The sequence below is a fragment of the Dreissena polymorpha genome, chromosome 4, assembly GCF_020536995.1.
Source record: "Dreissena polymorpha isolate Duluth1 chromosome 4, UMN_Dpol_1.0, whole genome shotgun sequence".
Taxonomy (NCBI): Eukaryota; Metazoa; Mollusca; class Bivalvia; order Myida; family Dreissenidae; genus Dreissena; species Dreissena polymorpha.
The window spans coordinates 121,176,160-121,248,248 of NC_068358.1; the positions used below are offsets into that span (position 1 = coordinate 121,176,160).

General features: G+C 34.7%; 2 protein-coding genes across 5 annotated transcripts; one reads left to right on the forward strand and one right to left on the reverse strand.

The window, feature by feature from the left end:
* Positions 1-12,998: 12,998 nt before the first annotated feature.
* Positions 12,999-52,655, reverse strand: LOC127880062 (tyrosine-protein kinase CSK-like). Of its 3 annotated transcripts, none has more exons than XM_052427290.1 (12): positions 52,366-52,655; positions 49,691-49,732; positions 49,278-49,391; positions 43,683-43,783; positions 36,496-36,715; positions 29,158-29,326; positions 27,697-27,799; positions 26,185-26,343; positions 24,577-24,676; positions 23,370-23,471; positions 22,446-22,532; positions 12,999-20,329 (listed from the first exon to the last, which is right to left on the reverse strand). In XM_052427290.1, the coding sequence occupies exons 2-12, from the start codon at positions 49,700-49,702 to the stop codon at positions 20,153-20,155; spliced, it is 1,344 nt and encodes a 447-aa protein (XP_052283250.1). In that variant the 5' UTR covers positions 49,703-49,732; positions 52,366-52,655; the 3' UTR covers positions 12,999-20,152. The 3 variants fall into 3 exon arrangements, with proteins under 3 accessions (XP_052283250.1, XP_052283249.1, XP_052283251.1); XM_052427289.1 differs by lacking the exon at positions 36,496-36,715 and adding an exon at positions 39,223-39,445; XM_052427291.1 differs by lacking the exon at positions 36,496-36,715 and adding an exon at positions 32,551-32,770 and having other exon boundaries at positions 52,366-52,644.
* A 3,491-nt stretch (positions 52,656-56,146) lies between these two features.
* On the forward strand, positions 56,147-60,143 carry LOC127880066 (uncharacterized). 2 transcript variants are annotated; one of them, XM_052427298.1, is made up of 2 exons: positions 56,147-56,195; positions 59,204-60,143. In XM_052427298.1, exon 2 carries the CDS (start codon positions 59,211-59,213, stop codon positions 60,054-60,056), a length of 846 nt encoding a protein of 281 aa, XP_052283258.1. In that variant the 5' UTR covers positions 56,147-56,195; positions 59,204-59,210; the 3' UTR covers positions 60,057-60,143. The 2 variants fall into 2 exon arrangements, with proteins under 2 accessions (XP_052283258.1, XP_052283259.1); XM_052427299.1 differs by lacking the exon at positions 56,147-56,195 and adding an exon at positions 58,592-58,628.
* The last annotated feature ends 11,946 nt before the right edge of the window (positions 60,144-72,089 follow it).

Sequence of the window (72,089 nt, forward strand, 5' to 3'; positions counted from 1 at the left end):
TTAATTATTAATCATGTCCTGTAGAAGGAAACGATTCCATTCATACATAATTCACAAGTCATTACTTAAATAATGATTGTTAGTTTTAATAATAGAATAAACACTCTAAAAATACTGTATTGTTGTACAAACTTATTAGGTTCTGAGGTTGAATCAACAGAAAATGGTAAAAATGGTAGATAATCTATTTGATTAAAGCAAACAAAACTCTGCTTCCCCACAGTGCCTGGACTTTTTTACAACTGTTAAATTGTAACTGATTCTGTATTGAATTCTGACATTTTTACACATAGTATTTACACATTCACACTATTAGAGTTTACTGAAATTGTTTTACTTATAACAATTTGTATAACAAAACTTGAAATGTGATAAACTTTATTTGCCATCCGAGTTATTCCAAATATTTAATGTAAAACATTAATTTTGTATAATGAGGGACAGGTGCCGCTTCTGTCAGCACCTAATTCACAATTGAATGCAAAGTCAGAGCGCAAACATTGATCAGTCTATTATCAACTTTCTTTGTATATACACAGTTTTCAATTTACTTGAAGTGTGTCATGAAAAAATGTGTCTTATGTAATATACGTCCAGACTAACTTTCTCAATTGCACCATCTGGTCAGGAGTAATCTTGTCAGCTAACGAGACCACAAAACCTTGCATGATTTTATAGCTGACAGTGTTTCGCCTGACCAGAATGCCCAGATGCGCAGGCTGATTTGGAGTTACACTGGCTGCATATGGCATAAGACCCATTTTAGGAAGACAATCCTCACTTTATAACAGCAGACACATAACCTGTCTCTTTCATACAAATTTTAATATTGATTTGAATGGCTAACCGAACCATCATAATACACATTAAACAGAATAGAAATTGAATCTCAATTCCAACTAGCTGAAATTGACACCAAACTCCTTTGATATAAATTTTATAGTTCAATCTTTCTTTATTCACTTCATTAAAAAAAAGTTAAACTGAAATAAGTTTGGGAAAATAAATTGGAACACATGTTTATTATAAATACATTTAATTGAACCAATCTCACAGAAACCTGACTTGCAAGAGCATACCAGGTAATTAATTTGTAATTAAAATTAACATTTGCACACAGCGCAGTAGCGTGACAGACATACAATCTTAGAACAAAACAAGATTGCCTGTCTTCATGAGAGTCAAAGATAATTTTGACCTTTGGCCACTTTACAAAAACTAAGTCATATATTAGTTTTATGATGGTAAATTAAAGATCATCATAAACATCACACCCAAGTTAACGCAACAAACTTGTAAGTACTATGTCGTTTAGGCAATAGATAATCATACCTTACATTTGTTCTTTGTAGATGTCCAAAGTTTAAGGTGGGTAATGACTTCAATTAAACTTCAATGAGCATAATGATTAAACATGTGATTATACTTTGCTGGAGTTATTTGAAATGCAAATACGAAGCACTGCAATGGTAAATCTTTGACCTGAATTCAGTGCAACTACTTATTTGCAGACTATTAAATGTTCAATTTGCTAATTGAATTTATTTAAGCAGGTTAATTATTGAGGTTTTGTCAAAAATATCTGTTGGTACCGTTGTTTGAATGTACATGATGTTCAGTAAAAATGTTTTAGCAAAAAAAAATCATATATCAGTTGATTTATACAATAATAATACTTGTAAATTATTCCAATAGTATATTTTTTATACACAATTAGGTAACCAGGAACACAGAATATTTGAAATAATTTTATGTTGAGTGCCTACATTTTGTTGTGAATGCTAAGCAAAAAATGTTTTAACAGTTACATTTTGTATTTCAATATAAAAATGGAATTTTTAAACATGCTTTGAAAAGCATATAAAATTAAGTAAACTAGATGTATGATAATGCTATTTTAATTTAGAGAAATGCAGATATCAGGGGTGTAGCTAGCATTTTCTGAGCTCTAGGCCCGGATATGATACTTACAAACGGGGAGTCCGGGGGTCCTCCCCCTGAAAAATTTAATCCTATAACGCATGTGGTGAGATTTTAAGCATATCTAGACAAATAATAAGATAGGAAAATATAAGTCTTTGGCCTGTTTTTCTTTGATATTTTACTGTTTAATCTCAATTTCATAGAACATAATTTTGTTTTTGTTCGGCATCAAGGGACCGAACCGACCCGGATTCAGTCAATGGATCGGGATACGGGGGCAAGTGCTCCATTTTAAATTTCCGCGGTCATAAACATCATTCGGAGTGTTTCTTAAAAATCCAATGATAATCGATTACAACTAACTGTAGTGTTGAAAGGGAGACAAGTATATCTACATGTAGATCTATGTAAACTTGTAACAGCAAGTCACGTGAAAAGAAGCGAGCTAGAATTAATCTATGCACATAGAAAGTTGATAATTAGAAGATATATCATTTGAACATGAACAGAACCCATTTTCTGAGGATTATGTCAATATGAAATGCAAATTTTTTAACACCTCACCCCCTCAGGGTCAACATTTTTATGCGTTTTTCGAAGTTGAAGCATTTTTAATTTTTTTCATGTTTCAAAATAAGTGTAGGCCCGGGCCAGCTGTGCCTAATAGCAGCTATGCCCCTGGCTATGCAGTAAAAGCAACACTATGCAGGATTTAATGTTCAAAATGTATTGCGCAATCTTGATTAGAAAGAAACATATGCTTTCGTTTTTAGCAATTCTAAACTGATGCTAAAATCCCAAATTTCATGCAGCAAATAGCAGCCTGTTCTTAAAACAGAATCTTGAGACACATCAAGCAGTCATTACCCATGTGATTATCCCATTGTTGTTCTGTATTAAAAAGATCGAATTCAGATATGTATAGTTAACATTCCACCCAAATAATTCAGTAACTACACCTATTTAAATCATGTTATCACGTCCACAGGTGAGTAATTATACCTAAATTACGGTACTCCAAAGGTAGAATAATTACTTGTGACTTCAGAAACCATACCAGTATGATAAGAATAACTCAACACTTAGGGAATCAAGGCCTTCATTGAAAAGAAAATGTGTATTGAAAACTAGAATGTTCTTTAAAAGATAAAAATATATAAGCCATTTTGTGTGAAAATGGGTCTTTAATTCCATTTGTGGCAAGCGGTGCTACAGACCAACCTGTACATTCTCATCACAAGCTAGCCTGTTGCTATAAGGTCATGCAATATTTCACAGTCTCATTAGTGGAAATGGTAACAGACAGACCTTACCAGAGTGCGCTTATTAGATACCTGTCCTATATAGCATAAGACCCATTTTTGCACAGTCCTGACTACATATGCCAGTCCGTCATTGAAACTGTTTATAGTATGGTAAGCTCAGGTATATACTTGCATGTTCAATTTTTGAATCTACATAAAATGGATTACACTTTTTATTTAACCTGTTAACAAAACATGCAAAAAACTTGTCTGATTGATTTTGCAAGGCTTATGGAATTAAATTACTCTTCCTGTTTGAAATAAAAAATAAACATTAAAACTTATTTTGTTCATTATATGTTTAGGGGAAATAGTGATTACTATGCAATATATGCATGCCAAAGTTCACTATATTAGGTAAACATTTTTTTTTGTAAGAAAAATTTGAATTATTATTGCATGTATAATCAGCAATGCTAACATTTGAAACCATAAAATGACATTGAAAATACAAAAATTTAAATCGCACCAGACAATTTCTTTTATGTTGATAAATTGTTATCGCCATACGATCTAAAAGAACTTTTCAACTTTCAAGTGTGTGTAAATTTAATTACAAGTTTATGTCCTTCAATGGCTTTGATAAATTTCATTCTCATTATGTCGAATTTTCATGGGTTTTAATTTATTTTCAGTATTGATTTATTTTAATTGCATATCCTGTTCCCACTTTATATAAGATTTTTTTCAATACTAGGACTGGCATTTTAAATTTACGGCATAATAGGTTGGTAGGGTAAACAAAATTTGTTTATGACAATGGATTCTCTGATAGAATGCTGTTTAGTCTTAATCACATATAAAAATAGATTAAATAAGAATTTAAACACCTTCTAAGGCTTAAGTAAAGCCTCTCTAAGTTCTCAGTTAACCTGGAGGTTAAGTAAATAGCATTTTAAGTAGGCATGTCCACTTTTGACCACTGGGAATTTACATAAGACAATATTTTCTGATGAATAATTGTATAACGGACATATTTTATGATTAACATAGTTTAAATATTTTATAGAATATTGTCCTGGCCATTTACCAACAGGCTTTTACGATTCAAATTTTGTAATCACTCATTCGCTTTCATTGTTACATTAATTACTATTCATATTCAAATGTTTAATGAAAAATTATCTGGAAAATAAAATCATTTGACTCCCTGAAAGTATTAGTAATAATACCAGTAGTATAAATATCTTTTTTTTGAAACCTTTTGCTTCAACTGAAGGTTGTTTGAAATAAAGAACGGCAATAAGGGCTACTTTTAATTATTTTATCAATTAATTTTGTAACAGTTACAATTTTCAGTAAACAATCAACAGACAAATGTGAACATTGAAACACAAAGTCCACGCCCGTAAATGATGACTACATGTATTATAAGGACAGATTTGGCAGCTGAAGTCCATGCAACCTTTGCGCAGAGATTTGGCTAGGACCAGCATAGCTGGATCAAATCCCTGCCTTCATAACCAACCATGTGATGATAGCCTAGACATGTGGTACCATAATTTTACCATTATTTTTACATATTTTAATTAAGGTAATTTTTTAATATTATGAACCTAAACTTATACACTACACGTATTTTCAAAATACGAAAGAAAATGATACTATTTTTCAAAATATAATACTTAAACAAACAAAAAATAAATAAGGATTTTCTTGTGATGGCAGAGAGCATGGAACCACAACTCTTTGTGGAGATTGCGTGATCACATCATTATCATTATTTAGTTTCAACCATAACAACTTGAGATGAGTGTTTTTCTATGGATGTAAATCTTTAAGGAAGCAATATTTGAAGGCAACAAAGGAAGACTGCATGGTTTGAAGTGTAATACTTCTTAATAATAGCATATGTCTATGAAGGCCCCTTAAAAAAGCCTGAATTTTTATCTAAACGTATCTACTCATATACTTGAGTTCCTCAATTTAAAAATGCTTAAATAAGGCAAATTTAATCAATCACCATTTTAGTGTTAGTTATCATAAAAGGAAGGCCAAGTTGTAGCTGTATGCATAACTGCATAAAATAATTCCAATGTTTGTCAACAAATACAACTATAGACATGTTCTTACTTCAAATATACTATAGTGTGTAATGATGAAAAGGATACAAATAAATAATATGCTCTATAGCAATAAGTCATACGTGTGAATTCTGCATGCTATCATCTATTCAACTGTAACCAGGCATTGAAAACGGTTATGAAAGCTCCGCATGAATCGCTGAACATTTATTATCATTAATTTAGTGCTACAGAATACTTGGATATTGATTTTGAAAGAAATTGTTCCATGTCATTTGATTTTCACGCCTGAATTCTGTGAAGTAGTGTGTTACTTTACAATATTTTTTTATTTACAGATAAACTAACGAAACTAGCTTATGGGGGTCAATAATTCAGTTTACTATTTTGATCCAAGTTAAACTGTTATGGATAAATGTGTGAAAGAAATAGAATATTTATGATTGCTTAATTTCACAATTATGAATACAAAAAAGAAATCACATTTTTTAATGTGTTGTTCGAAAATTGAAGGGAAAAATATGAGATCTTTCTTCTTTTTTTTACTTGAGGATTTATAGTTGTTTCAGTTATTATTCCGCTGCTTGTTTTTCAATAAGAGCTAAATATAACAAGTTATTGATCACTTTTTAATTGATAGATCCCTTAAAATGAAGAAAATGAGATTTAACACCCGTATATTAATATACACTCTATAAAGAAAAACTTTTTAAGTAGGGCTGAATTCACCTGCTAATATTGCCCTAATAAAAAGCGTGTGATTTTGGAGCAGAGCCTAACATGATATTTAAGATCCTTGAAATTATCCATGTTGGCATTAAAAAAATTCTAAATTTTCAGCATTTCTATTTTTTCTTTTATTATTATTTTCTTGGTCTTGTAATTTAGAAAAAAAAGCACCATGAAACTGTTATAAAAAACCTACCCACATTTCAACGAAAAAAAGTAGAAGCTCTAAAATATTAGTAGCCAGGTAGTAGTATATGGCTATTTTGGCTAATGGTTATGTAATAAAGTATATACTAGTGGCTTGTAAGGCATCTAATGGTAAGGGTAACATAGATGGTAAATAGAACCTACTAGTGGCCAGCAGGGCAGGTAGTGCAGCCTGAAGTTCCAGATGCAGTTGTCAGATAGGTCCCTGCTGCACAGGCTGATACTGTACAGTCGGTAGCATTGCAGTCACATACTGCAGCTACAAGGTCTGAAATATGGGGGTTGTGACTTTTGTCATAGCATTTTTTTTAAACATTTACAGAATATTTATTAAATGATAATGTCTGCATTTTTCAATATACAACTTGGCATTATGAATTTGTTGTAAAAATTTCTATTTAATAACATTTTTCAAAAATACGAAAATCAGTGATCAAGTCACTTAAAACTTCAATTGTTCAATGAAAATTAATAATAATAATAGTAATAATAATAGAAGTAATAATTATAATAATAATTATTATTGTATTATTATATTATATTGCTGACCAAATTTGATGTACTAATCTCACCGTTTTCCAGAAATCCGGCAAATATAAATAAACACAAAATAAAATAACGAAACATGTCCGATCACACTTTGAATTTCACATCCTAAAACAAAGTGGATGAAACACGGTAATAGTCCTGATAGAGCAACTTTGCGAACCAGCGCTTTAGTTGCGGGTCACTTCAAGAAAACACAGAACAAAATCACATAATTGTAATTCTCATATAGTGAAAGCGGTAAATGTAATTTTAGTTACGAAACAGTGTCCATCGGAGGAGTAACATGTGAATATTGATCGAAATGTCTACCCTGATAACTATTTGTCCAATAATCTTACGAACTCGAAAAACACCCGTTACAAATTGAAGCACCTAGGTATTGTGTATTGACTATTGGATTTAAATCGGTAGCACGTGATCATGTAGATTTATTAATACAGCGATGGACTCCGTCTATATCTATCGAATTCTATTAATCAGATTTATAGAAGAAGAATCTATCCCATGATAAGCTGTGCATGGGTATTTTATATATCCTGCTTGTCACTGCGATTTAATTATGCGTAGATGTTTATATTTATTATGCTGCACACGAATTAACTATTGGATCGAGTTCGGTACCGCACAAATAAATCTGTTTTCAATGTAATATAAACATAACGAATACTTTAATCTTAAACATGTGAAGTGTAATTTATATAGTGTTTTCATAAGCTACGTTATGTCCAACTGGCCAAGCGCGATATGATATTGTTCTGAAATAACGTTGTAACGTGAACTGGCGTCAACTTTTAGGATTTGCAAAACGTTTATTTTTTCAAGTTAATTAAAGCCATGTTAAACCTTTTTTTTTGAAGAATGTGATCGAACAAATCTTACACGCGTTTTCTTGTCATACATTAATTTATTGAACTCTTCAAAGAAATAAGTTATTACTGTATGCCCGCTAAAGGCGCGCCAACTTACTAAGTTCCTGAACTCGTTTGATGAAATAGGGCATAACATTCATGCCATATTCTATATATATTTATCAGCTCTTGTGTTTAACTTTTACTATCAAATGCAGTGAGATGGTCGCTATTGCATGTACGGGTATTTATAACTATAATACAAAAAGAGAAGAAGCTGTAGAAAACTGTATAATACAATGCACGATACCGGAAGCTTGCGCGCGTTCGTGCATTCGTTATTTCAACGCAGACGAAACATTAGCTTATTCTACGAATTCTAGGAAGTGTGGCAAAGTGATGAAGACCTACGCGAACAAATACACCCTTATGTTATTTGACGTATCCATTTCAATCTAAAAAGTGAGCAACCAAATGGGAACCTTAAATAACAATATGTTAATCAGTTGGATGTAATTAACTGACCATTGAAGTTAAATCGATGACACAGCCGGTGAAACCCAATATTTCAATCAACAGAGGGCAATAAAATGTGCCATTTGCGATAAGCAGTTGGAGTCAGTCCAATAAAATGTCCATGGTAACGTAAATACTTGCATTCGAGGTATTACATTACACATTGTATCATTATAAATCATTCACGGAGGCGTGTTAAGTAATTCTCTGTTAACAATTGTCTTTAATTGTATTTACTATAAAAAACATTAATATTTAGAAAAAAACTGAAATTGTAAATATATAAATGAACAGTTTCATACGTTTGCTATTTCTTGAAATCGTGCCGAGTCCATAGGCATATTTAGGGGGGCGAAAACAGCTTACACCACCTTCCATAGCCCAAACGCTTCATAATTGTATCATTTTCAATTGATGATAATCCTTCAACAAAATTATACTTTTATTCTTTCGGAATGAATCTTATATTGCTTGTTCGATTATGAATAATATATATGTAATGAATCTTTTGTCACTTCTTTTTGTGAACATTATCCTTTAAAGTTGTTAAAACAAATATATATTTTTGTTGACGTTATTTCAATAGTTTTGTTTAAATTATGTTTCATTGACTGCTTCCTACTCATGGTTACCCCCAAAAGTTCGATATAACATTTCCGTTTGTTTTTTATGTAGTCCAACAGACGACCGGATACTTGATCAAGCTTCGTATTCACCTTTTAATATTTTAATTTGTTGTACATTATTCATTCTTATTTTGAGTCTTATAAATAGTGGATCCAGGTCATGGCGGCGATGTGTTTGTGTGCATCTACCAACATTGTAACTGACACCGTCAACGAACACTCAATTTGAGATTTGCAACTGTGACGCGATATCCGCATTAACAACCATGGACCACAATAGTTGACCTTGCCCAGTTCTGGCAGTTTAGGCTTAACAAATCATTCTGTTAATTCTGTTTTATGCATATCTGAATATATGCCATAACATTTTCCTTTGACTCTTTAGTAATTATATTATAAATATGCAATTAACCATTAACTGATAGGACTTGTGGTTTTCTATGAAAAGCTATATTTACTAACCATATATTAGTTGTTTACCCCCCCCCCCCCCCCACACACACACACCGCGTGGTTTAAATTTTCTTTTTGAAAAAATCTCAAAGTTAAGCACATTTCATTTCAAACTGTAATGTTGCTCACGAACAAAACATACACAAAAATTATTTAAATATAATGACATGAAATATATGTCAGCGATGACAGTTTTTCTTTCGATGTCGCAATGTGGTTAAATACTTCGTGAAGCATTATATCGAACATGCTACTAGACAGCATTCATGGGCGACCCGGGAAATAATCATGGCACAGGGAAGTAAAACAAAGTTAAGCGGCACATGCTTGCACAACACTTAGGTTGCTGTGATTTGCTAGGTTACCTGTGATATAAATGGAATGTTTGCTCAATATCCACGTAGGTCTTTCATCAAGTTCGTGTTATATTATGTTTGAAGTGGAAAACAATAGTACTTAACATACGAGCTCTCATTAATACGACCACATTGATTTCTTATGGGATACTTTGACCTATTTTTATTTTATTTAAACATATCATTTTTTATATATTTATTTTTAAGTAATTACTCATCAACGCATTCATCGACAGGTTTAATACACAAGGGATGCTACTCTTATGGGAAGTACATTTAATTTTGCCACACGTAACCAATTGCGGGCCCAGTTTCACCCAAGATCTTATGATACAGTAACATGATTTATCTTACATAAGATATGGCTTAATAGTAGTTTTGTTGCACCTTCGAAATATATGGTATGTTAATATTTGATTAATACGCAGTTTTCTTTTAACACATTCAAACAAAGATCTATAAAGAAACATGTGCATATCACACTTTCAGAACCGATTCATGCGAAAGCGGGTCTTATGGCGTGCTGATTAGCGTTGCTCAAGCCCAGCACAGTCTGACTAGAAGCTTCGCTGTCCTCCGCTATAAAATCACGCAAGGATTATGTCCTCATTCGGTTGACAAGACTGCGAGATCCGCAGGCTGGTCTAGAGCTGCACTGCCGGACGTAACCAAAGACCTGTAAAGTACATGTATTTTATAGGTCTTTGGTGTAACAAAAGACCTATTTTCGTATGACGCGTGTATAAAAAAATGTCATTGCGTCTTGCAAATGTTACATCTAAGAACACATCTTTCGATAGAAGTCCGTGTTATTTATAGCAAACTGGCAATTTTCGGTAGTCTATTAAGTGTTTCAGGAACGATTTCCAGATAGTTACAACGAGTACGACAAAAAATTGTTGTTAGATAATTCAACGATTTCACTCTTCTCATATTAATCTAAAATTTCGGTAGTGTTTGTTATCTCATCTTGAAAGCAGTACCCTGTTATCAACGTTTATCGAAAGTCCCCTGACGATTTATTGACAGACCGAGTACTGACCCTTAAATTTTGTCGATGGATTTAAACGTAATTGTAACTTGTCAAAAATAAGTGTCTATGTGTTGTATGGGCGTGCAGAGTAGATCGGAATTCCTTACTCTGAACAGAGTTACATCCTAAACGATGTGCACTCACGCAGTGAAATGGCCTGAGTTCTGGAGGATTTCTCCCGAATCAGCCAATTAAATACTCGAATGTATTCATTCGGGTCTGCTGTCGCTATGTAAAATTCATTTAAGGGGAAAAGCTCGGTTAAACAGCTATGCCGAAAAAAAATATCAGAGGACATATAGGTAGGTATGTGTATATAAATTGAACTTTGAAAGCGGGCATTTCTTTTTGCACTGAATATTGTTTCTCAGATTAGTGAATGAATTGATTTTGTGTAAGCGTACCAGTTTAAGATGGGTTTTAGCCTATATTTCTTTCGATAATAACTAGTATATGCAGCGGGAACATTGGCATCCAACAGAATTGCGCAAATTTTTAATTTTCGCGATGCAAAAACGTTAAACGTCACCATACTGGCAGCAGATAAACGAAACAGTCAGAGGTAGGAATATATTTGAATTATCCTTCGATTTGGATGAGAATTTGCATATTTATTGTATATTAATGATATCTTTGTGAAATACAAATGTGTTCAATTATTTTTAACAAACAACAACACTTGCTTGTATTTGTGCGTTTACGTGATCACTTGTAGAGTGACACTGATTTTCAAATTATATAAGTTCACGGAGCGTATATTGACTAGTTTAACCACATATCGTGTATTTTCGGTGCTTCTGTTTATGAAATGACACAGAAGCAAGTGCGTTTTGTAAAACATAATTGAACACAATAGCAATACAACCTCAAAAACTAAAATAGTTTGTCTTTATCAATAAATGAACGCACCGTTACAAGAACATGGTTTTAAAACAGATACCGAATAATCATAATAAACGGTTGAATGACCGTCAATATAGGTTATATCATAAAATTGAAGCAGTTTTCTGCAATGCTTGGAAATCTATATGACCACACTCACATTAATACATTTTATTTCAAATTGTGTATTTCAAAACTTTTTATATATTTATAAAAACATTGATTCAATGCAGATCACTCTAATATTATATATAAGTGTACACTTCTTGTGTTAAATATTATTATCAAATCGAAAGAATTAGTACTAATATGCACCTAAAAGATATGTTTTAACAACTATGTTGATGTTGCCATCGGCATGCAATATTTAATTCAGATATTTTAAATACGATTGACAGTATGTATTTATTATTTAAAATACTAAGGCATGATTACACATCTAATTGTTCATTTGCTCTCGTTAGATTTACACTTTTGTTTGTTAAGTTTTTAGATTTTACACTTTTGTTTGTTAAGTTTTTTTTTTAATTGAGGAATCAATTATATTAAAGAAAATGATGCAGTATTAAGGATATTTTTACTGTTAAAAAATTGAGGTTGTATTTTATCGCATTTATAAATTTTCATTATAATTGCAGACTTTATTTTTTGCGTTACTATTAATGACTTTCCTAAGTTAAAGAAAACCAGAGCTTTGTCACAGACGTGACGAATACCCCCACATGCCGCATTGACACAGAATATTTTGCACGATGTCTTCACAAAAAACAGCGGACACAATGCTCAATGTTTAAAACGTACTAAGTGACCTCGTGACCTAGTTTTTGACCCGGCATGACCCATATTCAAACTTGGCCTAGACATCAACTAGATACAACTTCTGAACAAGTTTGGTGAAGCTCGGCTGAAAACTACTTGAATTAGAGAGCGGACACCATGCTCAATGTTTAAACGCACTAAGTGATCTAATTTTTGACCCGGCATGACCCATATTCGAATTTGACCTAGACATTATCTAGATACAACATCTGACCGGAGATTGGATGAAAACAACTTGAATTTGAGAGCGGACACTTAATACGGACAGACAGACAGACCGACAAGCTCACTCCTATATACCCCCCTATACTTCGTTTGTGAGGGTATAATTAACATGTATATAGGCGATTTTCACGCTGTAATAAGCTTATTTTCACTGAGAAAATTATGAAGTAGCGTATGTTTATAAAGTCTTTTTAATAAAGAGTGAACATATGGGGTGCAAGAACATGTAACCAATGATATTTCCCTACTTCTGTAAATGTTGGGCAATCTTTACATCAGTATTTATTGCAACGCTGGTTGTCTACAAATATACATTTCTTGTTATAGAATGTCTTAATTAATTTTAAGGTTAAAACTTTAAAGGTATACTAAATTTGTTCGATTTATATCTATAGGCATGTGTGCATGTACTCTCATGTTTGTATTACATATAGAAACTTCGTACGATATTTTATGATTGCGATATGTCCTTCAAAACAAACAAATGTTAAACAAAGACTCAAGTTAGAAATAAATCAATTTATTATAGTAATACGGTTAATTTCGCAGAATCATGGTAACTCCATATATTAACATAACAGCTGGATATATGCTGGGTCTGAGTTGCCTACTATGGCACTTAACTCTCAGCCACTATATGCAATAGAAGCAGGGATATTTCGTAACAAACATGATGAACATAGCTGTTAAAATACAAAAGGTTATAAAAACGCATAATTGAGAATGAGTAAACAAACATTTGATCTGAAAAAAATAATATTATTGTCAGTGGCTATAAACTAGGACAAACACCTATATAAATAATGAAAAAAACAAAACATAATAATGTATTTTTGGAAAAGAATGGGCTAAGCAAAAGTTATACTTGTAAAATGAAATGAGATGCAATGGGTTAGTGTCTGAAATCTTGTTCGAAAAATTATTGCGAGGTTCAAACTTTCCATACAAACATATATTGTTTTCTTAACAAGTTTAAATGATTTCAACAGTAAAACTATCATCAACACAGTATTTAAAACATTTTAAATGAATAATTTTACAACTGTTAAGATTATCTGAATACTGCAAAGTGATATATGACTTTCAAAGACTCTTACTAATGATATGATGGACAGTGCGTCGGACCTATGCCAGCAAGTACCAATACTTACTGTATTAATTGAACATAATCTGTATTGGTTTTATTAAATATCAAGGATGTTTTCTTCTTGTTTTACGCAGATCTTAATGATCCTTAATGTGGAAAAGTGGACTTCACCACTCAAATAGTGAAATGTGGTCTGGTCATTTCTCTAATGTTCACCACAAAATCAATGAATAATATTTAAGAAATCATTGATGGTTTTATAAAAAAATATTCAATTAATGCCAAATGTAAAACACAACTAAATGAATTCATACTTGGATAACAAAATCCTTGTTTAAAACAAGAGATGTGTTCGTCAGAAACACAATGCCCCCTATTGCGCCCCTTTCAAATAAAATTTCAGTATATCATTTGGCAGGTTAAGAAATTATCTCCCTTTTATAGCTTATTACTACCATTGGATTGTATTTTTTGATTTTTGACCTTGAAGGATGACATTGACCTTAACATTTGTTTTTATTATATCCTTTAAAAAAATATTACTTCCCTTGTGAAATTAATCTGTACCTGCCAAATGATAAACAATAGAAATTATCTTGCTTTAAAGCTTGTTATTTCCCTTGAAGGATGACCTTGACCTTTTACCACTCAAAATGTGCAGCTTCATGAGATACACATGCACGCCAAATATCAAGTTGCTATCTTCAATATTGCACAAGTTATGGCCAATTTTAAAGTTTTCGGACGGACACACAGACAGACAGACGGACTGACAGTTCAACTGCTATATGCCACCCTAATGGCAGCATAATAAAAAGTAACAAAGAGTGTGTCATGTGTAAATGATTTTTCTAATCTATGTTTTAATACAGGAAGAGGACAAGTATCCTCAAAAATAATATTTTACATAGCAACTACATGTACCATAAATGTTAAAGTGTTTACTGCCCTTATAAAGTTTTATGAGTTAATCATAAAATAATACCGGTATAACAAATTTGGACAAACGTTCACCTCCTATTACAGTTTGTACTTCTACAGGTTAACAAGAGCTTTGTCACAAACGTGACAAATCCCCCCACATGCCGCATTGACACATAATATTTTGCATGTCGTCTTCACAAAAAACAGTGGACACCATGCTCAATTTTTAAAACGCACTAAGTGACCCCTTGACCTAGTTTTTGACCCAGAAAGGCCCATGTTCTAACTTGGCCTTAAGATCATCTCGATAAAACTTCTGACCAAGTTTGGTGAAGATCGGATGTAAACTACTTGAATTAGAGAGCGGACAACATTGTGATGTTTAAAACGCACTAAGTGACCCCCTGACCTTGTTTTGACCCGGCATGACCCATATTCAAACTTGCCCTTGACATTATCAAGATACAACTTCTGACCAATTTTGGTGAAGATTGGATAAAAACTACTTGAATTATAGATTGGACAACATGGTGAGGTTTAAAACACACTAAGTGACCCTGTGACCTTGTTTTGACCCGGCATGACCCATATTCAAACTTGCCCTTGACATTATCAAGATCATTTAGATAAAACTTGTGACCAAGTTTGGTGAGGATTTGATGAAAACTACTTGAATTAGAGAGTGGACAACATGGTGAGGTTTTAAAAGCACTAAGATACCCCATGACCTAGTTTTTGACCCGGCATGACCCACATTCAAACTTGACCTAGACACCATCTAGATACAACTTCTGATTAAGTTTGGTGAAGATTGGATGAAAACTACTTGAATTAGAGAGCGGACAACATTGTGATGTTTAAAACGCACTAAGTGACCCCCTGACCTTGTTTTGACCCGGCATGACCCATATTCAAACTTGCCGTTGACATTATCAAGATACAACTTCTGACCAATTTTGGTGAAGATTGGATTAAAACTACTTGAATTATAGATTGGACAACATGGTGAGGTTTAAAACACACTAAGTGACCCTGTGACCTAGTTTTTGACCTGGCATGGCCCATGTGCCAACTTGACCTACACATCATCTAGTTAAAACTTCTGACTAAGTGTGGTGAAGATCGGATTTAAACTACTTGAAATAGAGAGCGGACACCATGCTCAATGTGTAAAACGTACCTAGTTTTTTATCTGGCATGGCCCATGTTCGAACTTGGCCTTCAGATCATCTAGATAAAACATCTGACCAAGTTTGGTGAAGATCGGATGAAAACTACTTGAATTAGAGAGCGGACAACATGCTGAATGTTTAAAACGCACTTAGTGACCCCGTGACCTAGTTTTTGACCCGGCAAGGCCCATGTTCGAACTTGGCCTAGACATCATCTAGATACAACTTCTGACCAAGTTTGGTGAAGATCGGATAAAAACTACTTGAATTAGAGAGGGGACAACATGCTGAATGTTTAAAACGCACTAAGTGACCCCGTGACCAAGTTTTTGACACAGCAAGGCCCATGTTCGAACTTGGCCTAGACATCATCTAGATACAACTTCTGACCAAGTTTGGTGAAGATCGGATGAAAACTACTTGAATTAGAGAGCGGACACTTAATACGGACCAACCGACAGACCGACAGACCTACCGACCGACAGACAGGTTCACTCCTAATTACACCCTTTACTTCGTTTGTGGGGGTATTAATACACACAAGCCATGTTGTGATTGTAAAAGATCTTGAATAAGGTGATAAATGAACCTGGAATCTACAATCGTAGTTCATTTGCTTTCAAATAAACACCGATTAAACAATTATTTTGTCAACATTAAACTTACTCTTTCTGAAATTAAATTCAGATTACTGTTCTTGTAATGATGGACAGAACATGGTATTCAGAGGCTGACAAAAGTGGCTTTAAAACAACACGCATTGTATGAAGACATACTTGCATAAACCGTCTTAATAACTAATCATGCATAACACATATCTACAAACACTGATTATAAACCTTTGCTAACAAGTAACAACTATTTCAGCAACAATAATGCTATAAGAGAAAATCTTTATTTTCTTGGTAACAATATTAACATCATGAAAATAGAGCAATATAAGGCATTCTTTTTTTCAATACTTAAAAATTGAAGTACATGAACATGGTCTGCTTATTTTGAAAAGATGCATATGAGTTTACCCATTCCAAACAACAACTATTTAAACTAGAGCTTTGTCACAGATGTGACGAATACCCCCACATGCCGCATTGACACAGAAAATTTTGCATGTTATCTTCACAAAAACACCAGACACCATGCTCAATGTTTAAAACGCACTAAGTGACCCCCTGACCTAGTTTTTGACCCGGCATAACCCATGTTCGAACTTGACCTACATATCATCTAGATACAACTTCTGACCAAGTGTGGTGAAGATTGGATGTAAACTACTTGAATTAGAGAGTGGACACCATGCTCAATGTGTAAAACGTACTAAGTGACCCCGTGACCTAGTTTTTGATCTGGCATGGCCCATGTTCAAACTTGGCCTTAAGATCATCTAGATAAAACTTCTGACCAAGTTTGGCGAAGATCGGATGAAAACTACTTGAATTAGAGAGCGAACACCATGCTGAATGTTAAAAAACACACTAAGTAACCCCATGACCTAGTTTTTGATCCGGCATAGCAAATGTTCGAACTTGACCTAGACATAATTAAGATACAACATCTGACCAAGTTTGGTGAAGATCGGATGAAAACAACTTGAATTAGAGCGCGGACACCATGCTGAATGTTAAAAAACGCACTAAGTGACCCAGTGACCTAGTTTTTGACCCGGCATGACCCATATTCGAACTTGACCTAGACATCATCTAAATACAACATCTGACCAAGTTTGGTGAAAATCGGATGAAAATAACTTGAATTAGAGAGCGGACACTTAATACCAACAGACCAACCGACCGACAATCTTACTTCTATATACCCCCTAAACTTCATTTGTGGGGGTATAACAAGTTCATTTTAACATCAGTGTAACACTCAAATACAAACTTTGGTTAATTTTGTGAATCTTGTGAATTTTGTGAAAAGACCCCCAGTCCTGTCTTCTAAAAGTATATATACTGCTATATCAAGAATCTTGGCCAAGGAAAGTTTAATACGTGCATACACTCCACCTGGACGTATGACAATAATGCTTATTAAACCAAGAAAACAAGTTGTGATACATGGTGAATACAATAAGTGATATACTACATATAAAAGCATGATATGCGAGCCCTATTTACAAATGGAATCTGCAATGATCAAATACTTGTCTATTTCTATATAAATAAATGCATATTATTTTCTTACACAAAAATAACTAAGAACTTCTTCAGCAAAAGCAAGGATTATTTGCCATGAAGGTCTACAATTTAAATGTACTATAAGAAGTATTTAAGTTTTTTTATAATTGCAAAAAAGCATCTTTGCACACTCAGTGAGGCCCTGATAATGGATTGGAATTTAAACCACAGGGGTAATAATTCTTCATGGATTACCATTATTGTTTAAACAAGAGATGTGTTTGTCAGAAAAACAATGCCCCCTACTGCGCCGCTTTGAAGCCATATATTTGACATTTGACCTTGAAGGATGACCTTGACCTTTCACCACTCAAAATGTGCAGCTCCATGAGATACACATGCATGCCAAATATCAAGTTGCTATCTTCAATATTGCAAAAGTTATGGGCAATGTTATAGTTTTCGGACGGACGGACAGACAGACGGACTGTTCAACTGCTATATGCCACCCTACCGGGGGCATAAAAATCAACATGTAATCTCTTCGCCTTTCGGTTCAGAGAAGACATTTAAGTCATAGACCATCAAACTTCCAGGACATGGCCTTATTTGACAAATGGGCATAATTTGAACCTTCTTTGTTGACCAACATGACTCATGATGTGATGTTCCATACCTTAAACAAAGGACTCATTTTGCTATTTAATGGTCAGTATTTCTTTTAAATGTGAACCCCAGGGCAAGTCCTTATTTCAGGGTCATACTTGTAACATTCTTTGAAGAGGACCACTATAGGATGTAACATACCAAGTATGTGACAAATGAGTCATGACTCAAGAATCATTAACATAAAGTTACAGGGAAATCTGCTAAGCTATTTAGGAGAAATTGGAGAAGTTTAAATTAAATTTGACAGCATACCTATGAATGGTTGATCACATAAATAATGGGTGATAAAAAAGTCATCATCAGCATTTTCTGTTCAGGTGATACAATGATCTAGAAAACAACGACATAGTCAAATATTATATTGATCAATCTTGTTTATCAAAATAAAATATACCAGTTTTGTTTCTTTTGCCATATTTAAGTATAATCTCAAATGTAAGGCATCATATCATAGCGTTGAGTAAAATACTGTCATTTTGGACCCCTTGACAGTCCACAATGTTTTAAAGGTAATACACATTGCACAACTACTCGATTAATAAATGTACCTTTTTTAAGTGTCATGTGCACTAGATGTCAATTATTTAAGTTATGCAAGAAATAATATATCTGACAACAATATCTGACTTTTACATTATAATTAAGATGTCAAAGAAAAATTTCAAGATAACAGTAGTTATAACTATTCAAATAAATGACACACTTCAGCAGATTGTAAACGTTTGATAAGCAAAAATATTCCAATTATAACAATATTTGAAAACTCCAAAGTGTTCTTTCAACAAAATTTACAGAATAGAGTATGATTTGGAATAAAAAAACTTAAGGCTTCAATCAGCAGCCAATTTTGGCAGAAATCTTCAGCATATAATTATGGTTGATGCTTTATACCTTCCTTAACAAACAAGGCGAGGGGCCAAAGATTTACGTTCATGTATAAGGGGGAAGGAAAACCCGAGAAAACAAGTTTGTTGAAAGGAGCAATATGAATAATTCAAATAGGTCAGCATTAATTTTTAATTGCTTGTAATGATTTATTATTTTCGAAGGAATAAAAAAAGCAGACATTTCACTAAAATATAAAGCCAATACCAGTGGCTATATCTGCGTATGTTGGTTAAATACTTCATGATTTCTATTTCACAAATAGCAAAAGTAATATAAAATAACATAAACACTATATATTTCACTCTCTTTCATTACTTGAAAAACTATAATGCTGAGAAAATCCGCCAAATAATGAAGCAGCCATTTCTATCCAGTCTCACACTTCATCCTGATAAATCATTAATCGCAGATTGAGCTGCGTTCGTCATAACAGACTTATGTACAATTTCAATCCATCCCTACACCTTATCACGATAAAACATTAACCCTTTCATGATGAGTAGCCAGGTCAAAATGGCTACATGCAACCAGAATAAAACCAGAACAGCCTTTCAGTGACTTGAATCTGTTCAGGTTTTATGCTGTTTGCTGCTAATCAGTATCTTAGGGTTGGAAATGAAAACTTTAAAATTTGAATTTAGTTAGAAAGGTATTAAATTTAATTTGATTTTCTAAGGGACTACACAAGTGTCAACATGTGTTTCCAAGTGGTAAAGAGTTTAACTTAAACACTGCATCAAGCAATCAAGCTGTAATAAGAAAGCCCTATACATGATGATAAAAACCACTAGAATCTGTTCATCACACAGTGACGGACTGCAGCTCTTGTAGACGCTTCAAGACCGCAGCGAAGGTTGGCCGGGTGACCGGATCCTTCTTCCACGCATCTGTCATGATCTGGTAGATCTCAGGTGGGCACCCCTCCGGCGCCTCCATCCGGTATCCACGCTCCACGTGCATCACAACATCAGATAATGGCTGCAGAAATATACATAAAGAGTTCAGTCTCTCCAGTCCAGTTACTTAGTCTGTTAACTTTCAACTCAAACAAAATTAAGTTTGAAAGAAATTTTAATAGCAAAGATATGCAAACATTTGAGCATGCAAATTTGTATACTATTAAAAAACTTAAATCGCAGGGTTAAAAATGAAGTCACATCAATTACTTGCTAAAAACATTTAATGACCGTTAGCTTAACTGGTTTAAGTTTTGGGCAACCAGGTCTTTGATCTACAGGATATTTACTTCATTTTGCTGCATTATTGAGTATAAGGGAACATTTTACAAATGTTCCAGAGGCAATTAAATTACCTTATCACACTTGATGAGCAAATAATGCATTTTCAAGCTCATAATTATTATTACAGCAATGACGAATTGAATTCGTGGAGATAACATATTTTAAGTTTTTATTTATTTGCTTGAGAAATGTGTAAACTTGTAGAAGACTGAAAAAAAAATGTGGATAAACAAACTTACAAACGAAGCAACAGACAGAATAACTAAGAAAATATCACCTCTCTGCGGCGGTAAAAAAGAAATAAATGGCCTATAACTGATGACAACTTCTTTGAACCACCATAAACAAATGAAAAAAGTAGGAAATCAATAAATAAACAAAGGTTAAAAGTTGACTTAAATTTCGTAAAATTATACATAAACAAGGGCTGTTTGTAAAACATGCATGCCCCCCCATATGGGCTGTCAGTTGTAGTGGCAGCCATTGTGTGAATACGTTTTTTGTCAATGTGACCTTGACCTTTGAATTTAAAGACCTGAAAATCAATAGGGGTCATCTGCCAGTCATGATCAATGTACATATGAAGTTTCAAGATCCTAGGCCTAATTATTCTTGAGTTGTTATCCGGAAACCATTTTACTGTTTTGAGTCACTTTGACCTTGACCTAGTAGCCTGAAAATTAATAGGGGTCATCTGCCAGTCATGATCAATGTACCTATGAAGTTTCATGATCCTAGGCATAAGCATTCTTGAGTTATCATCCGGAAATTACTATTTAGAGTCACTGTGACCTTGACCTTTGACCTAGTGACCTGAAAATCAATAGGGGTCATTTTCCAGTCATAATCAATGTTCCTATGAAGTTTCATGATCCTAGGCATAACATTTTTGAATTATCATCCGAAAACCACTTTACTGTTTCGAGTCACTGTGACCTTGACCTTTGACTGACCTGAAAATCAATAGGGGTCATCTGCCAGTCATGATTAATGTACCTATGAAGTTTCATGATCCTAGGCGTAAGCATGCTTGAGTTATCATCCGGAAACCATTTTACTGTTTCGAGTCACTGTGACCTTGACCTTTGACCTAGTGACCTGAAAATCAATAGGGGTCATCTGCCAGTCATGATCAATGTACCTATGAAGTTTCATGATCCTAGGCCTAAGCATTCTTGAGTTATCATCCGGAAACCATTTTACTTTTTCGAGTCACTGTGACCTTGGCCTTTGACCTAGTGACCTGAAAATCATTAGGGGTCATCTACCACTCATGATCAATGTACCTATGAAGTTTCATGATCCTAGGCCTAAGCGTTCTTGAGTTATCATCCGGAAACCATCTGGTGGTCGGACAGACTGACCGACGGATTGACATGTGCAAAACAATATACCCCCTCTTCTTTGAAGGGGGGCATAATTAGAAAATAAATAGAAAATTGATTGATGATTGAGTTGCGTTCTGAGAAAACTTGGTTTAATGCATGTGCGTTAAGTGTCGTCCCAGATTAGCCTGTGCAGTTGGCACTGGCTAATCAGGGACGACACTTTCCGCTTTTATGGTATTTTTAATTTCAAGGAAGTCCCTCCTTACAGAAAATCAAGTTCAGGCGGAAGGTGTCGTCCCTCATTAGCCTGTGCGGACTACACCAGCTAATCTGGGATAACACTATACGCACATGCATTAAACCCAGTTTGCTCAGAACAAGGCTCATACATTCATGAAGACCATTTTTATTTTAGACTTGAAGAAATTTAAAAAGTTTACAACTAAAAAATAAAATTAACTAGTAACTTCTATGCTGAAGAACAAAAATTATGCTTCCTTTTTATAAAACAATTTTAGTACTCACAATTCTTGGATATGGAACACGTCCAAATGAGTATATTTCCCACAACAATATTCCAAAACTCCACATATCTGATTTACTTGTAAATTTCTGAAATACAAACAAAGATGGTCATAAATTTTGGATGCAATTTTGTTAGAAACAAGACATCTAAAATAAAAACAATATTACAAATATATTAGACAAGAAAAGCAACAGTTTTATTTTTTTTAATTTAATTGTACAGTTTAAATATCTTAAGTAAGAGATAAAATAACAAAATTAATTGTTATTTTATGCAATGTATACTATTTATGATCATTGATAAAGTAAAGAAGAGATGTGTTTGTCAGAAACACAATGCCCCCTTTTGCGCCGCTTTGAAATAAAATTTCAATACACCATTTGGCAGGTTTAGAAATTATCTCCCTTTAAAAGCTTATAACTTCCCTTGGATTGTATTTTTTAATTTTTGACCTTGAAGGATGACCTTTCACCACTCAAAATGTGCAGCTCCATGAGATACATATGCATGCCAAATATCAAGTTGCTATCTTCAATATTGCAAAAGTTATGGCCAATGTTTAAGTTTTCGGACGGACTGACGGACGGATGGAAGGACGAACAGACAGTTCAAGTGCTATATTCCACCCTACCTAAGCATAAAAATATGTTGAAATTGTGATTTTTACACTGTATACTATGTAATAGACCTTATGTATATCAATATTTTATTTTCCCTGTAAGCCTGCATCCACTTTTAACCAAAATTTTTACAAGGTCCTGGAAGTTCCACTGTACCGTACTTACCTGTACACAGGCATAGTTTGCCTGACAAATATATTTACTGAGGTCCCTTGGAATTAAACACTGTTAGCAAATGACCAGTCCAAACCAATTAAACTAAAGTATTATGTACCAAGTAAAGTACAAATCAATAAGACCTACATTGTCCCTGAGTGACTCTGGTGCCGTCCACTTAATGGGGAACTTGCCTCCCACCTGAGCCGGGTTGTAATCTATACGGTTGGCCAGACCAAAATCAGATACCTGCAACAGAACCACCAGAGTTGACTCAGATCAAAGTGAATCAAATATTTCTACAAGCATTTGAAATGTGATGCATCAAGCATACATGTATGAAAAGTTCACAATTGTACATCACAAGAGTGTTCATTTACGTTTTTACGGATACTGAGGCTAAAGTTTACATAGTTATGTAACAAATAAGTGAAGTTTGAGATTTTTTGGAATAAATAGGCTGAATTTTTTTCTTTTACACTACCAGAGGCTTTTGGATATATGTTTGCTTTTATTATTTACAGCAAATACATAGAGGATATTTGTTGGATTCGGTGGATTTTCGATTTTAATTCACAAGAGATCATATAAAACATATATTTTCTATGATCACGAGTGAATTAAAATCAATATTCCGCCGAATCAAACAAATTTTCTTTTTCTTTTATGCTTTTTTCACCATTTATATACATTGTTTAAGAGTTAAACTAAAGAATTTCACTGGGATAATGACGTCATTTCGTAAAAAAAATGACGTCATTTCACAGTAAACAGTGAAAATTATCAATAATTTTCACTGTTTAAAAACAGTGAAATTATCAGTTTTAATTCACTGATATTTCTCTATAAACCACTGGAAAGCATAAAATAAAGTATTCTTCATTGCAATAAAAGAAACATAAACTAACTAGCTGTGTCACAGACAGCAATGCCCTCAGTTCTCAAGTCAAGACATAAATGATGGTATAGTGCATATAGAGGAAAAGATGACTAAGCACAATAATATTGCAAAAATTGTTCACAGGCAAATGTCCTTACTCTACAAATACTGACACATTTGTTCGGCTGTGAAAGTCTGATTGTGACTCGCCAAATAATCAAAGAAAAGTCAAGGTGATCAAAACATTTATGACAACATTATGCTCTACAGTCCATTATTCTTCCAAAATTGGTTGTAGCCACCATTTCTTTCTTAACAATCACAATCTGGACAAAATCTACCAAGCATTTAAAGGAGAGATGAGTCCCAATTATTCATGGAGAAACTGGTGCTTAAGTGTCGGAGCATAAAAAGATAGCTGACAATGATGTACCATAAGGATTAGCATCCACTTCAAGAATTAAGAGTTCTTACTTTTGCTGTGCCTTCTTCATTCACAAGGACATTACGTGCTGCTAAATCACGATGCACCAGCTTTCTCGTTTCCAAGTATGACATACCATTGCATGTATCACTGAAAAACATGCAAAGCTGGAATAAATCACACATGCCAGTATGCACTGAAATTCTTGCAGGAATGCATGCAGCTAAACATTTTTACAACCATTTCTTATTGTAATAAACACACTTCAAGTGTTCTTTCAGATATTGCATTTAAATGAAAGCTTCTACCCGACACTTTTGAAATCAAACCAGACTATAATGTGACATTGCATGACAATCATTATTTAGACATTGGTCGGTTTAGTGTGGTATTTTAAGGAAATAGTGCGATTTTGGAAACAGCCAAGGAAAGGAAAATATCCCTCCCCCCCACTAAAAGTCATGACTTTAAAAAGATCAAGACAAGTTACAATCTATCTGTGAAAAATGAGTTAAATGCATGTGCGCTAAGTGTTGTCCCAGATTAGCCTGATTGTCCCAGATTAGCCTGTGCAGCTATTCAGGGATGACACTTTCCGCCTTAACTTGATTTTTGCTAAGAAGACTTTCTTGAAACGAATAATTTCAAAAAGCGGAAAGTGTCATCCCTGATTAGCCAGTGCGGACAGCAAAGGCTACTTTGCGCCGACACTTTACGCACATGCATTAAACCCATTTTTCACAGAGCACGGCCCATTTGTAAGATGATGCTTGCACTGAATGGAGGGAAATCAGCTGAAAGGAGGAAAATCAGTTTCCTGTTAAATTTATAGAATGCCTTCGTTAATGTTCAACTTGTGGATAATGATGCCTCCACCACTTTGCATATATTTTCAAAAAGAAACAAGATGCGTTTGTGAAACACAATGTCCCCCTATATGACGTTTGACCTTGAAGGATGACCTTGACCTTGTGAAGGATGACCTTGACCTTTCACCACTCAAAATGTGCAGCTCCATGAAATACACATGCATGCCAAATATCAAGTTGCTATCTTTAATATTGCAAAAGTATTCATAAAATAAGCGATTTGGGCCACATATATTTGACCTCTGACCTTGAAGGATGACCTTGACATTGACCTTTCGCCACTCAAAATGTGCAGCTCCATGAGATGCACATGCACGCCAAATATCAAGTTGCTATCTTCAATATTGCAAAAGTATTTATGTAATAAGTGATTTGGGCCACATATATTTGACCTCTGACCTTAAAGGATGACCTTGACCTTTCACCACTCAAAATTTGCAGCTCTATGAGATACACATTCATGCCAAATATCAAGTTGCTATCTTCAATATTGCAAGTATTCATAAAATGAGCGATTTTGGCCACATATATTTGACCTCTGACCTTGAAGGATGACCTTGACCTTTCACCATTCAAAATGTGCAGCTCCATGAGATACACATGCATGCCAAATATCAAGTTGCTATATTCAATATAGCAAAAGTTATTGCAAAATGTTAAAGTTGGCGCAAACAGACCAACCAACAGACCAACCAACAGACCAACCAACAGACAGGGCGAAAACAATATGTCCCCCACTACTATAGTGGGGGACATAAAAAAATCAGGAAAATTGAGCTTCATCCTTACGTTGCAAAATTAATTTGATCTTTCTTTGTTATAACACTGCGCCCTCTCGATCGTAGGTACTCCACTAGGTTGCCTTTGCCCATGTATTCGAGCACGAGATAGATAGTATCCTCCTGTACAATGCCTATCAGAGACACCAGGTTGGGATGACGCACTGACCTGTAATAGTAAATTATACATGTTTAGGTATCACACAAAATGGAATAAATAAATATTGTGGTCAAACTTTAGCACACATGTCTGTTCAACAGTATAGAACTTGTTTCTGGATGGCTGAAGATATTGACAATCCAATCTGGGAGGAAAATCAATTCTTCTTGCGTTGTAGCCGAGACTTTTATCTTCTGGTATAAGGTCCTTTAAGGCAAGGTAAGGTAACACAGTTACCCGAGAAACCATTCTTTGCATTATTTTATTGGTGTTCTTCTGCATACACAAAAAACACTTTAAGATATTTGCTACTTATGTAATATCTGATGGATATAACTAACAGAAAATCTTATTAAGAAGTAAAATGTCTAAAGCAACTGATGCTTTGTCATGGAATTACACTTCTGAAACCTGAAATTACCCTTCTGAAACCTTACAGGTTAACAATCACTTCTTTATTGTATAATTTCAGATAATCATAAATTTATTTTACAACACACATGTCTATAGGGTATGCATGCCCCCCCCCCCCCCCTCCCCATTCCACTTTTGTTTTTCAAACTCAGCTATGTCACAAACAAGCTGATTATTGCCAAATTCGACTTCAAACCTCTAAGTGTGACCTTGATCTTTGAGGTGTAAAACATGATAGTCATTTGTGGCAAACTTTGACCGTTGACCGTGACCTCTAAGCAGAGACAAGTTGTACAAAAAATGCAATCTCCTAATGGTAGTAATTTATAGTCAGTTGTTATAAAATAAAATTATGAATGACAAAATTACAGTTCAGAAATACTGTTTTACAGCCAAATTTGACCTTTGCATTGTATGTGCAACCTTGATCTTTGAGGTAGGGAGAAGTGTCATGTTGTTTAATGATGGATTGCAATTGTGCTAAGTTATTTTGAAGTCATGGAATCTACAGCAAAATTATGGCCGAGACAGGAATTTTCAAGCTGTTCAAAGTTGACATTTGACCTCTAAAGGTGACCTTTACGTATAAGAAAAGGAGATTGACAGTGCTACTGCAATTGCCACCTTTTCGAAGGGAAGGCATCAAAATCAACAAAAATATCTGTACAATTGTTAGTTCATTTATATTAAAATTTCAGACAGAAGACACAAATTTGACTTTTGATCAAACTGTAAAGAAAATCTGAAGAAGATAACTAAAAATAAATAAATGTGTAAATAAAGAAGCTTGAGGTGTGAAACCTACATCAGTATAGAAATGTCAAGCTGATAAAACTAGTTTTATGCTCAGTCCTTCATACATGGCTTAATCATTGTGAACATTTTCATAACAGATAACACATTCACTCTCTGTCCTTTATTTGTTAAAACAGTGTCCTGTGTACATACGTCATCAAAGAAGCCTCTTGCAGGAAGGCCTGCGCTGCCCGGTTGTCATCCTTTAATTTTTTTATGGCCACTGGCTCCCCTTTAAATAAACCTTTGTGCACATCTGCAATGAGAAATGAAGGATAAACACATCAACTTAAGTCTCATGTTTCACCTCTTTTAGCTTTACATCACACAATGGCAACTGAAACAAAAACAAGTTTGTTTTTTTTTTAAAAAAAAGAAGCTTTTAGTTAGTTATTCTAGTATGACAATATCATTAAAAGCACATTTAGAAATGGTGGCCCCAACCCTATCCTTTCCAATGCTATCCATGCAAAAAAATATGGTATCTATGCATACAGATTCACATATAAGATCAATTTGTTCTTACTATGCAATAAGAACCAACAAGACAAATCGACAAGACACAAATTTCCTTACATTCCACTTGTGTTTTCCATGTGACCTTGGACCTCTAAGTATAACTTTGACATCTGAGGCAAGGAGAAAGTTGTTACATGTCACAAGTTTTCTAGTGATTGTTGCCATTATTTACATCAATATATTGAAGAGAAGCAAATTCTAAATTTGACCTTTGACCTCTAAGTCTGACCTTTGAGAAAGAGAGACAGGTGTCACACATAATACATCGTCTTACAATGGTGTTATTATAAATTCATCTACATATGTGTCTTGTTCTGTGAAAGCTGGTCATAATGCATGTGCGTAAAGTGTCGTCCCAGATTAGCCTGTGCAGTTCGCACAGGCTAATCAGGGATAACACTTCCGCCTAAACTTGATTTTGGGTAAGGAGGGACTTCCTTGAAACTAAAAATACCATTAAAGCGGAAAGTGTCGTCCCTGATATGCCTGTGCGGACTGCACAGGCTTATTTGGGACGACACTTTACGCACATGAATTAAGCCCAGTTTTCTCAGAACAAGACACATATGGAAAGATATGACTGGGACTGGAATCTTCAATCTGTTTCATGGCCAAATTTGACTTTTGACCTCAAATTATGAGCTTGACATTTCAGGTAGAGACACAGGTGATACATGTAAGTACAAAAGTACAAAATAATAACTAATTTACCCATCAATGACTCGATCATATCACCTCAAGGTCTATGCAAATAACATTTTCGTTAATTGGGTCACAATGCCTATTTGTTGTTTGGAAGGTGTGAATTTAGAGCAATATCATTAATTGGTACAGATTAAAGTGGTCTTAATAGCCAATAGCGGGTTGGTCAGATCAGTGAGTGTAACAAATATTCAAATGTATTAGGAAAAAGTCAGAACTAACAAATGCTGGTCGTCATAGTGAGTTGGTCATTATGATGGGGTGATTGTTTAGCAAGTTTTTTAAATTATAATCAAGACAATTTTAATTTTCCAACTGCTTTGTTCACAAAATCCTACAATTTGTATAAAGATAACATACATAAATGCAAATTAACATGCTTCAACACTTTACCTCCAAACTCGCCCTTTCCCACCAGTTCTCCCATGGTGAGTTCATTGAAACTGAGTGTCCAGCCCCCTGACTCAAAGTCCTCAGGTGACACTGAGAAGAAACTGCCTCCCTGCTTTTGTAGGGGCATCAACAAGCGTGTACACAGACCGTCCGCATCATTCATATAATGCTGAAAGGGGGATGGGGGGTTGTAATCAACATGCATTCTTTTTGTTCACAGTTTGCAAAAAGTTTTTCTCATTATTAATATCAGTATGAGATTGCAATAATTTTTTCTCTCTTCTAACAAATTTACAATTTGTATTTTATTATTACATTTTTATGTTTATATACTTAGTTAACAGTAAAACTGCTATGCAATTTATCTATTAGTAGTAAGTGGATAAATAATAATGGTATAAAATAAAATAATTATTATAGCAGGTATGAGGGCTGTTTTATGAATTCACAGAATTCTCTAAAAAAAATAATGATATAAAATAAAATAATAATTATTATAGCAGGTATGAGGGCTGTGGTTACTAGGATTTTTAAAGATTTGACCTGGTAACCTAGTTTTTGGACTCAAGTAAACCAGATTCCACTTGATGAGGAGATTATCAAGATTAACATTCAAACCAAGTTTCATCAAGATTGGATGAACAATAATGTGGCGTCTTGAGGTGAAATGTGCTAAAAGTTGATGTCAGAGTGAGACTATGCACAACAAACAACTATGTCACCGTGGTGTAATGGATATGGTGTCCGCCTAGCGACCGGGAGGTCACGGGTTCGATCCCCACTGTGGGAGCCTTCTTTAGATCTCCCCCAAAGACACCAAGTGCTGGTTCTAGGCCCAGGAAACGGACTAGAGAGCGTTTATATAAGCCTTAGGCTTTCGATGCAATCGAGCTAAAATAAATAGGTTTAAACTAACAACTATGGACGCAGAACTGACCACAATAGCTAAGGATGAGCACTTCATACGCTGGTGATCCAAAAATTAAATGTTTGAAGCATCGCTAAACTGTTTCCATCAGTAAGATAAACATAAGTTAATGTATGTAAATTTTGATTAATCTCAAAAGGTTGAAGAAACTGATGAATTCACACAATATATAAAACAGCCCTCATATATTGTAAATAGTGAAATATATTACAAATGTTAACCATAACACCTCTAATTACCTGCTCATCAGTACATACACATCATTTAACTGATTTACCGAATGATGAGACAGTTATAATATCTCAAACCATTTTATCATAGACTATTAAATCAATGTGCGCTTGGTTTTGATTTACATTTAAATTTTCTTATTGCAAACTCAATTTTTGTTTTTCAAATATCTTGAAAACTTGGTAAAGAAAATCATTTTCATTATTATATTTATGAATGGCCTTTTGTTAAGGCTATGAACAATACAACTTTTCAATAAAATTGACCTTTAAATACTTGATTAAAGTAAAACAAGAGTTATATATTTTGCTAAGAAACGCTAACACAGAAAAATAGAATTTCAATGCTTGAATCTTGAAGTGAAAGTTTTGATATGAAAAGTATAATAAGATTGTGAAATCTACAACAAATGTTTTATGTTAAGATATAACAGCACAAAAGTTAAAAAAACAACAAAAAAGCAACACAGAAAGCAATAATGGGAAATATATCATAGACATTGACTGTCATACAGGTAACTAAATACATTCAGGAGTATTTGAACAGCTGGGATCAAGTCGATCTAAATATTTATATTATTACTTACTGCTATACTATTTTTAAAAGTTATTCTTATTAGGCATATTGCTAAATCATGGACATTTGTGCATATGGAAAGCATTACTTTAACATACATAAGAATAAATGTAAGGCATTTCAGAAAAAACAAGAAATTGTCGGAGACGGGTGATGCTCCCCAAAGGTTTTTTTTTGTCACAATATTGCACTATATATTCAGATAAAAGGAAACCTCTTGAGGGGCACAACTTTGGACAAAAAAAATAATACGATGGATGGTTTAGCAACTTAAAAATTTCAAAGGGCCATAACTCTCTAAATAAATAATCTAACCAGAACCCACAAAAAACATGCGCGTCTCCTCAAGGTAGTTAAGCTTCCCATAAAGCTTCATTGAATTCCAGTCAGTAGTTGGGGAGAAATAGCCCGGACATGAATTGCACTATATGTACAGTTTATAGAAAATTTCAAAGGGCAATAACTCTGTGAAAAATCATCCAACCAGAACACGCTGATAATATGCACATCTCCTCTAGGTAGTGAAGCTTCCCATAGAGTTTCATTGAATTCCCGTAATAAGTTGCTGAGAAATAGCTTGGACAAGAATTGCACTATAATTATGTACATTGGAAAATTTCAAAGGGCCATAGCTCTGTGAAAAATCATCTGACGAGAACCGGCTGATAATATGCACATCTCCTCTTGGTAGTGAAGCTTCCCATAAAGTTTCATTGAATTCTGGTCATTAGTTGCTGAGAAATACCCCGGACAAGAATTGCACTATATGTACAGTTAATGGAAAATTTCAAAGGGCCATAACTCTGTGAAAAATCATCCGACCAGAACCCGCTGATAATATGCACATCTCCTCTTGGTAGTGAAGCTTCCCATAAAGTTTCATTGAATTCCGGTCATTAGTTGCTGAGAAATAGCCAGGACAAGAATCGCACTATATGTACAGTTAATGGAAAATTTCAAAGGGCCATAACTCTGTGAAAAATCATCCGACCAGAACCCGCTGATAATATGCACATCTCCTCTTGGAAGTGAAGCTTCCCATAAAGTTTCATTGAATTCCGGTCATTAGTTGCTGAGAAATAGACCGGACAAAAATTTCACTATATGTACAGTTAATAGGAAATTTCAAAGGGCCATTACTTTGTGAAAAATCATCCGACCAGAACCCGCTGATAATATGCACATCTCCTTTTGGTAGTGAAGCTTCCCATAAAGTTTCATTGAATTCTGGTCATTAGTTGCTGAGAAATAGCCCGGACAAAAATTGTGCACGGACGGACACACGGACGGACAGACGAAGCGGCGACTATATGCTCCCCCTAAAATATATTTTGGGGGAGCATAAAAATTCCACCAGTTTTGTTAACTGCTGAGTAAAACTAATTTTCCTTAAATAAAATGTACCTTTTTCTTGGCAGATAAGTAAATAGACTGGTCACTTTTGTGTATGCACAACAAATATAATTGATGTTAAATATTAAAACAAAATAATGGAGGTTTAAACATGCAGATGGAGAACCAGGCTGACCCAAATATACATGTATTATCCAACAACATGCTACACCAACCTTGAAAACAAAGAAAGGCAAGTTAACATTGAGTGCACATGCAAGCAGGCGTAGGTTGCTTTTTTTAATAACATGGAAACCGTATGATACCTCTACTAATTGCACCAAATTGTCAAAGGATGCTTCTTCATCAATTGTGAGTTTATTTTTACTGTAGATAATTCTATAGTGTTCAACTTTGCCCTGGTATATGACACTGAGGGTGTAGTCCCCAGGAAAGTGCACGCTTTCACGTAGTAGGAATGTACCGTCTTTGCCAGATTGGAGTAGTATTTCCGACTTCTGGCGGTCTATCTTACCATGAAACCATCTAGAATGATTGAGAGAGGATATTGTTCAATTCAGTGAACCCTCATGGGTTTATAGTTCCTTTTACAGCCTCATACGGCCCCAAAGTGATTAAGTAACATTCACAATCAACATTGCCTGGACAATATGCAATGAGACGCAGGACAATCTATCAAGCAATCACTGCCACACTGCTGTATCATCGCCAGTCATCGAATGCAGATACTGCCTCGTTGCAGCAACTACAAATGCTAAACAATCACCCAAAGTCCATTCAGTATTCTACCCTGCTCTGCAGTAATCAATGACATAATATATCGGGCTTTTTCCGCTCCATTTTGGGAATACGCCACACTGGAATTTTGGGAATTTCGCATCGTGAAAACTCCCATTTTGAGAAAAAAATTATTCGCAAAATTGGCTCAATTGGGTAAAATTATCGCATGTAAATAGTGTTTCTTATATTTCAAAGAAGCCGTTAACTGGTAAATAACGACTATTTTGATAACTTATTATTAAAATTTTACAAAGTATTATGAACATGTGAGATAAGTGCAGGTTTTTTAATCTGAATTTGGGGAAAAGGCCTGGCCTTTTTTGAGGTGAAAAAAATCGTGCGAAGTGCCGGATTTTAAGGAAAATAAGGAAAGTCTTAAATAATCATTAACATATTTTACAGTTTTTAAAACAAATTCAAGGCAACAGATAATTTAATTATGCAACCCTTTCTATTTTCTACACCGGATCAGGTTAACTTATATATTTTAAGTTAAAAAAAAAAAAAAAAAATTTTTTTTTTTTTTTTTTTTTGAGGCCACGACTTTTATATTTCTTGGTTTACAAAACCGCCGACCCTAATTTTTGGAAAATGGGAAAAAAAATAAAATCGGAAAATCGTCTTTTTTTTATATATTTTATTCCCGACCGCACTGAAAAACGAGCGAAACGAGAAAAAAAAAACGATCCGGTTTGAGTACGGTTGCGAATAAAATCAAGTAAGTACAATCAACGATTGGTTCACATATATTACAGAGATCGGGATATTTTTCAATGTGACACAGTATGTACCAGTCCTTTTATGGGCACTTCTCAAAATTTATTTAATTACAGACAATAGGAAAATCAGCGTCAGTAAAATGTCGACCGCATCAAAATTTATTTCCGAGTCTGTGACGCAACTATATTGTTTAACGTGTTTATTATATTAAACATACCCGATATTATAGTAGATAAAAAAGTATTACCTTGCAATTTGATAATTAGTATAAATAATCCAATAAAACACTGCCATTATTTACGATATATGTGTTTAGGAATTTTGTAAACACGTCCGCCATAGTTTATAGGAACTGTACAGAAAGTTTGGAAATCGGAACAAATCGGTATATCTCGGAAAATCATTGATAAATGTATTTGTCGTTTTAATGCTTAGGGCCGAGTAATTTCGGCAAATCGGAACTCAACTTGCGTATTAAAAATACTAGCTCAATTAACCGTTAAACTCCGCCTCCGTTCTCTGCAAAAGATTCGAAGGCGGAGCTATGCACGTGCTATTATTAAATTGGAGGATTGCAATTGAGAAACAAACGCACGATTGGTTCGGCATGTTGATTGCTAGACAAAGGAAGCCAATTTTGTCGGCGCGAAATTTGTCGCTTTATTGCTTCAGACAGCAAGCGGCTTTCCTTTGATGACGTCAAACTGTCAATTCACACAGACTGCACATTTTCAGAAGACTTTAACTGGCTCCTTGTTTACAATTCCAGTAAAAACACTTGCTAACATTAAACTTTGGATTAAATTATCAAAATAAAGCAAAAGCCAAGTTGACAAATATGATTGTATTAATTCGCGTCAGTTTAAAAAAGACGTGTTGCGTTGTAAATCAACGAGTTTTCACGACAACAACAACTTTAACAAACATTACCGCGACGACGCGGGGATCGATCTACCTCGATTTTTTTCATGGACGATGTCATAAGTCCAATAAGAGCAAACACAAACTTTGTGTATGAGTAGTTTATCTTATATAAGATTTATGCTACGGGCATCGCATTGCGTAATGGTGCGCATCGAATTACGGAAATGAAGCGCAGTTTTTCGTTTTAATGGGAGAAGAACGCATGTCATTTAATGGAGTGTTTAAAATTGCCTGATGTTACAAAAGGTGCTTTTAGGTGACTCATTTCATTTGAAGATATAGATGTGTTTCATTGCATAATTAGATTTTTCGTCTCTGTGTTAAGGTTATAAAAGATATGATGTCTTTGTTCTGATGTTATTAGTATTAACTTATTTTTCCAATGATGTTTTTTTTTTTTTTTTTTTTTCGACCGCCCGATGGACCATTTTCAAAATAATTTTTGTAAACCAATAAAAAAAAAAGTCGTGGCCTGAATTGGGTAAACAATTTTTCAATTGGGAAAAAAACAACCAGTTTTGCATTGGGAATGGGGCCGAATTACGGACCCGTGGCATAGGGCGGAAAAAGCCTGTATATATATATATGCCTATGAATGATTCAATTTATATCAAACATTGTAAAAAAGTAACTTTACATTACATTTCCAGCAGAGTTTGCTTTAGTTTAACAAAAAGTATAAACAAGTTTTTTTTTAATTATTTAAAGAAAAATCAAACATGGCAGGCAAACTACACGCTGACAATAATCAATGCATTGAAGCAGGGGAGATCACTGTGAGGTTACAAAACACCATAACCATGCTGGTAGTCCCTGCATGTACATGTACATGAGTACTGCAAGGCTACCCAATACACTCCACGGCACATACACACATAACCGTTTACTTAAAACAGTATTTCAATTTTGATTTTGTCCTCCTACTTTGATTTTATGGCATGAAATTTCACTTAACCATTAAATTAGAATCTGAATGTGTGATATATGCCACTAAGTCGCTTTTCCCTTGTTTTGTTCATGAAAGACTCACAGAATTATTAAGTCTCAACAATATACAAAAAAGTGCTGTTTTGAGTTGAATGTTACAAAAAGAATGCCAAGAGCATTAGTTTCACAAAATGCGATTAGTTTATGGGCTATTGACAGATAAAAATGCAGACAAGGGAGGCAATAAATGACTGTCATATCATTCTTTTCACACTAACATATAAGTTTGCCTTCCAAAGAATAAGCTAGTAGTCCTGCAGGGTTTGTGTATTTTTACAGATTGTTACATCTGAAAATTTAAAACCCAATTTAATTTAATACCTTATGGCAAATAAATCACCTTTTGGTAACGTACTTTCTGAGCAGTTTGGCATGACAGACAGTTAATTTTGCTACCTCTCGATAAACCAGTGAAGAACTTCAAACAATGTCAACAACTGCTCTGTTATAGTTCTAAATACCGGTACATGATATTTCTATGTAAGGGAAGCATGCACAAGAAAACTGTTATATGGTCAAGAACACGAACAACTAATATCTATACCATCTAAAATGAAAGACAAACTACATGTCTGACAAAAATTAGTGTATTTTGCTCAACAATAAAATATTTTTAAACATTCCAAAAAAAGAATGAATGGTAAATTTTGAAACCCTATTTAACATTTTTTATTTTGCATAAATGTTCTTTCATTTCAAAGCTACACGAAACACTTTAACCGCATGTCTTGATTATTGCATTAATTGTTACTAAACATTTGTTTGTCTTCCATGTCTACAAAATGCTCCGAAGATAACAAACACTTGGTGCCAAACCAAAATCTTCACCGAAAATTTACCTCGACGAGCTGTGGTAAATTGTCGAAAAACACTTCTTCATCTATCGTCAATTTATTATTTTTGTATATTATTCTGTAATGTTCTATTTTGCTGGCACAACACACGCTAAGCGTGTAATCGCCAGGGAAATTTACACTTTCCCGTACAAGAAATAAACCATCCTTCATAGGGTTCAGAAGGCTGGTGGCCTTTTCTCGACCTATTTTGCCATGGAACCATCTAGAAAACAAAAGAAACATAATCCATGCATATGACTTGTAAACTGAAATCAGAAAGAAACCACCATGAAAACATACAATGAAACAAAATGTGCAACATGGGTGGCAAAATCTCTGTTTTGTTTAAATTATCATGATTTTCAGCATCTAGGCATTGCAAGGGTTAGACTTATAGATGCATGGATGAGTCTGTTTCCTGAAAATAAATTGTCTTTGCAAAGATTGGGAGAATGTTCCCTGCATGGGAATAAAACCCCTGAGATTAAACCCAGAAAACTGGTCTGGTGCACAATTATGAAGTATTATAAAGTACAAATTCTTTCATTTTTTTTAATTTTAAATATGTGTCTTGTTCTGTGAAAGCTGGTCATAATGCATGTGCGTAAAGTGTCGTCCCAGATTAGCCTGTGCAGTCCGCCTAAACTTGATTTTCGGTAAGGAGGGACTTCCTTGAAACTAAAAATACCATTAAAGCGGAAAGTGTCCTCCCTGATTAGCCTGTTCAGACTGCACAGGCTAATCTCCGAGGACACTTTACGCACATGAATTAAGCCCAGTTTTCTCAGAACATTACCCATATGCTCTTCAACAGCTGGCACACTGAATTTTGCCACCCCTGCATACATGTACATGGTACACCAAAACATATAGTACTTAATACACACTGTGGTAATACACACACATACATGTACAAGTTATAAAAAGAGTTTAGGACACATCATCGCAGCATCCTGATTCTTAGCTATCTAATGGTTTACATCTCTCTGATGGCAAATGAAACGGGGGTATGGTCATGTGACTTGACTATTTCTTTGCTGACCAAGCTAACTTTACAGAATGTTTCAAGGACTACGTTTATATATAAAATCCACTGGTGTTTGACTTGAAAAAGGGCAAACAGAATTTTTTTATACAACGAAATATGAAGAAATCAATAATCAGCAAGGGGTTTGTACTGCAAGCATAATGAGCTTTTAAATTAAAGTAATTCTCAAGTCAGTTTATGCTTTACAATGAACATATAATGCTTTAACAAAACTGACAAGCAAATGTTTAAGCCAAGCACAGCTGGAATCGGTAACATTTGAAGCATTAACTTCCAACTGTGAATGTTTACATACAGGGTAGACCATATGTTTCTCAAGCTAGTATCACATAGAATACATTTACACAAAATCTATCTTTAGTTTTAGAAGAAGTAATGTAACTATAATAGAAAAGGTACAAGTTTCCATAGGCACTCTTACAATAGTAGGAAATAATGTTTTTGAAAGTCATCTGCAAAATGTATGCATAACACATGTTCTGTTGATGACATAAAAAAAAAATAAGTTGTGGACAGGTAATTACTTATTTTTAAAACAAGAAATTAAATAGTCAGTATTTTTCTTATTGTATTTCTCTAGCCAATTATAAGGTACTTTCTCTCATATTTTTTCTTTAAATTCATTGCGTTATCAACAAAACAAAACCTTATATATTTATTTCCCTAAAAGTTAAATCATGATATAGTAATCTTCAAATTTGGTTTTAAACACAGTATTTTTTTCCCTAATTTGAAGGCTCAGGCTCCTTAACGAAAAACAAATTTAAAAAGTGACGTATTAAAATGATACTTGAAAGTTTAAGACAGAGCAGATGATAAAAGATTGGCTTGACCATTCCAATCTTTTAAAGGTAATCTTAATACAATGAAAACATGTATTTCTTGCTAATTTCTGAATTTGTTTAACTCAATAATGAATGGATACTGCTACTGAACACATTTAACTTCAAAGTGGAGTTTACCACCAAGCACAACAGGTCTGCATGCTGTTAACCCTTTCCCACTCTCAAGCAATGAGATTTGCTATATGCTACCAGAATAAAACCAGAACAGCCTGTGAGCTATTCACAGCCTGTTCAGATTGTATACTGTTTGCTGCCATCAGTATCTTAGGCCTGGAAATGAAGCATTTAAAACTTGAATCTATTAAGATAGGTCTTTAATTCAATTTGATTTTCTACAAATAGACTTCAAATGCCTCAACATACATATCGGAGCAGAAAAGGGTTAAATTAGACATACAGCATTATCACAACAAGACAATCCTTGAGGCAGACAACAACAATGCAAAGGTCTGCAGCACTCACTGTAAGTGACTGAACAAAATTCATTATTTTTCACAATCGACAACATTTCCAAACAACAGTGCGCTCAAACATGCATACAAACAAAAAGGCCCTTTCATGATCAACCCAGCAAAATCTTATTCATGACACTATAATACTTATGATATAGACACGTATCAACAATTTAAGTTTCATGCATGCTGCTAACTTTTGCACACAAAATGCATGACACAAGTTTTCACTCTCACAATCTATGCAAACAACTCTAAAGATCTGAAACAAAAAACCAGGCAAAACTGAACCAAACGGAATGCAAACAAACAAAACAAAATGAACAGGATGAGATATTTAGAATAACCGAACAAAAAAATCAGACACTGAGTCACATGACCATACCTCCACCAATGACATTAAAGTATCAAATGTACACTCGCCACCATCGACTTCCAACTGATTATTGCGGGTCAGTATTCGATAGTGGTCAACCCTATTGTCACAGCACACAGACAGGGTGTAATCCCCCTGAAAGTGCATGCTGTCTCGGATGAGAAACAGCCCATCCGGTTTGCCGCTGAGCAGGTCCTCAGCCTCCTGGCGCGATATAGTGCCGTGGTGCCAGCTAGAAAACATGGTTTACTTACACATCACTTACATAACAAATTAGGGAGGATGAAGAGGGGGGGGGGGGGGGGGGGGTTAAATTTTTTTTTAAAATAAATTAAAGCATTAAATTGAAAATAATTAAAATTGTTTTCTTATGCACTAAATAAATGCATTGTTTATTTTACAGACTCATTCTTTTATTAAGAAAGGCATTTAATAATGCCAGTGTTTGAAAATGATCTCTAAGAATGGAATAAGATAGTACCAAAATACCAAAGAAATTATTTTACCAGAGTCTCCTTTTTTATAAGGATTGTATAAATTCCATTAGAACAATTTTCGACTGCTTTAAAAACACAACTCCATAAAAGGAAACAAGAGAGCTAAGATGGCCTTAGATCTAATACTGAGTGGCCTGGGATTTAAACTATCTGTATTAAGGACCCAATTCTATGTCACATACTGAATATCAAAGCTGTATGCCTTGTGGTTTCAGAGAAGTTTTTAGTTACCATGCAATATAATGCTAGGGAAAGTTGTACAAGTAGAGTGAAGAAACAGGGTATTGCACCCTGCACCTTTTTGGATCCTCTCTCCTGATTGTTAAAATATGTTATCACTTATAAACAATCATGAAAACAAATTCTAACTAGAGCTTTGTCACAGACGTGACGAATACCCCCACATGCCGCATTGACACAGAATATTTTGCATGCTGTCTTCAAAAAAAAGCAGACACCATGCTCAATGTTTAAAACACACTAAGTGAACCCGTGGCCTAGTTTGTGACCCAGCATGGCCCATGTTCGAACTTGACCTACCATATACTTTCGCCTGTAAGACGCATTTTTAAGACTCGAATTAATAAGTTACAGTGAGGGTCGCGTCTTATAAGGGAGATACTGGTGAAAATAAACAAATTTTTTCAAAATATCGAGTTTACTGGGCTTACGCTACCCAAGTTGGACACTTGTCAGTTGTTTTGAATCATCGCGGCAGCCATATGCATTTTCTCTAAAGTCTTTATTGGCCCGACCGTGTATCGGAACGCTATGTTCAGTTACTGATTTACTTGTAATAAAATGTATCGTTATTGATTTTGTTGTCTATTATTTTTAATTTGAATTTTGTTATTTTTGGGGCGTAACACGTTAAATTGTCCTGATTATTCTTGAAAAGTTTGTATCACCTGATTGTCTGCGCGCGACGTCGTTAAATGTCATATACATTGGCGATTATAGTATACGTGTGTAAGCAGCGACACGATGCCAACATGCTTAAAACAGCAAAATCAATTCTCAGTTTGAAACTGTCAATTGTTAAATAAACACGCTGCCGATTACAAGTGCTACTTGACAAGTTTGTATCACCTGATCGTGTTTATTCAACGTCGTTAATTGTCAACTAGATCTTTGTCACAGACGTGACGAATACCCCCACATGCCGCATTGACACATAATATTTTGCATGTCGTCTTCACAAAAAACAGCGGACACCATGCTCAATTTTTAAAACGCACTAAGTGACCCCTTGACCTAGTTTTTGACCCAGAAAGGCCCATGTTCTAACTTGGCTTTAAGATCATCTCCATAAAACTTCTGACCAAGTTTGGTGAAGATCGGATGTAAACTACTTGAATTAGAGAGCTGACACCATGCTGAATGTTAAAAAACGCACTAAGTGACCCCATGACCTAGTCTTAGGCCCAGAATGGCCCATGTTCAAACTTGTCCTAGAGATCATTTAGATAACACTTGTGACCAAGTTTGGTGAGGATTGGATGAAAACTACTTGAATTAGAGAGCGGACAACATGGTGAGGTTTAAAACGCACTAAGATACCCCGTGACCTAGTTTTTGACCCGGCATGACCCATATTCAAACTTGAACTAGACATCATCTAGATACAACTTCTGACCAAGTTTGGTGAAGATTGGATGAAAACTACTTGAATTAGAGAGCGGACAACATTGTGATGTTAAAAACGCTTTGAGTGACCATGTGACCTTGTTTTTGACCCGGCATGACCCATATTCAAACTTGCCCTAGACATTATCAAGATACAACTTCTGACCAATTTTGGTGAAGATTGGATAAAAACTACTGTGACCTAGTTTTTGACCCGGCATGGCCCATGTTCGAACTTGACCTACACATTATCTAGTTACAACTTCTGACCAAGTGTTGTGAAGATGGGATTTAAACTACTTGAATTATAGAGCAGACAAAATGCTGAATATTTAAAACGCACTAAGTGACCTCCGTGACCTAGTTTTTGACCCGGCAAGGCCCATGTTCGAACTTGGCCTTAAGATCATCTAGATACAACTTCTGACCAAGTTTGGTGAAAATCAGATGAAAACTACTTGAATTAGAGAGAGGACAACATGCTGAATGTTTAAAACGCACTAAGTGACCCTGTGACCTAGTTTTTGACCTGACAAGGCCCATGTTTGAACTTGGCCTAGTCATCATGTAGATACAACTTCTGACCAAGTTTGGTGTAGATCGGATGAAAACTACTTGAATTAAAGAGCCGACACTTAATACGGACCGACCGACAGACAAGCTCACTCCTATATAATCCCCTAAACTTTGTTTGCGGGGGTATAATTAAGACATAATTGGCAATTAGGATATCCTCTGAAATAAGTTACCAGTTTGCAACTGTCAATTGTTAAAAAAACACGTTTATTCAGACGACCACCTAATGCCGATGACACCTTATTTATTAGGGGCCAACAACGAAGGGAGCAAAGAGCGACCGCATGCAATTATCCCCATGTGGCTTTCATCTTGACACGTGATTTCGATCTGCGCTTTGGAGTCTATCACTCTATCACGCGATTGGCTAATTTTATGAAAGTAGGCGTTACCTATTGTTGATAGACAATGGGCGTAAAATTCGCATAATCTAGGTAATAAAACTAAACGCTTTCGAATATCTGCCTATTAGTTTTCAATACCTGTCAAACAATACAATTAAGATGACTGATGCGATCAATTTTGCTGGTGCATTGATATTACGAACGTTATATGTTTGCAACTGTTTGCAATTGTTAGGGCAAATGATTAAATACCCAATTGTTAGAAATTTTGTTAATTTGATCATAGTTTTTATTGCATGAATAATACTTGAAAATAAATTAAAACCCACTAATATATCATGAAATAAACAAATATTATTTACTTTGTTGTTTTATTTTTCAGACTTGCGTGAATTACTAATTGTATGCAGCGGGAGTTTGAAAAATTCTCAATGTGTTACTAATTGATGATTTACTTTAACATTCTGCCGTTTTTCGGCCGATGAAAACGGCAAAATTTGACCGCGTCTTACACGCGGGTCAGTCTTAAATCCACCCATTATAAAGTCCTAAGTAGGGTTGCGTTTTTTTATTTAGGGCGTCTTATAAGCGCAAGTATACGGTACAAATCATCTAGATACAACTTCTGACCAAGTTTGGTGAAGCTGTGATGAAAACTACTTGAATTAGTGAGCGGACACCATGCTCAATGTTTAAAACGCACTAAGTGACCCCGTGACCTAGTTTATGACCTGGCATGACCCATATTCAAACTTGACCTAGACATCATCTAGATACAACTTCTGACTAAGTTTGGTGAAGCTGTGATGAAAACTACTTGAATTAGAGAGCAGACACCATGCTCAATGTTTAAAACGCACTAAGTGACCCTGTGACCTAGTTTATGACCCGGCATGACCAAAACATGTATTCGAACTTGACCTAGACATCATCTAGATACAACTTCTGACCAAGTTTGGTGAAGATGGGATGAAAACTACTTGAATTAAAGAGCGGACACCATGCTCAATGTTTAAAACGCACTAAGTGACCCCGTGACCTAGTTTTGACCCAGCATGACCCATATTCGAACATGACCTAGACATCATCTAGATACAACATCTGACCAAGTTTGTTGAAGATCGGATGAAAACAACTTGAATTAGAGAGCGGACACTTAATACGGACCGACCGACTGACCAACTGACAGACAAGCTCACTCCTATATACCCCCCTAAACTTCGTTTGTGGGGGTATAATGAATACATTTAAACAGATTTTCCACTGACACATATTACGGTAACAAGCTCAACATAATTTTAGACCTAAATGTACGAGACAATATGACGAATATATTTTATTCATGAGAGATAATTTTAAATGATACTTTATTTGCGACAAAAATGTGCCTTGTATGCAACTGAATGTGGCTCTCTCTGACACTTACGGCATAGCGTGCAGTGAGACCTCCTTACGCTTCTGAACGTACGTTGCCGGTATCATGCCCTCCTCTCCAGAATTCTTCTTAGCCTTGTACCAGTTTGAATCCTGCAAACACACCCACACAACTTGCTGTAATGTACATGTTAACCCTTTCCCCCATAAGAAGCAAAGTGAAAATGGCTTTTGCAACCAGCATAAAACCAGAACAGCCAGCGAGTAACTTGCAGTCTGTTCAGGTTTTACAAAAATGTTAGCTGTTTGCTGCTCATCAGTAACTAAGGGTTAACAAGAGCACCGCATGACGGGTGCCAAGCTCTGCTGCGGGGGCAGTTTTGAATAAATGAAAGCTTATCAGAATATTTTTTTTAGAGGTCACAGCGACCTTGACCTTTGACCTAGTGACCCAAAAAATGGGTGTGGCATGTAGAATTCATCAAGGTGTAGCTACATATTAAGTTTCAACGTTTTATGTTAAAGCACTTTGATTTTGGAACCAATGTTCAAAACCTTAACAAAGCGGACGTCGGACGACGAGCTGGCAATGATAATACCTCGGGTTTTCTCCGAAAACAGCCGAGTTAATAAAAATGAAGCCTTTAATACTTGAATTTAGTAAGAAAGGTATTTAATTAAATGTAACTTTCTAAGGGACTACAAATGCGTATAAATATGTATCTAGGTGGTAAAGGTTTAAAAAGGGGCGTTATTTGGTGACCACCATAGGGTAGTAAACTGCCTTAACCCCCTAACTCAGTTTCTGGATATACCTAAACACTGCATACTTAAATATATCTTGTACAGTAAAAAACTTTTTGTTGAGCAATATGGACACAGGAAAAAAGGAAATCTGCTTAAAGGAAAAAACACAAAGTAAATACGAAATTAACAATTGTCCCACTTTCACAATTGGAGAACATTTTTCAGTAGACTCCTCACAAAAGGAAAAAGGAAAAGTAGCTTAGTGGTATACAACTATGGATTCCTGGTTCAGGGCTACTTTTTGACGGCAGGGCAAACAAATGGACAAACTCAGTAGAGGACTACTATACATTAATACCTACCAATAAATACCCCTCTGGTTTGACACTAGTCATTGTTACATACCAATACTTACACTTATGGACCTTGTCGTTTTAGATTTTTTCAAGTTATTATGGTATATAATTGTATATATCAATTGTGCTTCTTCTGGGTGTGGCTTATTTTAAAACCTAGAGGCATTATTGGAAAAAAACTTCTAGCAGACCACTATCTGATGTTACATAATAAACACAAAAGCTCTGGGACCTTGTTGTTCTATAGATTATTTTTTTTCCATGTGTTCATTATAGATTATTTTTTATTATTTTTCCATGTGTTCACAATATATATGTGACCCCTGAGCATTATAGTCAGTTTTACCATAGGACATGAGTTGAATAAACCTTTAAGTTGACTTGCAGATGATGATGTAATTCAAATGTTAAAGCCATTGAATTTGCGGTTTCACAACTTTTTTTAGCAAATCTGATTCTTATTAAAGTTAATACAAAACTGGTGACTACATGGAGCAAGGCCATAATTGACCATTGTGGAATTATTTAAACGAACATTGTAGAAGACCTTTACATGATGCTACAAACTGAATATGGAAGCCATGGGCTTCGAGATGGAGACAAGTAGATTTTTAAAGTTTTTCTTTATACAAGTCAATGTAAAACTGGTCACCCCAGGGCAGTGTCAATTTTTAACTGCAGGTGCATACCTTTTTTTACGGAGGACCTATTGATGATACCACATACCAAATATGATAATCCTGGCCTTTACTGTCAAATCAATAAGATTTTATTATAATAAAATTTTCTGCAATATAAGTCTATGTAAAAACTGGTGATCACCAGGGCAACCCCCAAACTTTATAGAGAACCACAAAATGATGTTATATACCACGTATTAAACCTCAGGGCCTTGCAGTTTCAGGAGTTATTTTTTCATCTTTAAAACACCTTTTTTGGTCCACTGCACTATAAATACATCAAATGATCATTATCAAATACTCTATGACTTTCCATAACTCTATATCCATTATCCAATTGTGCCGTATAATCAATTAAACATGAATACTATTTTTTATAGCAAATTCTGGCAAATATTGACTATAAATGAGGCTAAAGTTTTCATTAACACAATGGCTGCAATTTACATGTATGCACTATAAAAAAGGTGGATGTTTCGACATAAAGATTGACATCCAATTGGGATGTAATATGTGTGAAATGGGCATTGTTCAGATTCAATTAGAACAATCAATTGACAAGTGCATTTGAATTTACATTTAATTTAAATTTAATGAAACATCAGGGCTTTCCCCAATATTTTTTTTCAGGCTGAACAGAAATGAACAGGGAAGCAGGTTATCTTTTGATGTCCTTTTTGAAACTTACAGCATGAACAAATTTAAAGTCTACACTTTTTAAAACTATTTCTTAAATATATTGATACTAATTTCCTTATATAAAAAAGTCACAAAAAGGATTTAATATCCAATAAATCTGTATCCTTCTCCACTGACAAAACTATTTACTATAGTAAACAGAGTAATTTTTAAATTGAGGAAGTACATAACTCCCACACAAGAAAGGCAATCATCCGAAAAACAGATTACATGTTTGATTACTGCAATGAGGAAGTATTCAAGAAGTTACAACTCTCTATAAATTCTTCCAGTATAACAAATATAATAATGAAGGGGAATCCATTTGGAATACTGGAATACTTGTAATCAATATTTGTCATGTTACTGTACCTAATTTATATTAAGATTTAAAAAAAGAAAGCTCATTTATCTTACGCATTTTATAATGATTCTGTGGTAGATTATATTAAATAAGGATAATAAATATATGTATATTTCATAATTTGAAAGGTTTATAATATGAATGAATAAAATAAATAAATAAATGAAATCAGACCCCAGCTTTATAAGCTAATGGCTTTTTTTTTCAAGATTTCATCCGATTGCAGCACTTTCAAGACTTCATTTAATACTAAACCCAACGCTGTTGATTGAAATAATATACAATATAAGCTATTGAAATTACCTCAACATAGAATGAATTCTATTAAGATGAGTTTCACTGACAAAACATTTCAGACACTATGGCCCAACAATAACCTGAATAACCCGATTACTAGTTTTTGAACTCTAGAGTTTAATATCATTGTACATTGACGTGCGGTTCATGTACATTTATGTATATTAGTTATACAAGAAGTGGATGTGTTAAGTGCTTTATCAATCACTTTAAGAGGGTTGACTGTCACCTCCTGAGTATATAACCAAGTTACATAACAAACACATGTTAAGTCAAGTTAGTCTTATGTTTGAACATAATGAGCTTGACTATACCACTTGCCAGACAAGACATTATCACATAGATGTAAAACATACAAGAGAAATAATTAATAAGCGTAGTTCAAGTCAACTAGAGTTCAAATAAATAAAACAAAGGATATTTCATTTTAACATATACTTGCTCAGTAAGGCACAACACAGTTTTAACTTGTATTTCTGCACTAACTTTAAAAAGGAATACTCATTTGATTATATCATTACATGACATGTACATGTATATTAATCTTAGAGCGATATTTTACGATTTTGTCAAACATTTATGAATTTATATAAAATGTGTAAAAAACTTATTATACATATATTTCAATATAAATTAAAATAAAAGTTATTGAAGAACATGTGTCGAAAAATGCGAAATAAGTCAGATATTTAATTCTGAAATCAAAAAGGTCTGTACAGTTGAACTCGCCAGCATGTATATCATGCATGTACGACATGAATCTAAATTTAGTTTTAGTGCAGATTCGTTCATACACAAAGACACAATTTTGTTTTACGGATCATTTTAATTTCCTGCAACGATTTCTATTCATACAACACACGAACACTAACTCTGATCCTAATAAAAAAAGAATACTTCTGTTATTGTAGGAAAATATGTATGAAATATCATCGTCACAATCGGCTCGGGGCGCTAGTTTGTCTTTGCTGCATTTTATGAAATTCGTCTTCAATGTTTAATTTTTCTTGCCAATTTTGTGTTATTGTAACATATTTTTATCAATATATTACAATTTAACACACATTCAAATCGTATAATCTAGCTTTAACAAGAAACTATTGAAATGGCAATTAACATGATGACAGCGAGTTAATGTCATTGTGAAACAGTAATAGGCATGATGAAGAAGAAAAAAAATTGCAAGAAATAAGCAATAAAGAAAATTGTTTCTTTAAAAGAAAAAATCTTAATACATGTAAAAGACTCCTCGCACTAGTAGATTGATATGGAAACTAACTTTGTCTAAATTATCCTGAGAGACAAGTATAAATGAACATCACTATAGAAAAATAGTTTAGGGGATAACAAACCACTTAATGCAATCAGTAAATAATCTGTAATCTACACTGCTGCAAAGTGATATTTGCAGCTGTAGGGCTGAAATATACAATCAGATCCCATTAAGCATTTATTGGACCATGTCAAACTATCCTACACTGCATGATTGTTTATCAGTTGTAGCAAATTAACCCATTTATACTTAAAAATACAACACTCAAAACTTTCAGAAAGTTGAATATAAATATATAACAACGTAGAATATAAGGATGTCATAATGTTTAGCTGTAACAGATGGTCTGCAGTTTAGTCCCCAAATTGTATGGCCCTGCTATTAAAACCTATTCACTGCCTGTCAATTGTTGATTTAATAAGACACAGAGTTAGACACCCATTGCAGAATCAAAATCAGCAGAAAAAACAGAATAAAAATAAACCATGGCAGAGTATACAACCACCAGGTAACACCCCTTCTCCCTGGTTTTTGTATGTGCCTAAGCAAATTCTTAGGTCATAGGTTTCAATGATATTTTTTTTTTAGGAGGCCAATAAACCAAAGTGGATTTTGAACATGTAGGCACAAGTTTGTTTATTTTGTGTGTTTTCTGTCAGCAATCTCTTCAGTAAGCACTTTCATATAAAATCCGTGAAAGTATTGCTTTGTAATAAACATAAAGTTCAATAAAACTAATTTCACACCTGTTGATTTTAATTTGAACTTGTCTGCAGTTAATGTCCCTTGCTTCAAAATGTATGCCTTTTCACATAAATTGACGTACAAATATATTTCTTTGAAACACAGATAATAAACAAAGCTTTGGCGATACAAGCAAAAACCATTATATTAAACTGTCACGGGTGTTATACATTTTTTAACACATGTGCATCTTTTGACGATTTAAAAACCTAAAAATTATAAAGTTTTGCAACACGAAACAATTAAATAATTTGGAGAGTTCTGTTGTTGTCATTATATTTTGTGATACTACGAGGATTGCTTATATAAAGCATAAAATACATCACTCATTGTATGAGCATGGATGGCCGAGTGGTCTAAGCGGTAGACTTTTAATCCAGGGCTCCAGGGGTCAGTGGTACAAGCCCTATTGAGGGTTACTTTTCTTTCTTTCTTTAATTTCATTCTTGTTTATTTAATTGCCTTGAAGAAAACAACAACTTCAAAACTCTTGATGGGATGAACTTACCCGTGTGCCTTTAACAATAGATAGAACATCTCCTTTACAGAAGGGCAGGTCCTCTTTAGTTGTTCCCTTGAAGTCATATACAGCAACCACTTCCTGGCCAGGTTGCCAAATTTCCTAGAAAAACATATTAAGATTAATATTTTTTCTTTCTTAGGAATTTTTTCTTTCTTCCAGTAAAATCTTGTAACCTTCAGGTGAGAGTCACAACAATATGAACCTGTATAGAACAGTTTATGTAGTTCCTATTTAATAGAATATGCCACTGAAAGTGGGGGGCGAAAAAAAGCTTACTTGGGTTTTCACAAGTAAACAACATTGAAAGAAAATAAAATACCTAGTTAAACTATTGTCCAACACTTTTTTGACAGATTTGAAGCAATTTCCATATAGCAGAAATCAAAAAGCGAACTCACCGCCATTGGCATTACTCTTTTCTTATGCAGATCAGATAGTTCCTGAAAGTAAAACACAAATAATTATGTAATACATGTACGCTAAGTTTGAATACAAAATTTGTGGCCATGGTGGACATAAAATTATTATATTTTTTCAACAGCCATTTGATTGTTGACAGCCACACATTTAAATACAAACATGTAGGTTAATACACGTTGTTGTTACAGATTTATATAAATATTTTTTGGCTGTCCGTGTTAATAATGGCAATCCTGACTCAAATGATACTTCCAAACATTTGAGTCAAGAGAATGCATTTTAAGCCAGCAATTGTTTTTCTTCTTTTTTTTTTAATAAATAAAATGAAACATTAAGTTAGTTTCTCTTTGAAGCTCTATGGTTTGAACCTAAATAAACATAATATTGACAACTTGACATAAGTTATCAATTTTAAAGTATTTTGGAGAAACCCCCCCCCCCCAATTTCCCAATCTGAAGATTTCACTACAAGAATTTTCCCAATTTCAGGGTTTTGGGCACATTTTTCCCAATTGGGCTGGTACCGGTATTTTTTCCAATTGAGCATAAAGAAAATCAATGTACACATGTAAGCTATTTACTGTTGACAAGTACTTGATTCAATATATGATGTACAAATTTAATTGGCTCAGCTTAACAAAATTTTGTAGCCAAACTTATTATTTGAACAAGCTGTACCCATGCATAATAAACCAACAATTATTTAATACTTAATAAATCCTAATTTTTTAAAACTAGTGTTAAAACATTGTTTGCCACTGTACATGATTAAACAATATATAAATTACAATAAATAAAAGTATTCTGTAGTTAACCAGAGCACTCATTTACTGTTTTTGTTTCATACAGTGGTTTCAAACACAGGTATTCTTGACACAAATTTGAACAAAAACACGCAAGTTTACTGTTTTACCAATTTTCATTTGAAAATGTTTCTTCAAACATAGAATATATAATTCCAAAGGGAATTAATTGATTAGGGTCTGAGATGAATGACGGGGATCATATCATGATTTGTGCCATGGGCCTAATAAGTGTACAACTTTAAAATTGAAAACACTCAAAGTTAATCTGTATTTGTTCATATTTGGAAATATTAGCATTTCAGAATTATGGTCACTTGCTCACAATGTCTGAGCATAAACTTTTCCATGCTATAAAAGTTAGTCTCATTTATAAGACGCGCAAAGAATTTAGAGATACTTTTTATATGGGCTAAATTCTTTGGAACGTCTCATCGTTGAAGGACCTTTTTTGTGGTGGAAACCAGAAAGTTTTAATTTTCATCAATTTGCGTAAAATTGCAAAAAAAAACATTACCAACTCATTCAGTTTTAATTCAGAAGTTCATTTTTACATCAAATTTCGTCGATTCGAAGTTAGAAAGGCATAAATTCTTCAGTTAAACTTCTGCTTAAATCGCAAAACAATCACTGACCTGTAGCCATGTCATGAAACTGATTTAAATATGAACCAATCAGAAGAAGGCATTACGGTGTAACATGTACGCGTAATTTTATTTAACATGAGCTTTTAACACCGACTTTTACGTAACTAGATCTAGTATGCTAAACTTTGTCGATTTAATAAGCATATGTTCAAAACAGATATGGTGCAGTTTCTATTCACGGTTCTAAGTTTCAGGAAGTGTTTATGCATGTCTTTTTCGCACCTCTGTCTGTGTTGTTTTATGTACTTACATTCTACGTTACAAAGGACGGTATACTGTACGATCTGTATCAATATTATTTATGTACAGTATAAAAATAAAAGATGTAATTTATTTCAGAACTTTTTAATTGCCAATTTAGAAAAAAACAATGCTAAATTAATCCAGAAAAGTATAACATCGGTTTACTATGTAACGCGCTGCACCACAACAGACGAACGCAAACTGTATTTTACGCTGTTTATTCTTCCACTTTAAACCAGATGCTTTACATCGAGGTCGTGTTATTGATTTATATCTACACAGCGAGCGAATCGAGAGATATTGAAAAATTGAATAGTGGTTGGATTTAAATTGCTCAGGCGTGCAAAATTCAAAGTGTCATTACATAATTTTTACGGAACATTATCGAGAAATGAATTATCTACACAGGTATGTAAATATTATTGCAATCCGTTGTTATTAAGTGTCTTATATCGGGGCTTGAATGTTGCCCACAAAATCCTTGCGCAACAATATAGACAAAGAACAAAAAATTCCCACCACATAATTGGTCTTTCACCCTTTGTACGCTCCAAATATTACCCATATAAAAAGTAGCTTAATATTTAAGAGCGTCAAAAATTTGGACTACTATAAAAGTATAATCAATAAAAACGATAACTGCAAAGTTGATGATTTATATGTTAAAGATTGTTCTGAAAGTTTAAAATCTCAAATAAAATATAGTTCTACTAAAATGAATACCAATGACGCTTTAACAATCAATAACACATTTCATTATGACTTCTAACAAATTTAATTGCAAATGTAATTGAAGTTGAACAGCTTTTTCAGTTTTTGTTGAAATTGTAACATCGCTGGTTCCCCTTACTACTCTCACAAGATACACATTTAAAAAATCAGTTGAAAAAACTTTAAACACAAGCCTATCGGACACGCCGAATTTTTATCTAATATATATGCATCAGGTGAGAAACTTACAAATCGTCGAAAGTTTGAAACAGGAAGCAAAATCACCTCTCGCCATTTTTAATGTGACGTCACTAATGTGCAAAATTCGGAAAACGGTTAACCACAACTAATTCTCAGAAGTAACATCACCGTTGTTGAAGTTACATATTTGTTAGACAATATTTTTCATTTGAGAATATGCTACCGAATAGACCACGCCAATCGAAGCCCGCCAAATTCAACCCCGAACATTGTTTTAAAAAAAAATATAAATAACGTAATCAGTATTATTTTTAAGAGCACCAGTTATTGCAATAAGTTGATAGAGTTTAGTCAATGAACTTTATCTATCTATCTATACTGTCTAACTCCCCTTGCGGGTATTACTGACAGGTGCGCAGTCAGTGCAAGATTAAAGTGTTAAAAGTGAATAAGTGAGAAAGATAAAAGTATGTTCGATTGATCATGCATGGTGAAGTGATTTTAAGTTAAAGCTGATAAAAACATGTCTCTGGAGTTCAAGGGGCAGAAGGGGAAAGCAGGGACCGCTTTAACCCTTCAAGATCAGGATGTAATACTGTATATAGTGGCAGAGAGGTTGTTCCACATCACAATAGCACATGGGAAAAATGAAAACTTATAATCATTTGCAGTGGTATGGATCTGTCTGAAAGAGAGGGGGTGCATGTGATGAGTGAATCTGGTGGGTCGCTCGATATATGATGGTAGCGGCACGGCTACTAAACCTTGAACAATTTTGAAAAAGATTATTAATTTAGTGTCATTTCGTCTGTCTTGTAGGGTCTGCCAACCAAGTTCCTGTTGCATGGAGGTGACACTGTCATATGGAGAATACTTATGCTTGACCCAGCGGACTGCTCGACGCTGTACATTTTCAATTTTTTGTATATTTTGTAAAGTGTGAGGACTCCATACGGAAGAAGCATATTCAACCTGTGGTCTAACTATTGTCTTGTACGTTAAATTTTATTTACACTTAAATGTATTATGAATATTGCTGGGCCAAGTGTGAGGTTGAGTGCTCTATAACCAGGTTTAAACCCCCAATGCTTTGCATTGACCGTTCCAAGGCGGCGACCCCAGCTTTATTCATATTTTGTGTTTATGTTGGTTTGTATTGTGCTGTATTGTGCTGTTTTGTACTGTTTGGGCAATCGGTCACTTGCCTTAAATAAAAGACCAACTAATTGTTTTTAATGAAAATTCAATACTGCTCCAGCAGCTGGAGTTTCACTTCTTTATATTGTATGCAAGCTGGCGAATGTTGGAATTTCTTGTCTGTATGTTCCTGCGTAGAAAACCAAGAGATTTATTAGCGTTATTTGTAATTCTATTTATATGGGTGTTCCAGGAAAGGTCTTTTGAGATGTCCACACCTAAGTATTTTGCATTGTCAACAGTTTCTAGTATTTGTCCATGGAGTCTGTAATTAAAAGAGAATTTTGATTTATTTCTGGTTATGTTTAAAACTTGGCATTTACTTGGGTTGAACTCCATGTCCCAAAGATGTTCCCATTTCATTAGTTTATCTAGATCTTCTTGTAGAGTATGGCAGTCATGCATATTGATATGCGGTTTTTAGATAAACGGCAGTGTCATCTGCAAATAAGCGAACTTGAGAAGTAATAGATTTAGGTAAGTTATTTATATAAAGAAGAAAAAGTAACGGACCAAGCACTGACCCTTGTGGTACCCCAGATGTCACTGGTACCGCGGATGATAATTCTCTATCTAGAGCAACACGTTGAGTACGACCTATAAGGAATGATTTGATCCATGAGAGAGTATCTTTATCCACACCATGTTCCTGTAATTTGAAAAGCAGTTTTAGATGGTTCACTTTGTCGAACGCTTTACTGAAATCAATCAATATTAGATCAGTTTGTTGTCCAGATGACATATTTCGTGCCAGGTTATCAATGAGTTGTAGAAGTTGTGTTTCGCAGGAACGCTTTTCTCTGAAGCCATACTGTAAGTCATAAAGTATGTTATATTTATTGAAGTGAGCTGAAAGATTTGAGGAAACTATATGTTCTAAGGATGTACATAAAATACAGGTAAGAGAGATAGGTCTGTTGTTTGCTGGGTCTTCTTTGTTTCCTTTCTTGTACAGTGGTATTACATTTGCAGATGTCCATACTTTTGGTAGATTTCCGGAGTCCAATGATTTCTGAAAAAGAAGTGTTATTATGGGAGAAATTTGTGTACTTAATTCTTTAAGAACAAAAGGTTTGATGTTGTCTGGACCTGCTGCCTTGTCTGGTTTAAGATTGGATAGCAACTTCTGCACCCCATTGACACAGACTGTGATCTTTGGCATTGTTGGAAATTTTCTGAAAGATGAAAATGAAATTTCATTAAGATTTCTGAAAAAAGAGAGACATGATTGAGATAGGGTAAGGGGGGACATAGGTGTGAAAACGCATTGGAACTGTTGGTTCGAAACATTAGCCTTTTCTTGATTCACAGATGTTGATTTTCCTGAAACATTGTCAAAAAGAGTAGATATACCTTGAGCGTCTTGTTTGGAGTTTTTTAAGAGAGTATACAGTTTCTTCGAATTAAAGTTGGATCTGTCTTCTTGAGCGTCAGGGTCTTCAATGCCTAAAATGGACTCGATATATTTATTATAAGCAGTTTTAGTATTTCGTTTGATAAGGTTTTTAATATTGAGAAACATTTTCCTGGTCTTATGTGTTCCATTGTTTTTAAGTCTGAAATAAAGGTTATTTCTTTTTCTCATTAGTCGTTTTATCGGTTGTGTAATCCATGGTAGTAATCTTCTTGTACCTATAGTTTTTGAGGGAATAAATTGTTTAATACCAGTTGATATCTCATCTGAAAAAATTGACCAAAATTCTTCTACCGAGGTACTTTCAGCTTTTTCAAAAACCCTGTCACTCACTCCTTACATGTGGGTTTTAAAAGAATCCCAGTCTGCCTTAACTCTATATCTTTTATTATCGCAATTAACATAACAATAATCAAATATAAGAAAAGAGATATATTTTCTTAACGGAGTTCAAACTAGTGTCCTTGGATAAAACGACTACCACGTGAACCACTCGGCCACCGTGACGGCGCATGTGTGTATTTCAAAGTTTATGAGGTCCCACGGCTGGATTATGTGAAGACCCGGAATCAGTCCTTGCAATCCAACCTTATTAAAATCAAAGATTCGCGAAAATAGAGAAGGACTAGAATGATAGCTTCAAAATCCAGCTATTTGACTGATTTCAGAAATACATTGATTTTTCGTATGGTCTTGTACTGCACGAAGGGGGGGGGGGGGGGGGGGGCAGTCATCGAACCTGTTTTGATGGGCATTATTTTTGTATCCCTCATATAAGTGATCCACGTGTTGCAACCAAAGTTAACGAAAACAGAGGAAACCAAATTATTACATGGTTTTGCGTTTGTAACGCGTTATATTTGTATAAATTTCAAATGATGGATATATATTCAGAAACGAAACTTCATTTTCTGTATAAGTCGACCTCAAGAGTTTTATTTCACTATTTCACGACCGTTTATCACGGGCGCCACATCTTTTTTGGGATGCATAAATAAACGAGTCAATGCAACTTCCGAGTAGTCGCACAGGCCCGGGTATTTGCAATTTCATGGATAATTTTACAGGGTGATTAGGTTTTATATGTTTGTTCAGCATATATCGCTTTACATTTATATTGATAAAACGCACACGCGTCATGACGTAAATATCTTATATTTAAACAGATCCCGTCAAATGACGCGATATTACATGACGCTACAAAACGTTAGTTACCACGTCAAATTATAAATCAAGCTGAAGCAGTATACACCATATTTTTCAACTGGTAAATATTATTGTTTATATTTGCTTTTTAGTGTCAATAAACAATTGCTTTGTTGAGTAACACACAGAAAATGTAGTCCATTTATAAAACCAAGTTTAAAAAAAAATTTAGTGCGGCTAGATATATATATATACAAAAACGCTGTATTATTTTTTGCCGAAGCTTTCGACCTCACGGTCTTCATCAGCGGCCATTTTTTATTTTCAGATGTTTTATTATGAACGGAAATGACGTCGTGCATTTCCGGCGTCAACGTTGTTTACGCGCCCTTTTATTAACGTTTATTCTTGAACGTTGATGCCATATGGTCGGTATGTCCTTAGTTTTGACTTCCACAATTGCTCCATGGTTTTGCGGTACTCATCCGACCCGCTGAGTTTTTCGAGTCCCATTATTTGGAAATCATCCATGGAATGTCCGTCGGTGTAGAAATGCTCAGCTACCGGGTCACTGTGCTGTGTGCGAATACGTGACAGATTCAATAGATGTCGCTGGTACAGAGTTCCGCCGGTCTCTCCCACATACACGAACATGCGACAGCGACGACAGTTGACCGCATACACAACATTGGATGATTTGCAATCAACATTGTTTCTGACGCTGTACTTCCTGCCGCTGGGATCTGTGAAATATTCCGCCTTCATCATGTACGGGCAAATGGCGCATCTCTGCGCCCCACAGGGCCCACTCATATTGGGTTTTCGGAAGAACATCCTATTGTGTTTTTTGTGCACTAGGATGTTTTGCAGGTTGCAATCCCGTCTGAAGGCTACTAATGGGGGCTCAGAGAACACTTCCTTCATTCTATCAGACGTGTGCAGCGTGTGTAGGTGTCTACGGATGATACGGCCGATGGTGGGTAGTGCGCGCGAAAACGTTATCACCAGCGGAATCCTTGTATTATGCTCCGAGTTTGTCTTTTCGCGCAAAAGGTCCTCTCTCTTTTTATTGTCGACCTTTATCAATTCGGTCTCTACAAACGCCCCGTCATATCCACGGTTCACGAGCTGTGTTTTCACCGCCTGTCTGTGCTTCCGGTAGGCAACCTCCTCTGAACAGATTCTTTTCGCACGCACACCCAGACCATACGGTATAGCTTTTTTTGTAGACTCCGGGTGCGAAGAATCCCTGTGTAGGTACAGGTGTTTATCGGTAGGCTTAGTATATAGGTCGGTTTGAAGGCGCCCGTTCCGTATTGATGTCACAGTGTCCAGGAACTCTAGTTTGTCTGAAGAACAGCGGAGCTCGAGTTTAATGCGAGGGTTGATTCCATTTCCATGTGTGTGGAAAGTTTTAAGTGCCTCGATACCATGCGTCCATAAGCCCCACACATCATCCACAAACCGGAAGTATGCGAGTGGTTGCTTTTCTGACCGCCGGAACAGTTCCTCTTCCCAAGCATCCTTGTAGGTTGATGCATAGTTCAGCCCGAGGCGTGAGCCAATAGCCTACCGATAAACACCTGTACCTACACAGGGATTCTTCGCACCCGGAGTCTACAAAAAAGCTATACCGTATGGTCTGGGTGTGCGTGCGAAAAGAATCTGTCCAGAGGAGGTTGCCTACCGGAAGCACAGACAGGCGGTGAAAACACAGCTCGTGAACCGTGGATATGACGGGGCGTTTGTAGAGACCAAATTGATAAAGGTCGACAATAAAAAGAGAAAGGACCTTTTGCGCGAAAAGACAAACTCGGAGCATAATACAAGGATTCCGCTGGTGATAACGTTTTCGCGCGCACTACCCAACATCGGCCGTATCATCCGTAGACACCTACACACGCTGCACACGTCTGATAGAATGAAGGAAGTGTTCTCTGAGCCCCCATTAGTAGCCTTCAGACGGGATTGCACACTGCAAGACATCCTAGTGCACAAAAAACACAATAGGATGTTCTTCCGAAAACCCAATATGAGTGGGCCCTGTGGGGCACAGAGATGCGCCATTTGCCCGTACATGATGAAGGCGGAATATTTCACAGATCCCAGCGGCAGGAAGTACAGCGTCAGAAACAATGTTGATTGCAAATCATCCAATGTTGTGTATGCGGTCAACTGTCGTCGCTGTCGCATGTTCGTGTATGTGGGAGAGACCGGCGGAACTCTGTACCAGCGACATCTATTGAATCTGTCACGTATTCGCACACAGCACAGTGACCCGGTAGCTGAGCATTTCTACACCGACGGACATTCCATGGATGATTTCCAAATAATGGGACTCGAAAAACTCAGCGGGTCGGACGAGTACCGCAAAACCATGGAGCAATTGTGGAAGTCAAAACTAAGGACATACCGACCATATGACATCAACGTTCAAGAATAAACGTTAATAAAAGGGCGCGATAACAACGTTGACGCCGGAAATGCACGACGTCATTTCCGTTCATAATAAAACATCTGAAAATAAAAAATGGCCGCTGATGAAGACCGTGAGGTCGAAAGCTTCGGCAAAAAATAATACAGCGTTTTTGTTTAAATACAACAAGGCTAATAGAGACTTTGTTATATATATATATATATATATATATATATATATATATATATATATATATATATATATATATATATATATATATATATATATATATATATATATATATATATATATATACTAGTATATGGAAAGAGTTTTCTGTGTTAACATATTTTGTCCTAATACACACTATTAAAATGAAATATTGTGTATTATTAAGCGTATTTTTTTTTTAAATACATTGTAATATCCGAAAGATTGTCAATATGTTCAAGCTAAAAATGATAAGAAAACATATTTATGGAACATTTGTTTCAGCATTAAAACTGACATACTTTTTACAAATGCCGGCTATTGACAGAACTGTTCATGGGTCAATCATTGATAATAATTGACCGCCCTGATTTTGAAAACCGTTATTAAAAAGCAGTTTATTTCTGTTTGCATAGATGTTCTATTCCGTTATAAGTAAAGATTTGCGTTAAATATGTGGTTAATGTAAATACCTCAATTAATAATAATTGTTTGTGTTTCAGGTAAACAATGGATGCACACACATTACAGAACATACTTCGCAACAAGTATAACATCAATGAAAAGCTTCAGGCCGAGGTCATATTTGTGGCCCTTCAAGGCGGCACCATGAAAGCGAATGGTCTGTTCAGTATCGGGATTGGTGAGAGGTTCGTAGTCGTCGCCGGCATTAACCCTCGCGGACCAGATATCGACTACAATCCGGTGTCTCTCTCTTCAGTAGGTCTGCTCGGTGTCACGTACGAAAATGCCAGCACGATTGTAACAATCTCCAGTCCGCTCAAAGGCAAGAATTCATTTCAGTTATGCAGCAGTAGCAAGGCCGCCGCTATATGGAATGATTTTACCACCGCCATTGATTACCAGGCGTCTAAATTAAGCGGCGACAGTTGGTGCAGCGCGTCACTTAGTGCTTCATCATCATTATCAGACGCCTCTGTGGATGTAGAACAAATGTATACATATCAGAGGAACTTCATAGGCCGGACCCTTCTCAATAACAGATGTCTGTCGCCGCAAAGGTTTCCCACGGCAGATAGAAGTTTCAGCTCTATTTCTTTGCCCGATATGATATATGGACCAACCGATGCCAACTCGGCGTGCCGTCAGCATGTTAAGAGAGGTCACAGTTTGAACTGTGTCGACGTGTCATTATACAGCTTCATCAATGATAATGATACAAACCGAAATGCAGCAATGCATCAGGTAGAATTTACTGCGCCCGATACAGTTATTGGGCAACATTGCGGGCAACTAACCGACGAGCGACGGACAGATAAGTCAAGCAAGCAGACCAGTTTACTTGAGAGGTTTCTGCTTCTGCGCTTGTTTACCTGCTGTATAAGCAAGCGTTGATTTTTTAGCATTAACCTATGATCTTTTACACGAGAAATCACATTTTCATATTGTTGTTTATGCCAATAAATTAATTGCACGAACAAAGTCGATTTCGTTTGTTTTATTATGAAATTGTGTGAGTTCTTATGATTATATATTGAGAATAAGCGTTCAAGAGCAAATAGTAACACTATCATTAAACCTTACGGACTTCGACTACGTGGCCCTGTTATATCAAATATCTGACGAGAAACCTAATTTACGACTGCCTTTTAGTGTTGCAGATACCATGGAGATTAATCGAATAACCGAAATAAACTCATTGCTTTTGTTACTTAAAAACAACTTAACTTCAAAAGTTGTATCATAAGTTTGATGTGTCGGACGATATTTAGTAAGACGGGCTCCTGAAAAACATAGTATCAGACAAAAACATGGTTTACCACATCACGACACTCGTTGTTGTTGTTGTTTGTAATATGCAACATGTCTGGATGTATATCATGTAAGGAGCTTTAGGAGCATCGCTGTCATCTATAATGCGGATGCGCAGGCTTGGCTCGAGCTACGCTGGCCGCATATAGCGTTAGACCAATTTTCACATGACGCGGTCTTTAACAATATCATGGCGTCTTATGAACAGAACATATAACCACGATACTTTTCGATAGAAAATTGAAGACAGACTTCTTTGTTATAGCAAAGTTTCCTCTTATCACGACTCTATTCGTTTTCGATAGTGTTTTCTCACAATGCCGATAAGAGGCGTTTACCGATAGTTAATTCCCTAAAATAAGTGATTTTAATATCTTGAAAGCAATACTGTGTTACAAAACATAATGTCTGTATCGATGAGCCATTCGTTCCTCTCCTGAAAGTTTACTGACCGAACACTGACCTTGAAATTCTGGAAATTAATTCGTTATTTTAACTGGGCAAAAATGTGTCTATGTGTCGTGTATACATGCAGGAAATAGGCCGCATTTCTCTATACTTAAAGATCAACCCTAATGCTAAATTTACTGAACGACCAAGGTCAACGAATCTTAATATATGTTGTTTTTCCCACTATCAACTAAAATAATGAAGATAGCTCGGTCTTTTTTTGTTAACTTTTTTGTATAATACATTTTAAATATTCTTATCTTACAAAGACGACCGTTTAAATCCCGCAAGACATTATTAGAAAACTACTTTTTCTATTTAAAAACGCACGCGACTCAAATGTGCTGAAGTAGTCAATTTTCAAAAATGAATGTAAGTCCTGTAAACATAATAGAAACCATTACATAAAATATTTCACTTTAAATTAGCTATAAACGTGGACTCGCGCCACCTCCTATTCTAAGCGCCACCTCAACGGCATTGGCTCCATCTCTTTTTGAAAAATGCAAATTTATCTATTAGATCGGCAGGAACCGATGTATTTTGTGCATTTATTAGCTTGTACATGTTCAAAGCAATCGTTTTATGTAATGATCGATTTAATTGGCTGAGAACTAGCTCGTCACACAGGCAAAAGACATCGATTTGCTTTTACGAATTCTACCATGCCACAACTTATTAAGGCCCGCACATTTCCAATTGGGTTGTGAGTGTATGTTTCTGTACATTTTTGGATGAAGCTATATATATTCGCTAAAACGCACTACATTGGCCATTAAAAAAAATTAATGAGAAATATGTTGAAATGTCAAAATATAAGCGGCCTGAGTGCCACCTCGGAAGTAGCATAGGCTCATTTATAAATGCATCTCAAAAAGAGGTAGCGCCCGTGATTAACGGCCGTGTATTTGATAAACTTTGTTCTTTATATTTAGAATTGACAAAAAGTCGGACAACACGTTCCTTTTACAACGATGTATATGCTTGATCGGATTTCTTCCACCCATCTACCATTTATGGTAATTCTTCATCGAAATGGCTTTTGCTACTGCTTTTTATGAAGGCTGTTATAAACCGTTGGTAATTTGACAGATTTAAACGCGTTTCACTCAGGGTAGGTCTTGTACTCTATTCTCTAACTCACATTATTTCAACGAAGGGCCACCACATCCATATTCAAATATAATATGCATATTTATATCGTGCGCACAAGCGTGATGACCTATATTTCAACTTAATGATCGTTATTCCAGACTTAGACATACGTTTATTAAATCATACTATCATCACAAATCAAGCAGGTTAGTATTAAATAATTAACATTTAAAATCAACAAATATTTTGTGTTTTTAAAGAGCATGGTCTTGACCTCCCAACGGTCGCTAAGTTTTGTGCCTTCAATACTTTCTGTTTTGATGACACATGAGTTCCCTTAGAAAGTCTCATCTAAGAGTCAGTGTCTTTTTAATTTAAATGTTCGCAAACTTTTGTTGATGATATATAGTCATTAAAACAATGCATACATGCTATAAATAATGTGAATATTTATCAGCATCGGAGGATTGGGCATTGATTGAAGATTAGAGGTAAGAAAGACAACACTGTACGAGAAGAAATATAATGATAAGGATTAATTTCCCTTGGAAAAATGAAGCATTGTAGGAATAATCACAGGTGGTTAGCGTGTGGCTATGATATTAATTAGAAAAAAACATCATTTTGAATGAAAAATAATCAAATTATCACGATAAATTAATTTCTCTGAAAAAACATTTCACTATCAAATATATGTACCAAGGTTTTCAACTCAAAATGACCCGAAAACAGGGTGCATCGCATTGAAACCTAGGGACCCGGCACAGTGTTGGGATTGCATAAAAAACAATACTAGAAAAAAAATCATAAATTATATATAATATATAGTATATGTATTATATAACATATATGATTTTTTTTATAGCATTGTACATTAAATCATATATGATATATAATATATAGTCTATGTATTATATATCATATCATATGATTTTTTTCTAGAATTGTTTTTTATGCAATCCCAACACTGTGCCGGGTCCCTATGCTTTGAACAGCTATTACTTAATCAATTGTGCAGCGATTTCCACGAACTCGGTCTTATATCGTTAACATATTGTTTATTTTTAAACAAATTATAATACAATTAAAGGTGCTAACTGCCACACTTCACGTTACTTCAAGTAGTTTAAGTGAATTACAGTTTTAGGAATATTCTTTATTTAAAGACTGAACTCTAAAAATCGGTCGGTTAATACGGGCCCTGTTTGTCCGATTTGACATAAGTTATCACCCTCCGACAAGCGAACCCAAGACTTATTAAATATAAAGCTCAATTTTAATTCCGAAAGCTAAATATCGAGCGAGTATCGAGTCTATATAACACACACCGAATTGCTCAGATTATCTTGAACAACGAACAGCGTTCATTATTCGAGATTTTTTCCTATGTCAAATTAATACGTGCTGTATTTTCTTGGAATAAAATCATGAAACGAGTAATGAGACGCTTTATTAAATTCCTAAATGGGCAATCACGAATCCTTTGCTAATATATTGGCTGATATTAATTAAGCGGATTTATGTCCATAAAGCATGAGAAGGTAAGTGAACGACGATTTCATCACCAGAATGGCACTTTGCTGACTTCTTTATCAGATGAAAATACAAGTATTCAAAGAAGTTATACTAGAAACGTTTCACCGGAACGATCGTAAATCTATCGGCCATCTCCTTTTTGGAGATATTTTCGGTATTACGCCATAACCGAAAGTTCTAAAACAATTGAACAAAATGAATGAAGAAATACAAAGGATTACCGGTAGTAGTTTATTTTTTATTTTATTAACATAATGTAAAAGTAATGTACTGCGATTCAGCGAGGATAACTTGATCCAGAAATATACAGAAACATACAATCACAAATAATATTGATACGCGAGGGCGTTTATAGATATCACAAGGTTGAGCTGGATCAACACAAAAATGACATACGGTCGATCAACTAGGTTTTGTGCATTTTACCAAAGGTGATAGAGACAATCGGTTTTTAAACTTAGATCCGTAGCGCTACTCGGAAGCATCATTGGTCATTTTCATATGCGCATCTTCAAAAAAGTGACGTCAGTGATTAACGATCGTGACCAGTAATCACACATACATGTTTGCATATTTTTTCTGTTTGCTCTTTTGTTAACCTTCATGGTCATAGCGGTTGCCTCAAAGAGTGTCTAAGTGTCTAGGAAAATATTAAGTACTTAATATACATGTACATTGTCTTTTTGTAAACCAAGTGAACTTACCTTTTTGTTAATCTGTCATATAACTTATGTCATCATCTAATTTTATACACATTTAACCAATACACACGCATTAACGAGGTACGGGATAATGCTTATCTAAACGCCAAAGGCACGTGCGTTCATGTTAGTCTAGTCAGGCATAGGATTTGCAAAAGATCTATCAATACACATTATATTGTGTATATAATGCATGACATGACTTACATGAACGCTAAAGTTAACTTGCTGTAGAGTTAGTAAAAAAGGCAGATTTAGCAGGGAAAATAGTTTTTATTTTTGAATGAGGAAATATATATCACAATAAATTACTCCAGTTGTTTTTATTTATGCGTTGTTCATTTAAATCACTTCATTAGCACGAATAAACAATCGACCTCAAATACGATAAAAAGAAATATTGGTTCCACAAGTTCAGATAAGCAATGCGAGTGTTTAGTTCGTTTTTAGACCTGTACTATTTTTATATCTACCGGTTACTGAATTGTATAATACAGTAATAAACATATATCGTACATATATCGAAGAACATCTAGGTGTTTATATTATCAGGGAATTAATAAGAATTAGTTTATTCATGCCTTCATATTTTAATAAGTAGCAAAGAGAGCAATACATATGGAATGCAGGGGAGCTGTTTATTGTATTTTGTTAATGTTTATTCCTTTTTTATGGCTCCACTTTAATAAGAAGGAAGGGCATTGATTTTTCCATGTCCGACAGTTTGTCATTCCTTGCATCTGTAGGATTTTTGTTTTTTGTGAGAAAAATGCTGCAAGAGGCATGAAACGATATACCGATAAATAAAACACATAACCACCATTCTAACTTTCGCACCTGTGTATTTTGGTGATTTTTTTCCTCTGATGGAGTTTTGATACAACAGTGGGTGCATCTCTGTCCCACCAACACTTTAAGTTGATTGTATAGCTAGAAAACGTACTCACCGGAAAGTATTTACAGTGTCTACTTACACCTCAGTCACAAATAGAGACCGATCACCGTCCGATCAGCGGACGACGTATTTTTACGCTCATCGGGCTGGCGCCCGGTCGATGATCGCTTGGACACCGATGTCATTTTGTAGCATCGGGCGGCGTCCGGGTTAATTTTTACTCTCATTTAACATTTTACCCGACGTCGGGCCCGGGAAAGAATCGAGTTGAGATCGAACAAAGCTCGGTCGATCAACTCCCAGTTATCGCCCGACATCGGATTCATTGTACGTGTATCGGTAAAAATCAAGGTATTTCCCAGTGACATATACATCGGCCGGCGACCGTCTGATTGCCGGAGGGCCTCCGCACGATGACTGACGGACGCCGGCGGAGCTCGTCATGATACACGTACAATGAATACGATGTTGGGCGATCGCCTGGCGATAACCGTATGTGATTACGTTATTTGCATATCAACGATTGATGCGTAGCTTAATATGGCTTCATCCGGAATAAAAACGCTCTCGTTGTCATCAAGAAATCTTTGTTGGAGGAACTGTGTTTCGCACAGCTAATAGTAGTGTCAGACAGCACTGCGAAAGCCCAGTTAATAGGAATCATGAACATTTCGATCCGCAGAAGGTTCCAACATGTTAAGTATGTAAAAATAATTAACCCACTACACTGAATCATATCGAAATGATCTTTCCTGGTTGCAGAAATTAAAAAAGAAACCTTTCAAAGTTTAATTCGAGAGAAATCTCACTAGCAGCGGGGTCATTATTTTCAATCAGTGATATAGTGCTATAGAAATATAGAAAATACTCCAACATCCAGCAAGCACAAAACACACAGCAAACACGACACACATGGCAAACACAAAACACATGGCAAACCCCAAACACAAATACGAATAAAGAGTCTCCACCTAGGAAACGGTAAATGATAAGCATTTCAGATTGCCGGTAAACACAGGGTGTAAGCAACGTAGGTACATGCAACATACTATTTTTGACATCGTAATATATGAAAATAAGTGCGTACATGTATGTTTTTTGCATAAATGAAAATAACCCTTTTTATTCAAAACCTGATTTTAATCAGATCCTAAAATAAATAGGTTTCGCTATTGGTCGAGTTCTCGTCTTAGTTAGGAACTTGTGTTTAAAACTTACCACATCCAAGCCAAGACTACTTAATGAGTCTAAATATGGATAAATCGGACAAAGCATAGGAAATATAATATAATATTCCGGCTAGTATGTTTTTTAACAACAAAATCAACAAAGAAATATTATGGATTGCACGCGATTTATATCACGTAGGTCTTTCAAGATCCGAAGCCGATCAAATTGGTGGGGAGCAGACGGGGGCGGGGATGGAGAAGGGTGAGCAATTAACAGGAGAAACAAATACCCACTTTAATAATGTCGCAGAATTTAGGGCAATTGATATAAGAACTCTTGCAGTTATCTCCGCTTACGTGTGCTTTTCGAGCATGATACTTTTGTTGATTGTGTTTTTCGTAAATAAAAGAAACACAATACTATAAAAAGCAGCAATATAAAACCAAACTTTCTTCTAATTAAACATTTAACTTCAACGAATTTCCACCAACAATAATAAATTGATAGTGCTGAAAACAGGTAAAACAATTATGTTTGTATACAACATATAATTATTTTGTCTTAAGAAATTGCGTTTGTCTAGCATCAAACATCTGTATATAATTAAACCTCAATTATAACAAAATGCATTAATTATGAATTAAAAATTCAAAGCATGTCGAAAAGTACACCTGTTTGTTTATTGACGTTTTACAGGTCTTTTCTTCGAGAAAACTCTCAACGAGTTTTGACAACACAAACGCAAACAACACGCGATATATTTATATCATACCCGTAAACATTCAATTTTACGGAAGACACATGCTTAGCATAAAACACGTTTCTCTACAATCTTTTTAAAGTAAATACGTCACTGGGAAATACAGGAATCCACATAATTTCACTCGTTCTTGGATTTTGTTATCATGTACTCGACCAAATGAAAATGTGAAATACAAGATTTCAAATTCCAAATTCACGAAAAAAACGTTTGCATGGAGCTGTCTATATGATGCTCAGTTAAATATTTTTACGTTCAAGAATGTAAAATGACTAAAGATGGACACGAAACGTTGTACTGCACTGTCATATAGAACGGGCCTTTACATTTTTTCCCCAGTTTCAATTGTTAATTTGGTTCGTGCATTTAGTTATGAATATTAGTACGAAACCAGACAGTAGAGGGGTTATTCAATTCTCAAAAGGGCACTCTCGCATCTTTGTGCAACAAATTGCTTGATATTAATTAAGCGAAGTTATGTCTATAAAGCACGTCAATGCAAATGAACAACGATGTTAAGTTGTAACGCATTTGTTTGGCTGTCTTAGACTCTTTGAAATTCATCGAACACGAGCTACAGCTATTTTAGTTGATCATATTTTTGCTTTATTTTTACCTTTCTCAGATTAAAGTTACTTGATTGCCAATGTTAAGTGATATTTATATTGAATGTATTCATGAATTTCCATTATATGATCTTAAAAAGAGTAATCAACAATTAATTGAAAATGTGTTAAAATGATAAAGAAAAATAAACCTGCTGTTGGCGCGGTTGTTGAAAAATAAAAATTACAAAATATATTACAAAGATTACAAAGTTATAAGATAATACGCAAAAAATTTCTTATCCGAAGACGGCAAGGTAATATGCAACAATCATGGCATGATACGTCAACATGTTTATATGTCGCTAGCTTCATACATAATTGCCATCATCACATGTCTCTGAGCCATGGCAGTGTATTCTTGTTAGGTGGCTTAAACAAAATCGCTCTGATTATGATCGAAAAGGACCAGACACATCATCAGCAGAAAAACCCATAGCAACATTATTTGGTCCATTCTTTAAGGCTAGATTGACCTATTGTCTATACATCACAGGTCAATATACAAGAAACGATGCAAAGCATTTTGGGGGTTGCATTAACTCGTATGATGCTAAGTGGAACATTACCCATTTAGTAAACATCAAACTTAATTATTTCAAGAACTGAGATCGCTGTGGCTTGATTCGGGAAAATTCCAAAATGGAAAAATAGCATTTTGTTTTTACAAATTTATTTTTAAAAGTATTATTCTAACATTTAAGGATAACAATTGATGCACAACTGTCTTGTTACAGATTCCATTTTGATATTCCTCAAATATGCCTTATTGTTAAGGCAGATTAGCACGATGTTTTTGATAACCTTTACTTTGTATGTTTACCAAACTGATGCAAGGCAAGTTTATAATAAAATCATATTCAGAAGTTTACTTCAAAACTGAGTTGACTGATGCTAGAACATAAGCTTTCGTCTATACGGATACTATATCAACATTAACCAAATAGTACATATATATAACCTGAATGTAGTGTGAATTACTCAAAATAATTTATACCAACTAAACATAAGTTAACCGTTTACGTTTATCTTTGTCCTTTTTAACAAATGTACAATAATATGTCAAAATGTAATGGTTTTCTGCCTATTCACTTTTGTCATTTATTCAAATTTAATAATTGTTTATTTTAGCGCTTGTGGTTAATTTTTGCATAAAATGTGCATAAATTAACGACTAAGACAGTAAAAGACATGACATGAGTTTAAATGTGTTTGTTATTTGTCTGTTGTTTTTCAGGCAAGACAAATATCATTCGAAAGATTTGTAACGAAGTCACAGTGCGGAGCTGAGTCAAAAGTACACTGTCTAATTTATTGCAGTTTATATAAACCTTTTAATAAACAAACTTTATACACGGAACCTTTTATATTTATATTGAAATAGTCAAAATAAATTAATACGATTCAATATTGATCCCTATGTCTCTGTAATAAATTAGCGATATTGTTCTGTGCATATTCTATCTAATGATGAATATGAATAAAACCGTGGTTGTATAGTTAATTTTAAACAAAATAAACACAATACTTTTTGCCTGTGACCTTTGACGTTGCTTTTTGTTTTCAATAGTAGAGTCATATGTGTCTTCTGTATATTAAAAATAAACGATACATTACACATATAAATCTAACGTCTTAAATACGATAGTAAAACAGTATGAACTACATACATGCGCAGGACATTGTATCTTATTCGTTAAATCTTTAAATAAATGAATTTGCAGATCTTCCTTTACAATTATATAAAAACACAAATTACACTTAAAAATATCATCAAATTTCATTTGACTTTGGTGTATATTATAGAAACAAACATATTTATATGTAAACATTTAAACATAACAAGTTGCTCGAATTGTCATACTATTTTCTAATATTTTCCCCTTTTTTATTCAATGTTAACTTTAACAAGTTTAACACTGCAATACTTGCTCAGGCAGGTTAATTGAATGGAACATTTTTGTAGTATGTCAAAACTTTTCAAATGAAGAGTTCAAAAAACATAACTCAATGGCACGTTTGAACATGTATAATTTCTGCTAACTGTTCATTTATCAAAATATCCTTTAATTTTTCTAGAAGATTTTTCAAAAAAATACTTTCATCGTTTTGAAAAGACTTTGATTACATAACGTGTCTGCAAACAATTGCAAAGACTTATAATGATTAGAAGTTAGTGAAGCGAGTCTAGCGTAGTGGAATGTAAACTAGGAAAAAGAGAATAAGGTAAGTACTCCAACAAAATGTACTTAGCAGACTGCTGCTGGGTGAACTGTGCTTAGCAAGTAATGACACCATCTTTTAAGCTTTTATATCACGTCTTTTAAAATAATTTTCACAATTAGGCATTCTTGTCTACCACTTAGTTTTGAGTAAATTGACATTTTATCAATTTACACATACGTTTGTAGTCGGTTGCGGTGCTACATTGTGGTATGCAAAAGTAGGCTAGTCTCACATTTTATTAAGGAGTGATAATAATAATAATAGTTGATGCCACTTTTTTCATCGGTTACCCTGGTTTATGAGGTATCTAATTAAAATTAGACCATTATGCTATATATTTAAAGCATATTGATAATTGCTAGTTATATGAAGCTAAATATTTTGTAAGATAATATTATTATGCATGTCCTCTTCTTTATATAAAAATCATTTTCAACTGGCACTATATACTATATACTATTTTGATACAATTGCAAACACTTTGACATTAATATTAGACATATAATAAAAAGTAATAATACGAATAAAATAAATACAATCCTATACGTTTTAAAACTAAATTATAATCTTACCAAAAACGATGGAATGACAACATAAACTTTTATAACGGGAATAAAAAAAAAATTGCAACCCGAAGTCACCCGTTTTGTCGAAAGTCTGGTCAATTGGTAAGTCGAGAATTAGCAGCAAATGCTAATCAATTTACTACGAGTCAATTTGTTCGAAACAGATCAGAACAATACGAGAATGCACAGCAAGCATAAAGTACAAATACGAATGAAACTAGTGTCACATTATTGGGAATCGTCAATACTTGTGATTGCAGGATTGAATCTTTTATGTTCACATTATGTTTATGGAATCGAATGGTTTGGGCATTTTTAATAATGAAACTAGCTAAAATGCCGGCAAGAGTGTTTTTCTCTGTATAAATTGGATCAAACACAAAAACATGCTAGCTTAACATCGATTGATTTAATGACTGCAATCAGTAACGGCGAGATTCATGTCATCTTCTGGCTTCGGTTACTATAAAGAGAAGCCCTATTTTCCAAATCCGAAGCCGATCGAGGAACGAGCAATTAACAGGAGAAACAAGTGCGTTCTTAATTAGGTTTCTAGAATAGAATAGGAAAAATGATGCAAAAGCACGTTTCATATTTCTAATTTTCATCTCGTTATATTTATAAAAAAAGAAATATAGCGATAAATATTGTAGAATGGGTATGTATGCGAGTTTCGAGCAAATCACTTTTGTGTCAAGCCTCTTTTCATAACAGATACACCATCAAAATGTGTTAATATGAAACAAAGAATAAAATAACACAAGCAAAAATATGCTGTCATATAGATTGAAATTGGAATTTCAACTTTATGTCCACCAACAACTTAATTTTTTTTTCTTTTAATTTGCTGAAATAAGAAGAAACAGATATGTTCATGAAAAAGCCTTTTATTATTTTTCCGGAAAAAATGCGTTTGTTTAGCATAATACTTCAGTATAGAATTATACACTGATGATAACAAAATACTCATTAAAGCGTTAATTGTTTAAATGTTTTTCCAAATTCCCACAAAGTATTTAGAAAATTATTCCTGCACATGCATCAAGTGACCTTCTACAGGTAGAAAATGATCCCTTTTTTGCAACCGCTGATGCTTTCAACAGAACGTAATTATATCTGCTTTCGTTTACGCACTCTTTGTTTGTAATCATGGGTTCTCAATATTCATCGTTTCGAGAACACTTTTAACGAGTTTTGCACAAACGCTAACAACACGTGTTGTCGATATTTATATCATACCCGTAGCCACGCAGTTATGTTTGTTTTACGGAAGACGCATGCTAATCAAAACATTGTGCAAAACAAACATTTCCATGCCATCTTATTCAACATATACCAAACGCTCACATACATAAAAACACAAATTCTAAACAATTGTTGGGTTCTGTTTACATCTTCTAATCCAAACAAACATGTTAAATCAGAGATTTCCAGTACCATTATCTTAGTGGCAAAAGAATTGTGGAGCTTTCTGTTGCAAACACGACGCCAAGTTAGATATTTTATTTAAAATAAAGGGCCAATATGATGCCCAGTTAAATATTTCATTATAAATGTATCTCAATATATAATAATAGATAAATAAATAATAACAACAAATAAATAATGAAGC

Excerpts from the sequence above, each read along its gene's own strand:
- LOC127880066 (XM_052427298.1), top strand. The coding sequence starts at position 59,211 with ATGGATGCACACACATTACAGAACATACTTCGCAACAAGTATAACATC.
- LOC127880062 (XM_052427289.1), bottom strand. Across the intron at positions 29,327-39,222 it reads CTTTAATGTCATTGGTGGAG|CATTATATGAATGATGCGGA; the intron begins GTATGGTCATGT and ends TCCCCCTTTCAG. Across the intron at positions 26,344-27,696 it reads CAAGAGGCTTCTTTGATGAC|GTCAGTGCGTCATCCCAACC; the intron begins GTATGTACACAG and ends TTACTATTACAG.